Source organism: Oncorhynchus mykiss, chromosome 5, assembly GCF_057628025.1.
Source record: "Oncorhynchus mykiss isolate SJ-2025 chromosome 5, ASM5762802v1, whole genome shotgun sequence".
In the NCBI taxonomy this organism is placed as follows: Eukaryota; Metazoa; Chordata; class Actinopteri; order Salmoniformes; family Salmonidae; genus Oncorhynchus; species Oncorhynchus mykiss.
Window position 1 is genome coordinate 64863046 of NC_143026.1, and position 60948 is coordinate 64923993.

At 43.7% G+C, this 60948-nt stretch overlaps 2 protein-coding genes across 54 annotated transcripts in view; both read right to left on the reverse strand.

The window, feature by feature from the left end:
• LOC110524290 (transcription factor E2-alpha) overlaps positions 1-10650 on the reverse strand; it is a 25191-nt gene extending 14541 nt beyond the window's left edge. For 34 of the 50 annotated variants that reach the window (XM_090235509.1, XM_090235526.1, XM_090235527.1 and 31 more), the window contains exons 1-5: positions 10069-10650; positions 6662-6763; positions 5080-5152; positions 562-635; positions 28-100 (exon numbers count right to left, since the gene is read on the reverse strand). In XM_090235509.1, the coding sequence (XP_090091635.1) occupies positions 28-100; positions 562-635; positions 5080-5152; positions 6662-6742 (301 nt within the window). In that variant the 5' untranslated portion in view covers positions 6743-6763; positions 10069-10650. The remainder of the gene's footprint in view (positions 1-27; positions 101-561; positions 636-5079; positions 5153-6661; positions 6764-10068) is intronic. The other 16 variants (XM_090235537.1, XM_090235530.1, XM_090235531.1 and 13 more) reach the window with 3 other exon arrangements.
• Positions 10651-30117: 19467 nt separating this feature from the next.
• Positions 30118-60633, reverse strand: zbtb7a (zinc finger and BTB domain containing 7a). Of its 4 annotated transcripts, none has more exons than XM_021603813.3 (4): positions 60484-60633; positions 46294-46830; positions 44708-45618; positions 30118-37200 (listed from the first exon to the last, which is right to left on the reverse strand). In XM_021603813.3, exons 1-4 carry the CDS (start codon positions 60598-60600, stop codon positions 36792-36794), a joined length of 1974 nt encoding a protein of 657 aa, XP_021459488.3. In that variant the 5' UTR covers positions 60601-60633; the 3' UTR covers positions 30118-36791. The 4 variants fall into 4 exon arrangements, with proteins under 4 accessions (XP_021459488.3, XP_090091664.1, XP_090091666.1 ...); XM_090235538.1 differs by lacking the exon at positions 60484-60633 and adding an exon at positions 59580-60049; XM_090235540.1 differs by lacking the exon at positions 60484-60633 and adding an exon at positions 59844-60044.
• Between the last annotated feature and the right edge of the window lie 315 nt (positions 60634-60948).

The following is a 60948-nucleotide window of genomic DNA, read 5'->3' on the forward strand; positions in this document are numbered from 1 at the left end:
TCATCAGAGACTCTGAGCGTAGCCTACCTCCGATTCCTGAGCTGAGGAAGGGGGATGACAGGCCCTCGTGCTCATTGTAGTGGGAGCCATCTCCGTAGCCCTGTGGGAAAAACAACATGGTAAAGAGTCAGCAGAGTTCACTGATCAGTAATGATTCCTTCCATGCCATGACCAGTGCACTGGTTCATCCCTGTCTGTAAACTACCATGTGAGCTCAGGAAATGTGTACGGGATCCAGTCTCTAGCAATTTCTTAATCATCAAGTTGTGGTAATAACAGTTTGCTGCAGCCAATCTTCACCCCCTGTACATCGTTCCTTTATATTTACAATGAGACGAGCCAAGACAGTTACCGTGGATGTGAAGCCGCAAATTACCATTGGGCTTCCACAGAGGTAAAGACTAGCGCAGAGCCTGCCAACGCCCGACTCTGAGCCAGGCTATTAGGTACAAAGTAAAACTACCAGTCTGAATCATATGCATAGTTTGCCAATGCACTGAGCTGTTGTGAAGTGAGTGTGTAGTGTATGTGAGCCTGTGATGAGCCCCTGGTAGTGCTTACCCTTCCCTGGTTGAAGGGGGGGCTGTTTTGTTCTCCTGGGCCCCAGGATCCAGAGCCATTGCGCTCATCCAGAGCTGGAAGAGAGAGACATGAAAGGGTTAGACTCGCACGGACTGGAGAAAGTACACAACGTCACCATTCATATGAGGCCGGGCTATTTTATAGTTTTACCTTTTAGAAATCAAAGCACTTTCTGCATTTAGTCCCCCTATTTGAAGAAGTCATAGGTCATATCATGCTAGGAATATAAGACCAAATACTACACATTTGATTACTTTAATATACAAGTGAATTTGTCCAAATACCTATAGACACCTTTAAAATGAGGGAACTAGATACATCAAGTGCTTTCATTTCTAAAATGGTAAAACATACATGTATGAAAATACCCTCAAATAAAAGGTGACGTTCTATACAGTCGTCTGATATGAAACATGTGATCTCAAATCCCAAATGGTGGAGTATAGAGCACCATTCTGTTTTAGTTTCACTGTCCAAATAAATATGTAGGGGTATATGTGTAGGAATGTAGCCATAATGCTAGCACCCATCACTCAGGTGAACTTGTCAGCACTGCAGAGTCCCTGAGCCAATGCATGTCATTCACAGGTCTTAAAAGGCAACACCATTGGGACAACAGATCACCTTTAAGAGAATCTGTCATTGTCGCATTAAGGAAGGACCATTCCATACATGTCCACGTGAAAACCTCAAGTTGAAGAAGCAGTGATGGGAACTGCTGTTTTAAATCACCAGTCTGAAAGAGGGGGCATTTCACTGATTCTATAGTGGGCAATGATCCTGTCGTAGTTGACTGAGAAACCAAATGATAACAGAATGTGTCATTGTCTAGCTTCTCATTGCCATTTGTTTCACAGCAATTGTGCAGATGCCATAATATGGTAAGCCATAAAACACCAAATAACATACATATTCAATACACAAATCATATATGAATATGTTAAATCATTTCACGAGTGGCGGCTGTGTGGCTGAGGAAAAACAAGCATTCTAAAGATTGGTAGAGCAGAAATTCCAAAATACCCCCATCACCCCTTTCTCCTTGTCTTATCCGTTAATGCTACCAAGCCTCTCTGGAGACACAGGGCTTAATTGCATACTGATTTGCATAATTGTGCATATTAATGCAGTTTCCTTATGAATATTCATATTTCTCCTTTGATTTCTGCCTAATTAAAAAAATGTGTGAGAGAGAGTGAGGGGAGGGAGAGAGGGTCTGGGCGAGATGAGCGGCTGACGACTCAGAATGAGTGATGAGGCTAACAGAGCGGTGCAAGCACCTACACACGCCATGACAGCCATGATCTATGGAGCTGATGCCACTGGCATGGAGAAGCAGGGGAGCAGAGAGAGAGGCACCTCCAAATATCAGCCTTACTCAGTCACTGTCAGTGAGCTGAAAGGTCACACTGCTAAGACAGTCACATTTAGTCACAAGAACTGATGGACACAACTAAATATGAGCGACAGGCTTTGCATGGACACCACTTCAACAGCCCTGCTGGCAGAGTTAGTCCACTCAATACGGAGACACAATCAAATCCACATAAGTGGCACCCCAGGGCCATAAAATAAGGCTTCTTAAAAACCTTCTCCATTATCCAGTGTCTACAATGGCTTCGTTCCAACAGCTAGTCAATAGTAGTATTTGCTGCCCACATAGACCTACGGCACTTAATAAAAGGCCTCCATTTGGCGAGCGGGTACTACATGAGATAGAGAGAGCATCGCCTTGCAGAGAAATTCTGACAACATTGTTTCACACTTTGTGGAGTAATTAACTTGGAGGCAATTAAACAAGGTGGGGAGCTGCTGAGGTGACACCGACGCACAGCCAGCTATATTGAGAAGTGAGAGCCAAACACTGAGGAGCCTACTGTCACTATGGAAGAGGGGAGGAGAGACAGAGGATGGGAGGACAGGGGTGACGGAAAGAGGAAAAGGCATGGGAGACAAGAGGGGAGAAGGAAAGGGCTGGGGGACTAAAGACAGACTTCATGCTGCAATAATTGTTTCATGTTCATTCTTAACGCTTTTACACAAGATCTTCAATTTCATTGTTTACGTGTAAATGATGTTATAAGTGTGGTTCCATTCTCTTCTCCCACGTTCTACCTGTTGAAACGTTGAACTCCAACGTCTAACCTGATTCAGTAGATGAGAATCTAGTGAAGGCCATGAGGGAAATATTAACACTGTACAGGCCAGCCAGCCGCTGAACAAATAATCTGATTTTGAGGCACAAAATCTTCTCACTGGGCAAAATCGAATATGCCTCTGAAAAGGCAGCCTGGATCGTTTATTGCGTACGTCTTAAAACCACAAGCAAAAGGCTAGGTCTAGTAGACCAGACATTTTTTAATGCCACCAGTATAGGACATATTTGATAGAAGTTGGCTGTTCAGATCATAAGGTGACAAACATCCTATGACAATCATCTGAAATAATATTTGTGTGGGAGTGTGTGCGCACAAGCACGTGTCTCTGCCTGTGAGAGAGGGTTGTTTGTTGTTGTTGGGGGGGGGGGGGGGGGGATGTGGCCTGTCCTGGGTGGGTGGATGACGGGGCCAGCAGCTGCAGAGGTGAGTGAGGGGATGCCTGGTGGAGCCCTGTGGGTGTTACTGCTCCCCCAGCTCCAGCTCCCCTCTCCACACGCTCTGGGCTATGGGCCCTGACGAGGAGGGGAGGACGCCTAATGCAATTAGCACCCCTCCGAGTACTTTTGTGTTGGTGAATAGAGGCGGACTGGTAGGCCACAACTCCACCGGTGCCTTTCCCGCGCTGAGTCAGTCACCTACTAGTAGAACAGAAGCGGTGATGTCACAGGCTACAGTTGGGCCAGTTAAACAGGAAGTTGACCTGTTTGCAGGAGAACAATACAGAACAAACAGGCTGCTCTTTGTTATGGCAATGTGATCTTATCATAATGGAGGACTGAAGTAAAGTTGTCATTTCAGGAAAAAGTGGAAGAGGTGCGAAATACACATTTTTCACATACATTGCCTACTTCAAAAGAAGTACATTCTCCTCAAGTGAAAAACTGACGTAAAACTGCTAAAGTGTGTAATTTAGACCTGTACCGATGCTACTCCCTGTTGATTGTATATCTACTTATAACAAGGGATTTGGTGCAGCTTCAGAGTGGAAAACAGGAAGAAACGTATCCAACAAGCCTGAATTGTAGCTTACAGATGCCCTAATCTCTCACTGGATTGATAGGCTTGTGTCATAACCTCGAACAGAATCTCTAGAGGTTGGCAGTGTGGCACTCGTGCTATTACGAGCTACCTGGAGTTCTCTGAAAGTTAAATGTGACATCTTGAAGTATCACATTCGAATGGTGTCAATGACCAAGGGGCACACTTAGGACAGGGGCAGGAATGAACTTCTCACTGCTAAGTAATTGCCTGCTGTAATAGAAACAAACTGAGTCCTGCCACTGATCCCCATTCAGAGGGTTCCCACTCTGGCCAACACTCCATGCTGGGCCAGTTAAGTGTTCCAGAGCTCGGGGTGAGGGGCATTGTCTCCGGCTGAAGCCATTTCCTGTGAACCAAGTGGGGGGAAGAGCCCTGTGTCGAGTTGGGGGAGGAGTGTTTTATACTTCAGGGTGGGGGAGTCGTTTCAAGTCCATAAGCCCTTTTCTGCCTTTGTTCCTCTGCGGCCGAGTTCTTACTCTGGGGGCCGCACAGAGTGTGACTCCATTTCACACTGCAGGTTGGCAGGGTGACAGAGGGAAGGAACATGTCTTACTAATAACATTCAGCAGAAGCTACTCGCACATTTCAGGTGTTCCGAAATACAAGCCATGTTGGTGGTAGAAAAAGATGAATTGGAAGTTTAAAAAATATATATTTAAAAAAACATTTGAATTCGCTAAATAGAGACATATTGTAAATCTAAACGGCCACCAAGATGGTTTGCTTCATCACCCCAACAAAAAACAAGTTGGGTCTCATTCAACAACCAAAAATAAAGACGACATTCTTCTGAATTACAGAGATTTTGTCATCCAACACACAGCGTTCAAAGGCACCAACAACGTTCTGAAGCTTTATAGCACAGATGAATCATCTTGGTTAGATAAAAAGAGCAGGGGTTAAAAAGGGTAAATGTGCACACAGAATGACAGAGCAGGCTTGAATATTTCCACAGGAGAACTAGGATCAAACTAACCAGATCTGGACAACTTACTACCAGCAATAAAAGGTGATCAAATACCGTCCCCATACAGCGAAAGTAGGAGGTCAATCAAAAATGTATACAGTATCTTTAATTCTATTGCCAAGTGAATGGGTGAAGGCATAATGCAATAGAACAAAACCACTACTGCACCACTGCTCTAGTACTTTAAACCTATTATACAAGGACAAATAGCAATGTTGCAGCTACATATAAACAGCCATTATCCATTACTTACTGACCTTACCAAAACTTGATACAATAAGGCTCAGAAAGACAGTTTTACAGTATTCTGCATTCAGAACAGAATCTTACCTGATCCGCCAAACTGACTGCTAGCGAGTGTCGTCGGTCTGTTCTTCCCATTAGCCACAGGTGGTGCAAACATCTAGAATAGAGAAGAGGTGGGAAATAAATACTGATGTGAATATTCACATTGGCCACACCTTCTTTGAACATACAGTAAAGCTAGATCATCGTCTGTGATGTGAAATGTGGGCTGGACACGGATGTTAAGAGTGATCTAGCCTAATCCCTGGTCACAGGTGCTTGCTTAACATGCCATCTCATGAGCCACTGTGTGCTTCTGCCTCTTGGCATCTGGGCCAGCAACAGCCATACTGTAACATTATCAGCCAATCCTGCCACAGAACACACACACACACACACACACACACACCTTTGTCTCCAATGGGTTTAGATTCCATACATAGCTACTGCTTACAGGACCATGTACACATTTCTGATTTGAGTGGGTGGCGACACAAATGGATGTGCATAGCAAACCTAAGTCTTGACACACACACACTAGTGGCCCATTAAGAAAGAGAGGGAATAAAACCAATGGAATTTCACTACCCTTAAGGCTTCAATAACACAGAGAGGAAATCAAATACCTGGGCAGATCTTATATTAGTACGCTGTGGTTAGTGGAGGAATATCAATGCGTGGGACATCAAGTCCGATGACAAGCGTTTACTCAATTAGGGTTCCTGGTCTTGAATCCACACATATTTTTCAGCCTATAGTAATTATCCATAACAATCTATTTACACAGGCTCAGCTATTCAATTTATCCAGAGAAAAAAAAAAAAAACACATGAATGTCAACTTAAAAGCCCAACAGAAATCATACGGTAAAAATGAATGAATACACAAGCTGATGCCAGCAAGTAGATGAAAATCAAACCCAAAATCTCCTATTAGTCTGACCATTCATAAAGACCTGCTTTCAAGAGACATAAACGACAGGGTTACCCCATTCCAAACAGCATGTATTGAGCTGAATACGATGTGGGGTGTTTCAGCGCAAGAACCACTCAAAAGTATGGAGAGTCCCTTCAAACGCTTCCCATAAGTAATTATCAGCCATCAAAATATGGCAATGTTGTGCACAAAATAAGAAAAACCAAACCAAGCAAAAATAAACATTACGGCAAAATAGGAATCAAATACATCTCGCTTGAATAAATCTTCAGGATTCAGGTCAGCCCAAACCATAAAATCAACCTTACTGATCTTTTTTCATGTTCAAACACTGGTTTAAAACCAATGAATAAACACCTAGGACCTGTGGTACATTCAGGTGACCTTGCTTTGATTTATTGAGGATGGGGTAAAACAAAACAAAAATATTCAAATCAAATAACTTCTGGGATGAAGCTACTTTTGTCATGCTGGAGTTCAAGGATGGAAAAGAACATGGGGTAAGCAATGTGGAAGAATTATAACCTGCTAATGAATCGGGAACAAGGAGAACTGTTTAACGGTTTTGCTGTCATTATATTGGATATGTAACGGGCCCGTCCCTCCCCATTCAGCCGCTCTCTCTCTCTCCCACCCTCCCGGTCCAGCAGTCTATGTCCTGGTCCCAGACCCCTAGCCCACTCTCTCTTACCGCACTGAAATCCAGGAGGTCGTTGAGTTCCTTGTCTTGTGTTCCCACTGCAGTCATTCTCTGCTGCTGCTGCTCGTTCATGCCCCTCAGTCACTAACAACCCTACGAGAGAGATTCGCAAATAAGATAGACTGACTTTTAGTGGAACCAGACTAGAGAGCACAAACACATTGAATGTGACTGAAAAAATAAATAAAATAAGAAATAAAAAAAATCAGGCTAGATATTACTGGCTGATATGCCTGAGGAATTTCTGAGTTCTATCACTTGAGAAAATGAATGAACATACTGCTTTTTTTCTGGCCATGTAATTCACTCTTGCCTACCACTCACTATGGACACGGATGCGTAAATAGTTGGCGAAAGTTGAGTACCCAGACTAATAGTCCAAGATCCTTCCCCTCTTATTGTTGTTTAGATGATTTCCCAGAGGCTCCACAACCTTAACACTGCCGCCTATCCGCCTAGGACTTCTTCATGATAATAATAGTTGTCAGACAGACATGGGTATTTTGGCATATGGGACACGGATATTCAAACAATATTCAGAAAAAAAAGGGCAACACTATTTTGTTGTAACCGAGTTAAAATGGGTAGCACCATTTCCCTTGTCACATATAGGCCAGTGCAATAAATCATTGTGAATAATCACATATGAACAAATACAACATAAATAAAGACCAGAGAATGTAATTAACTCCTTTGGGCATGACCACATAGGTTACTAATAGTGAGGCATCACTATACAGGCTGCAAGGAAGGGAATCGGACACTCCATGTGAAGAATACAGGCCTGCGTAGTTAATGCATCCCTTATTCAACCTTCACCAAGACTAATCACTTCTCTCAGGCCATGTCTCCCACAACAAATCACATGCACGTTGATCATCCATTTCTACATGAAAGTAAAGTATATTAGGTTTACAATTAGACATAATTGGAGCTATTGTTAGACCTAGGCAATAGGGGTGAAAGGCAGAGCTAATGGATGTATGCAAACATGTCATTACCAAATTACCATATGTCAGCACAGAGGAACCTTGTCAAATGGCACAAAAAGCATGAATACTGGATTTACCCTGTGTTTTGCATTCCAACGGGAGCCTGAGGCAAAGAAGCAGAGCTCAGATGCTCAGCAGCACTACATGCCTCAGAATAAACTGACAGTGCAACAGAGAAGAAGCACTAGGGCGCCAACAGGTGGTGTACTTTTACAACCTCCTTTGTAATCCATTTCTTGTGCAATTTGTTGTAAACAACCATTTGAAGGTTTGAACCACAAAATACATGCAACTTGTCAGGTGTAAATGTAAACACCAGATTTGTAACAATACATCAATTGCAAAATGAAAGCTATTCTTACTTTCTTCATATTTGTCACACACACACACAGGGCTAGTAGTTCCTTTGAGCCCAGAGTGGAATCAAGGAATTTGTTTTTTTTAAATACAAATTACGGTGTAGTATCTTCAACGTTGATTAAATTCCCCGGAGAAGACGTGTGTAAAAACTTTAAAAATGCCTATAAACCATTCAAAGGAGCCATCAGGATTAGGCCTTGGTATTGAAATTGAAGGCAGGTTAGGCCTACATGACCTAACCTTGAAACAAGACCCCCCCCCCCCCCCCCCTAATATAACAATAGCCCCAATTGTAAATATGCCTAATGTTGTCTTGCCACACTTTTGGATAAGGTGGTAGGCCAAGGATACACAAACCTTGCCAAACATAAACCACAAAAACAATTACTGTTCTAAAATGTTGTGGGTACAACTGGATATTTAAAGGGACGCTGGCACTGTGGATACACACATATTATTGTACAGAATAGTATCTTTTGCTACCCAGTTAGAACAATATTCGGAAGCAATAGATTAGGGCTATGGTCGCCTTGTACACTTGAGCCAGACAAGGCAAGACGTCCTCCATGTGCAAAACTATAGTCTATCCCTAAAAAAAGAACATATTTTGAACACAATTTTTATGTTATTTTAATTATGCAAAACACATTTTGACAAGTGGGCTACTCTACCCAAACCTTGCATATCCAGGCCTCTGTTCTGAGAGCTGACATCAATACAAAATCCATTGTGATCATCATGCACTTCCCAAAACCTTCTAACATATTCAAGCACCACCAAAAAAACTAATAGCAGAATGTGAGTTTTGGACAATTGTGTTTTTCCTTTGAATAGACATTAACAGAAAATGTAAATATATGTTTTGAGTTGAAAAGAACTCAAATACAACTGTTGCTTCTCAGTAAGGGAATATAATGTGTCTGGCTGCAATGAATCCAACTAAAACTTGACATTATTGTCGGGAACAGCATCATGATCAAATGTATTCAGAAATCTGCTGGGTTCAACGATATTTTCATTCCGATGAAATGTTTCCATATCGTTTCGCGTAGTTTCCCTAACTGAAACAACGTAAATATTTATTCCTGGTTGCAAAATCATTCTACTCCGCTCGCTAGCCGTTTCCAAAGATAATAGGCCACGTCTAGGTCCTATAGCCTACTGAAAAGGGATGCTTTCCAGCCGGAGGATATTGTCAGTTTCCAAGGGCTCTATGTTGTGGAATTAAGAATGGGATCTCTCGCTACACAACGTAAAATAATTCCATTAACCTTGAGGAAAAGAAAAAACACCTAAAAGACACTGAAAAACAAATAATGTGGCCTCCTTGAATAACTGAGAAAGTAATTTTAATAAGGTTATAAATACGTTATTTCTTTTGAAATACGACAACAAACTCAAGGTTGAAGTTTGCATTTCAGTTAGTCCAAAAAGGAGAGGGTGGGGGGGGGGGGGGGGGGGGGGGGGGGAATAAGTAATTTCCTGCCAAATGTGGAATAAAATAAATGTACATCTAGCCTGTGACCATCCGCTTAACCACTTTCATAAAGGGGTCGTTGTTTGTGTATTAGTGGTTATTGAAACGTCTGCGTTAGTTGCTTTACATTTCTGATGAACTCTTGAAATGGAAGGGTGAACCAATGAAAGTACAAGTTTATAATGCCCCTCAACATTACTTAGGCTATATTGCCGATTAGATTTAGTCGTCATTCCCACTGATCGAACACAGGCTTCTTTAGGGGAAAATTGTGACTAGTAAACACATCAAAGTGAGTCAAATTCAGAATAACCTATATCTTTATGGGGAACAAAGGACTAATTTCCCCCACTACACGGTTGGTGCGGAGACCACCACACACTTGAGGGCTGAACTCACCACCTTACTAGAAACCAGACAAAAACTTGCATCCCCCCGCTCCAACCACACATTCCCAAAACTTTTGATAATTGTAGAAGTCAGACGTTCTACAATTGGCCACATCCCACCTAATGATTTCGTGCAATTTTCGCGACTATATGTCAGTCTGAAACAGAAGCATTTTTTACCTTTAATCTTCAAATGTCTGGCATCCAACAGTAAAAAGAAAGGCTGTCTCTCGCAGGGGGAAAAAACATAAAACTTCAAGAGAATTTCAACCTCAGCGCGTGAAACGCATTGGATCGCTGTAGGTCTTCCTTATTCCTCCTGAACCTTGCTTCGTTACACTGTCCACGTCATTAGTACAATGTAACCAGTTTGCATCCAAACAATATCTAGTTATTAATCTCACGTCTTCCTTTTTGTTGTTACAATTGAGATGATTTCATTCTTCTAGAAGACATCTTAACCACCTCCGTCCACATTGTCAGAAGCAACAACGTATCCTTCCGCATAAAAAGAGGGCCTCAAAGCAGCGGTGTCCAATTTCAAACGCCTATATAGAGACAACCTATTTGCTCATCGGAAAAGAACAACTATAAGTTGTAGCGACTTAAATTGATGTAACCGCCGCATATGTTAAATCGTTGGCCAACAGTTAATGTGTACTCTTCAAAATAAAGGAGATCTAAAGGACTACGCCTTTTAGCGGAAGGTTATAGTAGGAAAGTTAGCTGCGATTACACAGCAGCTTCACGAGATGGAATGATAAATCCGTAAAAGCATAGCCAATAGAAACACATATATGAGTGACAAGCAGACACGGAAGCCAATAGTCGACCGCAAATACATATTTGAACCTCCCTCTTCTTGACGCCTGGTTTGCTGTGTGCTCAGGGAGGCTGTGAGGGGGCTACAGTGTAGCCTCTGACATCATTTTAATGCTGTGGTTAACATTTTGCTCGGTCTACATTTTGTAAACGTAGCCTAGGCTACTCCAAGCAGAAGGGTGAAATTGTCAAATAAATAACATTCATTGCCTAACTATATCACACTACTAGTTGTACAAGGCTTGGCTTCAACTATGTGTACTGTAGTGCCAACAGAGTGGGCATCACTAAATTGTGAATTCAGACTAGCCATAAGATCTAGCCTGTTTTTGCCAGTTAGACTTTTACAATTTCTTGATAATCAAAATGTTCACCTTAAAACTGATCACACCGTTGAGTATATTCCATTTTGGCAAAAATATTTTCTAAGAAATAGATAATAGATCATCAATAACTATTTTGTTATTCAGGGCCCGAGTTTTTTAGACCAGGTGATATGATCAGGGAAACCTCAAGGCTAGGTTGATTGGTTATGTTCATGCTATTTTCACTTGGACATAAAACTAAAGCGTCCTCTGTCTTTCTGCGCCTGATACATAGACCTGGGGTGGAGAGAGAAGGGAAAGGAAAGAGTATAGTATGGGATCATAACAGAGCATGAATGTGGGGGGAGGGGAGAGGTCTGGCTGCAGAGAGAGAGAGAGAACATGTGTTGAGAGAGGGAGAGCGCATAGCGAGGTCTAAGTTTGTTTGATGACGATATCCATAGTGATTAATCAATCAATCAATCAAATGTATTTATAAAGCCCTTTTTACATCAGCAGATGACACAAAGTGCTGTACAGAAACCCAGCCTAAAACCCCAAACAGCAAGCAACGCAGATGTAAAAGCACAGTGGCTAGGAAAAACTCCCTATAAAGGCAGGAACCTAGGAAGAAACCTAGAGAGGAACCAGGCTCTGAGGAGTAGCCAGTTATCTTCTGGCTGTGCCGGGTGGAGATGATACAAGTACATGGCCATTTAAGGTCAGATTTTTCTTCAAGATGATCACAGTGGTTGTAGAGGGTGCAACAGGTCAGTACCTCAGGAGTAAATGTCAGTTGGCTTTTCATAGTCAAGCATTCAGAGGTCGAGACAGCAGGTGCGGTAGAGAGAGTGTCGAAAACAGCAGGTCCTGGACAAGGTAGTAGTCAGATGAACAGGTCAGAGTTCCCTACCCGCAGGCAGAACAGTTGAAACTGGAGCAGCAGCACGACCAGGTGGACTGGCTACAGGCAGGAGTCATCAGGCCAGGTAGTCCCGAGGCATGATCCTAAGGCTCAGATCCTCCAGGAGAGGAGAGAGAGAGAATTAGAGGAAGCATACTTAAATTCACACAGGACACCAGATAAGACAGCAGAATTACACAAGAAATAACAGACTGACCCTAGCCTGCGGGCACATACTGTAGACTAATGCAGCATAGATACTGGAGACTGAGTCAGGGGTGGGTCGGGGGACATAGTGGTTCCATTCAATTGACTGATTAAGAGAAAGGAGAAAAACTATATGAGTTAATAGCTTGATAGTTTGATAGTGTGATAGTTTGTATTTTCCATAAATTACCACGAAGATACACATCCTTCGAATGATTCAATGGTTTTAATAATCTTGACAAAGGGCAAAATATTTGAAAACTATGTGGTTAAGCGGGCATTGTGCACATATACATATGTTATAGACAGCTTATATTCTTCATCTTCTGACGGCTAGCACTATGATGTTATTCCTTTTTTTCTTTTACCCCTTTTTCGTGGTATCCAACTGGTAGTTACAGTCTTGTCTCATTGCTGCAATTCCCGCACAGACTCGGGAGAGGCGCAGGTCGAGAGCCGTGCGTCCTCCAAAACACAAACCAGCTTCTTAACACAATGCCCGCTTAACCCGTAAGCCAGCAATGTGTCGGAGGGTGACCGTGTCAGCGTGCATTGCACCCAGCATAGGAGTCACTAGAGCGCAATGGGACAAGAACATCCTGGCCGGCCAAACCCTCCCTTAACCCGGACGACGCTAGGTCAATTGTGCACCGCCCCATGGGCCTCCCGGTCATGGCTGGCTGCGACAGAGCCTGGACTCAAACCAGGATCTCTAGTGGCACAGCTAGCACTATGATGCAGTGTCTTAGACCACTGTGCCACTTGGGAGGCAGGTTTTATGTTATTCTAATGTCTGTTTTATCATTTCTACTGAACAAATACATAAAACACAACATGCAAAGTGTTGGTCCCATGTTTCATGAGCTGAAATAAAAGATCCTAGAAATGTTCTGTACGCACAAAAAGCTTATTTCTCTCCAATTTTGTGCACACAAGGCCACTCTAAAATGTGCAGTTTTGTCACACAACACAATGCCACAGATGTATCAAGTTTTGAGGGAGCATGCAATTGGCATGTTGACTGCAGGAATGTCCACCAGAAATGTTGCCAGAGAATTTAATGTTAATTTCTCTACCATAAGCTGCTTCCAACGTCATTTTAGAAAATTTGGCAGTATGTCCATCTGGCCTCACAACCGCAGACCACGTGTAATCACGCCTGCCCAAGACCTCCACATCCGGCTTCTTCACCTGCGGGATCGTTTGAAACCAGCCACCCGAACAGCTGATGAAACTGAGGAATATTTCTGTCTGTAATAAATCCCTTTTGTGTGGAAAAACTCATTCTGATTGGCAGGGCCTGGCTCCCAAGTGTGTGGGCCTGCGCCCTCCCAGGCCCACCCACGGCTGTGCCCCTGTCCAGTCATGTGAAATCCATAGAATAGGGCCTAATGAATTTATTTCAATTTACTTATTTCCTTATATGAACTGTAACTCAGTAAAATCATTGAAATTGTTGCATTTATATTTTTGTTCAGTATATGTGAGAGCCTCTGCCTTAAACCTTGGCATAGCACTTGCTATGCCAAGGAATGCTATGACCACCATTAATAAATTCAGACTGGGTATCATATGGATGGCCATAACTGATGACGACTATCTGTGTTTATGGTATAAGTTGTGACCAAACAGGACAGTTAGAAAGCAAAGATTTTGTATGGAAATTATTAAAGGCGTTAACCAAATATCTAACTCTCCATTCAGAGAAAGAGGGATGGGCTGCCAATAGGAGATATAGGTAAATAATCATGTGTGTCCCCTGGGTAGGAGAGCCTCGGCAGCACAGTCTGCATTAATTAGTCCCAGAGACAGTCTGTGGAATGTAGTAGGGTTATTGCCTAGAAAAAAATGCACATATGGGTCATAAATACCTTTACTAACACACTGAACACATTGACAGAAGACAGGATTTTTTTTTTTAAATCCCGCTGTCAAAGAACATCTGACTCACTTATCTGACAACCACTTGAACAATTCTGTCTTAAGGTATCTATTAATCAAAAAGAAAAATTCTAACAGATGGAAACATCTGTTTGAAAATGAATTGCCAGAAAAAAAAATATTTTTCCAGTATTGGGCCCTGGGTAAGAATAGTGCTGTTGTCAGTGTTAACAATGAGATTTGTAAGCCCTCCAAGTAGTTTGTAGTAACAGCTGGGCCTGACACGGAGAGCATGTACAAGGGCAGCCAGAGTGAAGACGGAGGGGGTGGAATTAAAAAAATAATATCTGAGAACCGTCAACTAACGGATAATAAACGTGAATTCATACAATATTGAGAGTGGATAGTGAACTCCAAGAATTATAGGTGGAATGGAAGGGGCATTGCATAAAATTGTAAATGGAGTATACATTTTTGTCAAGAGTATCTATAAATGTTTTATCAATACTGTGTGTTGCAGACAAATAGAGCAGCGTGATTTTAAATCACATAATGTAACCATCACTCATATTGCAGTGAGTTGTTTATTAGTAATAGGTTATATAATGGTATCATGACAGTCCCAGAATATTATCATCATATCATTGTCACTGTAAGAAAAAATGGATACCAAAATATCCAGTATATAATATACCATTTTAAAATACATGAATAGTACAATAGATAGACCACATAGAATATATTTGGAGAGGGAGACTGCCTTATTTGCCCCCATAACTTCCTTCAAGCCATTCCCCGCCTCCTCTCTGTAATTAACGACAGATGCACATGGAACATTTGCATATGTCTTGCACATTGGTGCTAATCGGTCATGTATTTGTGCACATGTATCAAATATTAATACGTGTATGAATCTTTGAATATTGATCAATTCATGTAAGTAATAAGTGTACTAATTATGCAATTTTAGATGTATTACAGCACAGAAACAAATAAAGAAAGGGGAATTATCCACTCCTGGGACAACATGGAATGAAGCACTGTATCAAATCAAATTTTATTGGTCGCATATACATATTTAGCAGATGTTTTTGCGGGTGTAGCCGAAATGCTTGTGTTCCTAGCACCAACAGTGCAGTAATATCTAACCATTCACAACAATACACACATATCTAAAAGTAAAATAATGGAATTAAGAAATATAAAAATATTAGGATGCCACTGTTCTTTGTTCCATTTTACACTGAACCTATGGTAGCATTTACCTTTCCTTTTTATGTTCTGTGGTTTGGTGCTACCTGTCTCAACAGTCTCTTACATCTTTTGTCACATCCAGCCCTCTTCCCCAGCATCCTCTCTGTTCAGTCTATAGGAAGCCACTCATGCAAACCACATCACCTGGTTATATCACACAGCAGTGAGACAAGCTGCTCACTACCTTACACACTGAGTGCCTCACAGCCAATGGCTGCATAACGGTAGAGGCTTTGGTTTGGGTGTGGGGGAAGGGCAGAGGTGCATAGGGTTCTGATCACACAAGAAACTAGGCCAAGGGCGACAACCCCTCAAACTCTAGCTCCTCCCATCACTGCAACTTATTACAGTCTCATGACAATCACTTGCAAAAATGTAATTAACCAGACATAAATAACTATTTGATCCACAACACGTGTGTTTAGAGAATAAACCGTACCTATTTTGGGGATGATGCATAATTTGGTACCTCTTGAAAGCCATGCTCCAATGAAAGGGGAATGGTAGCAGGTTATATGGATTGATAGCGTTGGCTGGGTGCCTGTGTTCTGAGTCTATCTCTGCAGAAGGAAGGGGAGGAGAGAGGGACCTATCTGTTGTGCTCTCTGTGCTCATGGTAAACAGAACCCCACAGAGCCAAAACTGTCCAAACTCAGGCTCCCACCTGTGTAATACCAGCAAGGTGCAGAGAGAAGAGCAAGTGTTTAAAAAGCTACAAGGTCAGCTAGCTATGGGGAAACACACAAGGTTAACATTGAATGTGATGTGAAGACACCTCCAATTAAAACAGTTGGTACATCATGTAACCTCATGGTAGACAAAGAACCCTCATGTGAACACAAATGTGTTATATATTATATTTATTATAAAATACTGGGGCAGAGCTCCATAGAGCGGATTGTGGATTGACCTTAAAATGTATCTCACAGACATCCCAGAGCTAAATTGTACACAATGTTGAATGTCACAGACAATAACAAATCAACAGTGTATTTACAAAAAACACAAACCCCATTGCCCTCCCGGTTTTCAGATGAGGTGGTTTCCTGACCACTGTATTTCTCTTGTGATTTCTATGTCACCCCTTCTGCCATCTTGGAATCCCATTATTGCGCAGTAGTTCCTAGGGTAGCCCCTGTTCTGCCACCCACGCCTTCAGGTACAGTTAACAGAACACTGGCTTCCTGTTTACAAAACCAGGCAGGCACATCAGAACCCCACCACGGAGCAGACTTGCAGTCGCATGAGCAAGAGCAAGAAGGAGAGCAAAAACGTGGCAGTGTAATGAAAGAGGGAGAAATATAACTGGGTTGAGAGAGAAAGCGAGGTCCCTGGCAATATCAACACTGCCCAATCTTTGGTCTCTTGACATTTTGTAAATATAATGTAATAAATAGTCAGATACTGAGTAGGAGGTGTAGGAAGGCAAAGTCATATAATTACAATCAAATCAAGGTTTGAATCGACTTAAAAATCAATTGGAGCAGGCATGTCAGGGAGAGGACAGAAGGAGGAAAAGAAGGAGAGAAAGGGAGATGGATGGGAGCGAGTGGGGGAGGGAGACAGAGATTGTTGGTGTCGTGGGAGCACAGGAACAACAATAACAGCAGTGTGTGTGTGTGTGTGTGTGTGTGTGTGTGTGTGTGTGAAAGCGAGAGAGTGGAAGTGGGGGGTATTATTGCTCACAAAAGTGATGAAATGACATCTCCTCTACTCCATAACACAGCTGCTGCAGCAGTAGAACACATTCTGACAAGATACCTGACCTTTTTCTGTTTTCAACCTGACACACGTCAGGTCATAACTGTGTTTGCCAGTGTATTCGGATCCACTTAACTATGTCTAATGTTCTCCCATTACAAACACACCATACTTATACTCTATTGTTGAACACAACCTTTTCCTTTCAAAACATGACCTGTGTTTAGGTTAAAATTACATCAGCAAAATATAACAAAAATGCTTAGGGCTATATTTAGTCTATCACTGAAGCATTACAGATTGCGCAATAGAAATGTAAAGGTAATTTTCGATAGAGCCAACATATTCAGCATTTACTGTGAATCCAGTCTCCGCTAACATAGGAACAATCCCTTTAAATGTCAATCACGCTGTAATGCTGAACTTCTGCGATACGGATTGAATAGAGCCCTTAGTCTATCTTTCTTTGATCAAGTACATTTTGCTATTCTACCAAAAATGTTGTAACCTCTATGTACCATTTTGTTATTGGATAAAATATCAGAAATAATTCTCAAGTGTATGACCCCAGGTAATAACTGATTTAAAAAGTTAAATTAATGTAAGTAATTCAGGTATTGGGCCCTCTTTTCGTTGGTTCTCTATATTAGTTTATACTTTTTGTATCCCCTCCCCCCTTTCTTTGCAGATTAGAATTAATTAGCAATCAAAGAGCCTCCAGAGAGCTCAGGCTCTTAATTACCTCCTCATTTACATTTTTGCATATTAATGACTGCAGAGTTTTGGTGGGGGTTTTGCCGCAGTGGTTTAAAGGCACCTCAGTCCTCTCCTCTAGGGAAGGGAATGGCCAGAGGCGAGGCTCCAAGCCTCTCCCGTCCCCCAGAATGCTTCCTTGTGGGAGTTGGGCAGAGTGGGAGTGGACATGGAGCTGGGCGGCAGGGTGCAGGGGTTAAGGATCAATGTCCCTGATCAACATAAGAAAGAACATATGTCTTCTGCAGCGCCTAATTATTGTTATATTGAGGACTTAGGCACCTGATCTGAAAAAAGTATACCCTGAGAGGAGAACTGTCTCGGCATGTATATCACAGAGATACATATGTGAAAGGACTTAGAACAGTGCTGAATGTATCATGTTCAACCACATGTAAAGAACGGGGAATTTGTATGCCCACAGAACAAAGTGTCTATGAGGAAAATGAAGATAGCAGGTTTCCCTGTTTCTCTGTAAATGAACAACATTTATAAGTGTTCATTGTAAAAACACCAGGGAGCCCAACTACCTCGGGTCATAACGAAGACGAAACACAAACGCACACCAGCGCACACACATATGCACGTACACATGCACACACTCAAAGTGGTGTCACCAGAGACGCTAGACAACAGCTCCCAGGCATTTCTTACCCCCCCCGTGATGCTGTGCCTCTTATCCAATATGTTTAGACTATAACACATGGGCCTGAACATGGAAAATAACACCATATCCTACTGTGTCGGAGATACCTTACTCATTTCTTAGTCGTGTCAAGCCTAAAGACATTCTGCACTTCATTGTAGTCATGAATTTGTTTTAGTATAGTGTACTGTAAGTGTACTCCATTCATGTTTTGTTATTTTAATATAGATTATGTAAGCTTCAAGTATTCCTGAAAAATACTAGATTCATTATGGGGCGGCAGGTAGCCTAGTGGTTAGGGCGTTGGACTAGTTACCGGAAGGTTGCAAGATCGAATCCCCGAGCTAAAAAGGTAAAATTATTTTGTTCTGCCCCTGAACAGGGCAGTTAACCCACTGTTCCTGGGCCGTTGTTGAAAATAAGAATTTGTTCTTAAGTGACTTGCCGAGTTAAATAACGGTAAAATAAAAAAAGGATACCTAAAAAATCCCACATACTCTCGATGTTAACGAAAATCTTTTCCAAATCGGAAGAAATTGTCCTTATCCCCTAAGACCATGAACTTCTACAAATGCACCATTGAGTGCATTCTGTCGGGCTGTATCACCGCCTGGTACGGCTATTGCACCGCCCGCAACCGCAAGGCTCTCCACAGATGTGAGGCAGAGCTCGGTTTGTGGTTTTGGAAAGTATTGAAAGTCTCTATAGAAAGACTCAATAGAACACTCTAAAAGTGTTCCACTGACAAAGTTGAGTTACTAGCTAACTTACTAGCTTTTAAATTTGGATCCCATGACACGGTTAGCATCAGTTGCTGGGATCGCTACGATCTGTCCAGGGATCCTGCAAACCTAAAGTCTGAAGATCTGCTTGGCATAGCAGCTAGCCTAGCTGCTAACTAGCTATCAAGCTAGCAAGGTTTTCTTGAAAGCTTGAACACAGCCCACAACGGGATTAGCCCTTGTGACTGGTACTGCTAATTGTCCCGTGCTTGTGGCTGTTTAAATCCCTGCTGCTTGTTGCTGTTTCCATCTGCGCTGCGACCTGCCCTGTCTGGAACTGCATGGAGTAAAATGAAATCAAATTGTATTCGTCACATGCTTCATAAACAACAGGTCTGGACTAACAGTGAAATGCTTACTACCAGTGTTAGCCTACGTTGCTACCATGTAATCCAAAGCCAAAGCCGGTGGGAGTAATGTGTTTCTCTATCACAGGTGAAGGATCTTTTAGATGAACAAAAATGGTTCTACAACCAGTTGTTAAAACAACAGCTAAATAGCTTCAAGAGTTTTGTCCAAATACTGATGGACTAAGCTAATAAAAGAACGGACAATCTGACCAGATCTAATGTGTTATATTCTCCTACATTCATTTCACATTTACACAAACTTCAGTGTTTCCTTTCAAATGGTACCAAGAATATGTATATCCTTGCTTCAGGTCCTGAGCTTCAGGGAGTTCGATTTGGGTATGTCATTTTAGGCTGAAATTGAAAAAAAGGGGCAGATCCTTAAGAGGTTGTTAAGAACAGTTTGCAGTTCTCGCAGAGGGAGGTGGATGTCCTGAAAGAGACCTGCAGCAAAATGACAAGAAACTAAGTCCACGCGAGATGACAGCACTATCTGTGAATTATTATTACAAATTACTGGGAAAATAGTCTATCTAGAGGGGCAATGCAGGAGGAATAACATCATTGTGGATGGCATACCAGAGTCCTCACATGAGAACTGAGCAAGTCTGAGGATAACATTTTGAAAAGGATCACTGAAACGGTGACAGACTCAGGCTGATAGGGGTCAAGTTCCAAAAGTTTAAGGATAAGATGGCTGTTCTGGAGAGAGCCAAGAACTTCAGAGGAACCATCTTCCTTATTAAAGAAGACTACTGTGAGCCAGAAGCGGAAATAACTTATCCCAGCCATAAAGGCTGTCAGAGAGAGTGGGGACATTGCTTACATCCACTAAGACAGGCTTATTGTCCACCCTCCCTCACAAAAGACAGGGAGGAGTGAAGGAGCCTAGCTTCCGGGTCAGTAGCTTCAGCCCCACATCACACACACAGACATACACCAACTGACACTCACAAGTGCCTGATTGACTGACCATTACCTGGAAAATGTTCTTGTCATGCTTTGTGTGTTTTTTTTTGTTTTTTTTTCTCCATATTATGTCTATCTCCAATAAGTTACCCAGGAAAGAGCTAAAAATAGCCCATATTAATATATGTAACCTCAGAACTTAGGTTTAAGAAATCAGTAACTTCTTAACATCAGATAACATTAATATATTTGCCATCTCTGAGACTCACTTAGATTGCCAAAGAAAGTGGGGACATGGTATGTGGACATCCCTTCAAATAAGTGGATTCGGATATTTCAGCCACACCCGTTGCTGACAGGTGTATAAAATTGAGAACACAGCCATGCAATCTCCATAAACAAATATTGGCAGTAGAATGACCTGTAATGAAGAGCTCAGTGACTTTCAACATGGTACCGTCATAGGATGCCACCTTTCCAACAAGTCAGTTCGTCATATTTCTGCCCTGGTAGAGTTGTCTTCTGGCATCCGCCAAATCTGGGTTTGGTGGATGCCAAGAGAACGCTACCTGCCCAAATGCATAGTGCCAACTGTAATGTTTGGTGGAGGAGGAATAATGGTCTGGGGCTGTTTTCCATAGTTCGGGCTAGGCCCCCTAGTTCCAGTGAAGGGAAATCTCAAAGCTACAGCATCCAATGACATTCTAAACAATTCTGTGCTTCCAACTTTTGGGGAAGGCCCTTTCCTGTTTCAGCATGGCAATGCCCTTGTGCACAAAGCGAGGTCCATACAGAAATGGTTTGTTGAGATTGGTGTGGAAGAACTTGACTGGCCAGCACAGAGCCCTGACCTCAACCTCATCGAACACCTTTGGGATGAATTGGAATGCCTACTGCGAGCCAGGCCTAATTGCCCAACATCAGAGCCCAACCTCACTAATGCTCTTGTGGCTGAATGAAAGTCCCCGCAGCAATGTTCCAACATCTAATGGAAAGCCTTCCCAGAGGAGTGGAGGCTGTTATAGCAGCAAAGGGGGTACCAACTCTATATATAACATCTACAGAAGAAACAGGAATGCCTATGGTGTAGGTGTTGCTGTACATGTTCAGAGCCATATTCCTGTACAGCTTAAGAGAGAATCTCATGCCTAATGCTGTTGAAGTGTTATGGTTGCAGGTTCACCAACCTCATCTAAAGCCTCTTCTTTGGGGGTGCTGCTATAGGCCACCAAGTGCTAACATTCATTATCTGGATAATATGTATGCAATGCTTGATAATGTGTGTGATGTTAACCGAGAGGTCTATATTCTAGGTGACTGGTTTTCATCAAGCTGTCCGCTCAAGAGGAAGCTGCTCACTGTAACCAGTGCAATTTTACCAATGCTGCAGAACTCTGCTCTGAAGTTGTATCCATACCCATTGGATGTACTAACCATAATATAGTTCCAAAAGCTGGGCCTAAAATAGAGTTTAAGAGAGAATACAAAACCTTTGGTACTAATTGTTATGTTGAAGATACAAAAAATATTTGTTGGTCTAATGTGAATAATATAGAGTATCCAGACCGTGCACTTGATCAAATCAAATGTTATTTGTCACATGCGTCGAATAAAACAGGTGTAGAACTTCCTGTAACATGCTTAATTACAAGCCCTTAACCAACAATGCAGTTAAGAAAATATTTACTAAATTAACTAAAGTCAAAAAATGTAATAAAAAAAGTATAATATAAAGTAACACGATAAAATAACATTCATTAGGCTATATAAAGTGGGTACCGGGTACCGGGTAGGTACCGAGTCAATGTGCGGGGGTACAGGATAGTCAAGGTAATTTGTACATGTAGGTAGGGGTAAAGTGACTATGCATAGATAATAAAACAGTGAGTAGCAGCAGTGTAAATACAAAGGAGGGGGTGTGTCAATGCAAATTGTCCAGGTGGCCATTTGATTAATTGTTAAGCAGTCTTGTGGCTTGGGGGTAGAGGCTGTTATGGAGCCTTTTGGACCTAGACTTAGCGCTCCAGTAACTCTTGCTGGGCAGTAGCAGAGAGAACAGTCGATGACTTGGATGACTGGAGTCTTTGACCATTTTTTGGGCCTTCCTCTGACACCACCTAGTATAAGGTCCTGAATGGCAGGAAGCTTGGCCCCAGTAATGTACTGAGCCGTACGCACTACCCTCTGTAGCGCCTTACGGTTGGTTGCCGAGCAGTTGCCTTACCAGTTGCCATTTCCTGGTGTGTTTGGACCATGATAGTTTGTTGGTCATGTGGAACTCAGCCCTCCTTTTCCTGTAGTCCATGATCATCACCTTTGTCTTGCTTACGTTGAGGGAGAGATTGTTGTCCTGGCACCACACTGCCAGGTTTCTAACCTCCTCCCTATATGCTATCTCACCGTTGTCGGTGATCAGGCCTACCACCGTTGTGTCATTAGCAAACTTAATGATGGTGTTGGCCATGCAGTCGTGGGTGAACAGGGAGTACAGGAGGGAACTAAGCACACACCCATGAGGGGCCCCCATGTTGAGGATCAGCGTGGTATATGTGTTGTTGCCTACCCTTACCACCTGGGGGCGGCCCGTCAGGAAGTCCGGGATCCAGTTGCAGAGGGAGGTGTTTAGTCCCAGGGTCTTTAGCTTTGTGGGCACCCTGGTGTTGAACACTGAGCTGTAGTCAATGAACAGCATTCTCACATAGGTGTTCCTTTTGTCCAGGTGGGAAAGGGCAGTGTGGAGTGCGATTGAGATGGCGTCATCTGTGGATCTGTTGGGGCGTTATGCGAATTGGAGTGGGTCTAGGGTTTCCGGGATGACGGTGTTGATGTGAGCCATGACCAGCCTTTCAAAGCACTTCATGGCTACTGACGTGAGTGCTACGGATCGGTAGTAATTTAGGCAGGTTACCTTTGCTTTCTTGGGCACAGGGACTATGGCGGTCTGCTTGAAACATGTAGGTATTACAGACTCTTAGGGAGAGGTTGAAAATGTCAGTGAAGACACTTGCCAGTTGGTCCTCGCATGCTCTGAGTACACGTCATGGTAATCTGTCTGGCCCTGCGGCCTTGTGAATGTTGACCTGTTTAAAGGTCTTGCTTACATCGGCTACGGAGAGCATGGTCACACAGTCATCCGGAACAGCTAGAGCTCTCATGCATGCTTCAGTGTTGCTTCCCTCGAAGTGAGCATAAAAGGCATTTAGCCCGCCTGGTAGGCTTGCGTCACTGGTCAGCTCACGGCTGAGTTTCCCTTTGTACTGCGTAATAGTTTGCAAGCACTGCTACATCCAACGAGCGTCAGTTCCGGTGTAGTTCTGTATTGACGCTTTGCCTGTTTGATGGTTTGTCTGAGGGCATAGCAGGATTATTTATAAGAGTCCAGATTAGTGTCCCACTAAGCGGCAGCTCTAGCCTTTTGCTCGGTGCGGATGTTGCCTGTATGGCTTCTGGTTGGGATATGTACGTACGGTCACTGAGGGGACGACGTCGTAGATGCACTTATCGACTATTAAACAGCTTCAATCTCCAGGCCATCAGGCTGGTAAAGAGTCATCACTAGCCGGCCTCCGCCCAGTACCGTGCCCTGAAACTTAGACACTGTCACTAGCCAGCACTTTAGAGACTGCTGCTCTAAGTACACAGTCATTGAACACTGGTCACTTTAATAAATGTTTACATACTGTTTTGCCAACTTCATATGTTTATACTGTATTCTAGTCTTGGCTCATCCAATATAACTACTGCTGCACATACCTTTTCTACTCATATACTGTCCATACACCCCATTTATACATTTATATAACATACTATGACATTGCTCGTTCTGATATGGCTCTTTCTGATATTTCTTCATTTATTTTTTGTTACTTTTTGGATTATGTGTGTATTGTTTTGTAATGCTAGATATTACTGCACTGTTGGAGCTAGAAAACACAAGCATTTTGCTGCAAGTGTGATAAGGAAAAGGGAATCGGAGAGGTGCGGGGGCTGCCATAATCGAAATCCACATCTTTGGTGCCCGGTGGGTGGGTTAACTGCCTTGCTCAGGGGCAGAACGACAGATTTTTACCTTGTCAGCTCGGGAATTCGATCCATCAACCTTTCAGTTACTGGCCCAATGCTCTGTTATAATCTCCACCCGGCACAGCCAGAAGAGGACTGGCCATCCCACATATGCTCTCTCTAATTCTCTCTTTCTTTCTCTCTCTCGGAGGACCTGAGCCCTAGGACCATGCCCCAGGAATACCTGACATGATGACTCCTTGCTGTCCCCAGTCCACCTGACTGTGCTGCTGCTCCAGTTTCAACTATTCTGCCTTATTATTATTCGACCATGCTGGTCATTTATGAACATTTGAACATCTTGACCATGTTTTGTTATAATCTCCACCCGGCACAGCCAGAAGAGGACTGGCCACCCCACATAGCCTGGTTCCTCTCTAGGTTTCTTCCTAGGTTTTGGCCTTTCTAGGGAGTTTTTCCTAGCCACCGTGCTTCTTCACCTGCATTGCTTGCTGTTTGGGGTTTTAGGCTGGGTTTCTGTACAGCACTTTGAGATATCAGCTGATGTACGAAGGGCTATATAAAATAAATTTGATTTGATTTGATTTGATCTAACCACTAGGCTACCTGCTAACGTCTACAATTCTATGTACATGACCAATACAGTATGTAGGAAATCAAATAAAAATGTATGACATCATGGGCTAAAGCTAGGAAGCATATACTGTATAACCACATGAATAACACAAGAGAATGCAAACACACTCACACACATTCGCACAGTGGGCTCTTAAGCCTTGTTCACATTGGTATGAATGACTCCAATCCAATTTTTGGGGAGTATGTTCTTATTCCTGCAGTCTGAACAGCCAAAAAGCACATGGAATCGGATATTTGAAGCCACATTTCAAACCACCTTCGAAGTCTGATTTCTGGCTATGTGACTTGTGTCTGAACGGTCAAATCTGATTTATTTGCCCTGAAGTGGTTTTTAGACTGTTACTTGGCATATCTTGTTGCTTGCTACTCTGTTGACAGTTTGACAAGAATATGTGGTAGCTAACTAGCTTGATAATTGTTTACAAACAAATGAGTGAATGTGCTAGAAAGCTGAACAGCTACCTACCCAGTTGACTGCTGAGGCTAGCCAAAAATGACTCAATTTGAAATTCACCATATCCTTTATTAAGGCTTTAAAAGGTGTTCTGACACTTTGATTTTGAACATTCAAAGCAACTGGGAAACATCCATGGCGGGTATTGTTGTCACCTTAGCTTGCTGCTTAACTTCTGAGTGATAGGAACCATGAGCATCACCACCAATCAGCCTACACCACCGTCCACCCTTCGTAGCTATGACAACTTGTGAAGCCATGCCAGCAAATGACTGCTGTCTGAACACACACAAATCCGATTTGGTCACTTGTAACTTGCCGTTTGGACATTCAGTATTCCAAAATGGATTTGAAAAACAAAATTGATTTGAGCAGTAAGGCCTGCAGTGTGAACAAGGTTTAAGTCTGCTTAACTGTCATTAATGGAATATTAGATGTGTGTTAGTGTGTGTGTGTGGTGGGTGGGGCCGGGCCGGGCTTAGCTGGGCCTGGGGACTGGATTGGGGCTGTTAGGGTGGGGTTAATGAGCTGTCACATAACCCGCTCACACCACAGGACAGCCTGAGGGAATCAGACACAGACAGACAGACACACGAAGACAGAGGACAGACAGCAGGCCTTTGTAAGCGGACATGGCGGAGTCCAAGACATTAGCAAACAGGGAGGAATGAATGTTAAACAAGAGTCAAAGTGCACACACTTCAGAATGTAAGAATAAAAAGCATCCAAAAACATAATGGTGGTTTGTTTATGTATTTGCTTAAGTGGGTAAAAATACAGTACTGTATTTGAATGTTCAGCATGGCTGGACCTCCTTCCGCTGTGGTGGATCCAGCAGAATGAAAAGCAGCACGTTCGTGTATGCAGTAGCAAGTACTGGGATCTAGAGATAGTTTTGGTACTCATGTGTGTCATTATAGAAAGTATACTGCCATCTTGTGGCGGGACTGATTCCCAGAGTACTGCATTTGGAAACTAGTTGAGGTGAGAGCTCTTCACACCAGAATAAAATATAGTCATAATTTCTCTGATACCACATTGATAGATTAGGTACATGTGTAATTTATAATAATCTGAATCATTTTAAATTCACAAACATGTTGGATGATTCTGTATTTTTCAGTGGGACGATTTTAAAGTGAAGCAGATTTAGACTAAATTTAGATAATAGAAATATCTTATTTTCTTTTAACCAGGATGCCAGACATTTTGGGATATATATATTAAAAAAAGAAAACAGAACAAAAACTGAAACAAATGGAATTATATGGTTTAGACTTTAAATTATATGGATTTGTAGTGGTCTCATGTACAATACAATATTTTTTTGTTGCCAAAAGTGCAAATCTCCAAAACCACCTATCCCCGTATAGCTTCTTCCAACAGACACTGATGGCCATTGTTAAGGAAAACAAGTTTCGGAGTAGGACAGAGTTTTTAGCATCCAAACTTGACAGACAGATTGAAATTCTCGGGTGTAAAATGTGCCCCTACGTCTCCCCACGCCAAGACTCAAAAGTGAGAATTAGAATCGTGTCAAGCCTAAAGACATTCTGCACTTCATTGTATTCATGCATGGGTTTTAGTGTAATTTACTATGAGTGTTCTCCATTCATCATGTTTTCTTTTAATATAGATTATGTTAGCTTCAAACATTCCTGAATAACACTATCATCATTATACTCAAAAATCCCAAATAGATGTTATCTCAATGAAGATGAAGAATAAGTGGAAATTTGGACATGTTCCTACAGTATTAAATCACGAGCTGAGGATAGGATGCAAATAATGCATTCGCAAAGTATTCAGACCACTTGACCTTTTCCAAATGTTGTTACATTACAGCCTTATTCTAAAATGGATTAAATAAAAACAATTCCTCATCAATCTACAAATAATACCCCATAATGACGAAGTGAAAACAGTTATATATTTTTTTGCAAATGTATTAAAATAAAAAACAGAAATACCTGTATTCAGACCCTTTGCTATGAGACTCGAAATTGAGCTCCAGTGCATCCTGTTTCCATTGATCATCCTTGAGATGTTCCTACAAATTTACCGCCCACCTGCGGTAAATTCAATTTATTGGACTTTTTTATTTAACTAAACAAGCCAGTTAAGAACAAATTCTTATTTACAATGACGGCCTACCCCAGCCAAACCCGGACGCTGCTGGGCCAAATTGTTCACCACCCCATGGGACTCCCAATCACGGCCGGATGTGATGCAGCCTGGATATGATTTGGAAAGGCACACACCTGTCTATGTAAGGTCCCACAGTTCACAGTGCATGTCCTAGAGCTGGCCTCCCGGCCAAACTGCGCAATCGGGGGAGAAGGGTATTGTTCAGGGAGGTGACCAAGAACCCAATGGTCGCTCTGACAGCGCTCTAGAGTTCCGCTGTGGAGATATGAGAATTTTCCAGAAAGACAACCATCTCTGCAGCACTCCACCAATCAGGCCTTTATGGTAGTGGCCAGATCCTCAGTAAAAGGCACGACAGCCCGCTTGGAGTTTTCCAAAAGGCACCTAAAAGATTCTCTGGTCTGATGAAACCAAGATTGAACTCTTTGGCCTGAATGTCAAGCGTCACGTCTGGGGGAATCCTGGGACCATCCCTACAGCATTGGGGCAGGTAGCGTTCTCCTGACATCCTCCAAACCCAGATTTGTCTGTCGGAATGCCAGATGGTGAAGTGTGATTCATCACTCCAGAGAACGCGTTTCCACTGCTCCAGAGTCCAATGGAGGCGAGCTTTACACCACTTCAGCTGACGCTTGGCATTGAGCATGGTGATCTTAGGCTTGTGTGCAGCTGCTCGGCCGTGCTTTCAAAGGCATTTTGATACTCAGTAGTGAGTGTTGCAACCAAGGACAGACGTTTTTTACGTTCTACACGCTTCAGCACTCGGCTGTCCCGTTCTGTGAGCTTGTGTGGTCAACCACACCTCAGCGGAGCTGTTGTTGCTCCTAGAAGTTTCCACTTCACAATAACAGCACTTACAGTTGACCTGAGCAGCTCTAGCGGGGCAGAAATTTGATGAACTGACTTGCTGGAAAGGTGGCGTCCTATGATGGCGACACATTGAAATTTACTGAACTCTTCAATAAGGCCATTCTACTGCAAATGCTTGTCTATGGAGATTGCATGGATGTGTGTTCAATTTTTATACACGTGTCAGCAACGGGTGTGGTTGAAATAGCCAAATCCACAAATTGAAGGGATGTTAACATACTTTTGTATATATGGTGTATATAGCCACATGGCCCTTTTATCAAGTACATTGCTCACCTCCTCCGTCATCTCTCCTCGTCCACTCAGTCAGCGAGGAGAGTGAACGTGGATGGAAATGGCTTGCTTGAAATGAAAGGTCCTTCTCCACTCAAGCGTCATTAGGCAAATTACGTTTACATGGGTGGATCCCAAATAGATGTGTAAAGTGCTAAAAACAAAGTTAGTTGTGCAATACATTTTATAGATAACACAATAAGTTGCATATTGTTTTTAACGTGTGCATGTTTTTCCTCTGGCAAAACAAAAGCTGATTCAAAGGGGGTGTGGCAGATTTCAAAACACTTCCGCGGTAGGATACACAGGAGTATGCTCGATGAAAGGTGGCTATCGAGGTGGGGACCCCGCCGTTTGGATACTAACGAATTGACACACTCTTCGACCACTTAGCGGTTTCCAGGTCACAGAGAAGAGAGGACCGTCTTTTTCCTAACGAGAATTTCCCCAAGTGTATCCTAGCGGGGCCGTTTGGGTCGGGTAACGACCTGTCACGTGATCCCGCTCACTCACCACAGGAAAGCCTGAAGGAATCAGGCACGGAAAGACAAGAGGAGTGTTAGTGGACACTGCAGGGTCCAAGACCATAGCAAACAGGGAGGAATTCATTTTAAGAGTCAAAGTACAAATTTCACTTCATAATATGTTAGAAAGTATCAAAAAACATAATGGTGGTGTGTTTCTTTCTTTGCTTAAGTAGCTAAATACGGTAAATTATTTGAATGGGTCTGCTTCCGCGGTGGTGGATCCAGCAGAATGAAAAGCAGCAGTTTGTGTGTGTAGTACAGGTGCAGTCGCAAGTTACTAAAAGGTATCTAGTTTTAGTACTTGTGTCATTTTAGAAAGTATACTGCCATCTTGTGGGGGGGGGGGGGACTTATGTCCTAAGCACTGCATGTGGAAAAAAGTTGTGGGAGCTCTTCATACCAAAATAAAATATTGTAATAATAATAGATTAAGTACATGTGTAGTTTATAATATTCTTAATTATTTGAAATTCACAAACAGGTTGGATGATTGTGTATTTGTCAGTAGGACCGTTTTAAAGTGAAGCAGATTGACTAAATGTACATACATTGTAAAATGTACACATGTATGTAAACTATTACAGTACTTTGAAGTGTGTTTAGATCATATTTGATGAGAAATGGATAATTATGAAGGCTACTTGATGTGCTTTTAGTGTGTGGGCATAAAAAAAGAAACCCTTTTCCTGACATTTGATGTAACAATAGCCAGAGACTTGCACCTGAATGCATTCGCTGTCTTTTCTTAGTAACAAACCAACACGAGCATGCACACAAAAAGTCGCAACCATTGTTTTTTTTTAATAGAAATTTATTTAAACCAGGACAACAGACATTTTTGGATATATTAAAAAAGAAAAACAGAACAAAAACCGAAATGAAATTATATGGTTTAGATGGTATGGATTTAGTGGTCTCATATACAACACAATTTATTTTTGTAGCCAAAAGTGCAAATCTCCAAAACCACCTATCCCGCATAACTTCCAACAGACACTAACAGCCAATGTTTAAGGAAAATGACTTCAAAGAAGAGGATAGGGTTTTTAGCATCCAAGCCTGGCAGACAGGAAATATTCTGCCTCCCACAAATGTGCAGCAGAGTTCTAAACTAGTATGGATGATTATTGTCATTTTTGCAGTCAGAAATCATTCTACAATGATAATAACTCTTCTCCCTCACACCTGCTATATGTCTACATACTATATTTTGCTGAAACTAATTTTGATTTGACAGAAAAAAAGAAAAAAAAATCTATCGAGGCCAATCAATTAATCGATTCTGTAAAAAACCTTAAATCCAAAGGTGACAAAAAATGGCATAATCATTTGGTTGTGTCTATTTTATACCAGATCCAGCAATTTACTTTAGCTACACAAGGGTCACTAGTGTAGGGCATAGACACCGCATACATTAATGTGGCTACTACGTGTAAATGATGTGAGGGATACAAAATAAAACAGCTTTAAATCTGCATGTTTGACATTAAGTAGTACAGCACAGTTCGCCTTCTCAGAAAGCTTATGTTATGGAAGTTTCTGTGCAATGCAACTCTCCCAATGATTTTATATGACTTGTTTTCCAAATATATTTGAGATTGTATGTGGAGATAGGGAGACCTTGCCTTTCCCCTTCCACTCGGAGTATCTATCTATCAGCTGAGACGATGTGTGTGCCAGAAGTGTATGTATGGCCTTGTGGGGCGGCAGCTCAAATGGACCTAAACCCAAATATTCAAGTTTTCATTTTTTCATGAAGTTTTTGCATTTAAATAATCATCCATAATGAGAACAAAAATATAAACAAGAATAATAACAATAGTAATAACCAAAAAAACAACAGCACACAATATTCTGGATGGCCTTTTGCAAAGTGCTTTGTTACAATAGCAGAAGCTGAGACAGACAGGCAGTTGGATGGCCAGGTCTGGAAAGGCCCAACTCACTGTCAGACTGGGGGTGGTAGAAGGGGGGACGGACAGATTGAAACACTCGGCTGTAAAACGCTGACTGTTCCTCTCCTTCCACCCCCTCCGTCTCCCCACGCCAAGACTCAAAAGTGGAAATTACAGTATGAAGTTATGGAATGTATCCTCTATTGGTTGGTGACTTCAAACCACAAGTCTCTCTCTCTCTCCCCCTTTGCCTCCTAGCTTCCCCTGCTGAGGGCCTGTGATCTGTAATCAAAGGCCAGTCAGTAGAGAAGTGGACACCAAGGTCTGGAGAGAGAAACCCCCCCCCCCCCCCCCCTGTGCTTCTTATACCCAGCTACTTTTATACATTTCAACCTGATTAACACACACTTCTCAGCACTCTCCCTCCCACAGACAAGCTTTTGAATCAACATTAACAATAGTTAAGGGGGGGGGGGGGGGGGGGGTCAGTCACATGGCAATGGGGAACCAACTGTTCCGCACTCCTTGTTTTGAAAACCATTTTCTTTAAACATTGGTACAATTTGCCAATTGTACATGGAAGGCAAAGAAAGAGATGTTAATTCTGAATCAAACCACAAACTGAACAGAAACAGGAACACCATGTATTTCAGTGTTGTTTTTCAACTTAGAAGCACAGAAAAATAGATCAACATTCCCCATCACCAGTTCCACAATTTTGCTACATCATATCATTCCCAGTGAAACACAACAAGATGGGGCAACCTGAACCATTGCACCGCAACCCTGATCTAGTCTCTCCCATGTCGTCGCTGCTGACCAATTTGGTCCAGTCCCTTCCCACTCCAATCCTGACCCTCCCACGTTGTGCAAACCATTGTAGCCCACTGACGTAGAGAAACTCCTAAACTGGCCAACCAACCAGCCAACAGCCTCTCTGGCCCCAGGGATGGCTGTGTAAGTGCCAGTGCCACGCTGTGCATTATGCCATACTACATATGTCATCCTCAACTTGCTGTGCTTCACCAGCCTGGACATTCAGGTGTGCAGCACCACTAACAAAACACACTCCTCCAACCACCACCCACTCCTGTCCCATGATTATTACAATTATCATTGTTATCAAATGTTTTGTGTCGTTTTTAATGCTTTCAGACATTTTATTTTGTGTCATAGTGAATTACGAACAAAACATCTGGTGGATTTTGGATTAACCCCAACGATACGTCTTCTCTTTAAGGAGTTGTGAGACATCTCAGCGTAACGTGTTGGAGTAACAGTGGTCTAGGGCGGAGGCTGGGAGGTCTCAGCAGGAATGGGAGCATAGGACCACGAAGGAGGAGAGAGCTACACCACTACATCACCCAGTAGTATGTTTCTCTCACAGGGACACTTCTCACAATAACCAATTCATTCAAGTAAGTCATAGTAGTTTGGTCAAACACTACAGTGGGAGTTGGATTGAGAGTGTGGCTCTCTAAAATTAGAATGAGGGAGAGAAAGGTTCTTCCATTCCTTCCATTTTAAGTCACGTTCTTGCCCATGACCCATGTCCACCTGGGAGCTAGACGGAGGCCCAGCCTCAAGACTTCTACTGGACCCATTAAACAAAGCTTAGTCCTCAGACAAGGCCAGAGAGTCCCAGGGACACTCACTCTAACTGAAAGACACCTGAATACATCTAGACCTTAAACACACCGCTCAGAGGGTTACAACAGTTTTGTCTCCTCTGTGTGTACCATCCTAAAACTTTCAGAGCAGCTTCAGGTTTTGATGTATTCAAATCCCATACATCCAACATGTTGTGACGACTTATCAAAGTATTTTGTTGGTAGACTTCTCAGAAGAACCTCTACATGATTAAGTCTTGTTGGTTAGGGGAATGGATGGACTGTCTGTGTTGGACCGTTGAGTGTATAACACCCTGTGCTCACAGAAACTCAAGGGCCTTGCTGAGGTCTCACGCCCTCCTTCCTTTAGTAGGACAAGGACTTTAGTGCAAACTCTCGCTGTCTCAGCTAAAACACTATTTCCAGTGCTATCAGGCTTTATATCCCCGACCAAAACACCCCTTTTAATCGAACTCAGAAAATACCCTCCCTAAAACAATTCCTATACCCCGACCCACACACAAAACAGCCATAAAGTTGATTAGAAAAAAAGTGAAGCTGTAGAATTCAACATAAAGACATAAAAGAGAAGCTATTCCATCTACACCATTGATTTTAGTCCACGGAAATAAAGAGAATGTGAACTGATTCTACACAATTTCCTGCATACATATCGAGGGGGTGGGTTTTGTTGGTGTGTGGCTTGGTCAGAGGTGGTCTCATTCTGGACATGTTTAGAATTACTTTCATACCTTTATATCATATACAAGACATGAATAGCAATTTAGGGAGAACTCTATAAGAGTGTACTATGTACAATCAGGGTAACTTTGGCTTAACCAAGAAATAAAATAATAAAACCAAGAAATAAAATAGGAATACAACTTGAAATCACAATATTAAGGCCCAAGAACATTATACGTTTTGATGGCTACATTTACTTGAGTGATAACTTAGAACCCCTAACAGATCACCTGACTACGGCTTCTTTCATCAGACCTATTCATATACATGACTATATCCTGAGCTCCTGGCTGTCAGGCTATACATATCAACCCCTCTCATCTACCTCCTTGTCTTCTACTTGATCTGTGTATATCAAATATTGACAGACTATTGATTTGCATTCTTCTAAGAGAAGGAGTCAACATCCCAGGGAAATAAGGATTTCAACAGAATACAAAGCAGTGAAAAGCGATGGAAAAGATGGTTGGGGGTGTGTGGAAGTTTCAAGTATACTCACACACACACACCGTTAGTTAGCCACTACTTGGAAAAGGGTCTATCTGTGTATGATTGAACTGCCGTGCAGTTGGTCTGAGAGTGTCTGACTGCGTTATCTTCTCTGTGATAATATGTGGAGCTATGAAGGGAGCTGGTGAACAGATGGGTGGAGATAGAGTTTGTTTATCCAGGCTTGCCCTGAGACCCTCCAGCCATGCACACACACACACACACACCCCACCCCCCACTCTGCATTAAGACATGAACATAGACAACTCACTAGAGCTTGTTTTACCAAACCTAACTTCAAGTGCAATCAGTTACATGGGGTTATTTTGTCTTTAAAAAAAAAATGTTTTTAAGGTCACAAAACATTGTTCGTTTTTTGAACCCGCCTGACTTCTCTTAAGAGACCCGAAACACGCATACATCTTTCTTTTTTGGCAGCTTGTCGTCAAAAACTGAACAAAACCAGAGAACAAGCTTAACGGAACCACTTGCGATGGGGATATTAAGCTAATTCACCTTAGTTTGTTTCAAAGTACCCGTTTCTTTGACAAAAGTGCCTTTCTCAGTAACAAAGTGCATTCAGAACCTGCTTCTTTCCCATTAAGGTGCAAAGGACTGATACTAAGGACACAGCATTGCAGCAATGGCAGGGGAATTCAATCTACAGTCACCGGCACGGCACACTCTCCTTTGCCCCAAAACCAGTGTACAAGTATGGTTAAAAACAGAGTTGACAAGCCAAGCGACTCAAAACACAAAGACAAACGTGTTCAGATCTATGTGAACCAGTGGCCGTTTCCAAACACACGTCATAAGGCTGTGGAGCAACACCCCAAGATCTCTGGTGGCTGCCCTCATGTTTTTTACCCACTATAATGGCTGCCTGGCTTTTAGTGCACTGGCAGTTTGGGGAGCATGTTTCAACGTGTCCACAACTGGAGGAGCTGCTGACACTCCCAGCCCAAGTCTAGTGAGTGAGTCAGAGAAAAGACCCTGGCTGCCACACACACCAACACCTAGCAGCAGTCCAGTCAGACACCGACCAGACCTCCTCTGCCCAGGGCTCTATAATACCATGTACTGCACAGGCTGGTTTTGGGGCTATGGAGAACTAAAGTGAGAGAGAGAAAACGTCTTTTTTGAACCCGTTCTGCCTGGAAAAGTGGCTGTGCCGGGGAGATTATATTTTGGAATGCAACAGACATTGTGAAATCCCCCTCCCCTCAACCTGCCTCACCCTGCAGCTGTGTGCTTATTTGGCCTCCCAACTTGGACAGGTATTTATTGCTCTCTTCATCACACAGGTTGCCTCATGGTTCCGTGGTCCCTAGGGCAAAAAAGATTGGAATAAGCACTAATACACACCTTTTCTCAACAACCTCCTTTAAATATACCTCTCTCTGTGGGATCTCTTTAGTGAAGCTGTGCAAACTTATATATCTCGGTCTATCCCTGCTTTTCCTCTTTCAACCTGCTGTTGGTTAGAGGACAGATCCTGTCAGAACTGCACAAAGTTAACCACATAGTATCGCTTCTACCTTCAGGCAGGAACTCTATATACATCTCAATCAAGTGTTAAGTTTAGGACCAATGGGTTTCTAAATTCAATATATTCTAACATTCATATAGTTTCCTTTCTCTTTTACCCACAAGCTTCACTCTGTGAGAAATCTGACGTCAAGCCGAAGGAAACCCCGATTGGTAAGCTAATATACCTCAGCATTAAATCATCACCACCTAATGTGTATATCTATATATATATACACACGCATGTATACAAATATAAAGTGTCAAGTACCCAAAGCAGTCACTCAAAAAGGGACAAACAACAATAACAAAGACAAATCAAAAAGAAAATAGAAATGAAATGTCAGGGTTGTGAGGGCTAAGAGTCAACGACGTGGTCAAGCCGAACGGCACCATGGCCATGGTAGTGCTTCAGAAACACACCCCCTCCTCCCCTCGCGTTCCCTACCCCTGCAATGGAAGAGCCCCCCAAACGTGGATTCGACTCGACATTTAAAAAAGATGAACCATAGATTTTTAAAATATATTTTATCGAGTAAGTAACACTTAAATCAAACCCTTGTCTGATTCTTTCTGAAGCCTTTAGAAAAAAGGAAGCTGCATCAGAGGTGTGGGTAAGTTAATCTTGCATATATTGCCATATTCTGACAATACTGTTTCTATGGTAACTGTACATTTTAGAACTGCAAAAGAATAGAAAAAGATTGGTTGCTTTCCATCTGAATATGAGAGATTACACTCAGTTCACCCCTGCAGCAGTTAGTAGGTGTGGGACACCTCATCGCTTGGCTCTGAATTCAAAACCTATTTTAACTGCATAGTTTGCTCAGGGTTTTCTGTTGTTTTGTTATGCTTTTAAAGCATTTTTGCCAAATGTATAAAAACCTAGATCAGACAGGAATGACCCAGAAAGGAGACATCATGGGTGTGTGATTTGAAGCGTTCCTTGCTATTTAACAGAACACTGACTCATGTTTGTCTGTTGTGTCTACTGTTTCCTAAAGCAAAGAAATAAAATAAACTGAAAATATTAGATTTGTGACACCCTGATTTGGTTTATAGAGAAATAGTTAGTTGTGTTTTTTGTATTTTTGCCTTAGCGTGTTTTTTTTCTCCTCTTGTTTCGGCAGCGGCCCCTCCAGGGGCCAAGTATAACTATGGCGTCCAGCGTCCCTCCCTGTCTCCCTGCCTCAGTGCCCCGGCTCCTCTGGCCTCTCCTGGGGCTGGGGACTGTGTGCATGGACTCTGGAGGCCCCCTCTGCCGAGGCTGCCTCCATGCGCCGTCTCTCCCTGCCACTGCGAGGGCCGGGGCCCACCAGCCCCATGGAGGCCTCCAGGAGCCCGGGGTCCCGTACCCGAGGCTTGCGGCCCCGGCGGGAGGGGATACCGTTGCAGCCGTCCTTCTTGAGGTGGCGGTGCAGGTGGTCTGAACGCACAAAAGTCTTAAAGCAGCTGGAGCACTGGTAGGGCCGCAGGCCTGTGTGCACGCGCATGTGGTTCTTCAGGTCGTAGTTGTGGGCGAACGCAGCACCACACTGCGTACACAGGTAAGGCTTCTCTCCCGTATGCTTACGCATGTGAACCTTGAGCTTGTCCTGCCTGCGGAGGAAGAACACAGAGGCTCAGTCCAAGACAACAGAGAATTGATTAGTACAGTAGGAACTCTGATAGCAACAAGGTTAAAGTACTAAGTAAACTACTACTATTAACCAAACAATAGGAATCACAATCTTATACACATTTTCATAGCCATTTCTGTCTATTATATTTTAGAAAAACAACCATTTGAACCATGTCTGTGTTGACATTGATAAAAAGTATAAAATGTTCCAAAACGTAGCTATTTATCTTTGCAATATATGACACAGTACACCTGGTTATATTGAGGAACGTGTGATCTTAAAGTAAGGTGTTTGGCGTGGGCAGGGTGGCGGCCCACGGGTGATTTATTTATTTCTGAGTCCATTTTTGAAACTTTGTTTATTGTTGGACATAAGACTGTAAAAACAACAGCAAATCAGCTCCAAGTGATTTTCATTTTTGGAAATCTTTCCAAAGTATTCCAAAGAGAATCTATGCGATCGCATATAAATGTAAGCAAGGTTTGAAATGATTATGTTTTAGTCAAATATTATATCTGTTTGGGCTTCTTGCGGTCAATTTGCAGTCTACAAAGGACTTGCCATTATGTTTCCCGGCCCCCTGACCCTCCGCTCAATAACAAATTTGCCCGCTGCTAAATCTAGTTGATGATCCCTGGCCTTGGGTGAACGTGCCTATGGAGGCAGTTTGTCTGCCTGTGTCTATCTCCTTCACTATAACAGCTGATGGACCACTCCAAGGTATTTATTTTGTACTTTATAATGCACTAAGGATATTATCGCTTGGATAACCTTATCTACTGATATGCATTGGGCTCCCGAGTGGCACAGCGGTCTAAGGCACTCCATTTCAGTGCTAGAGGCGCCACTACAGACCCTGGTTCGATCCCGGGCTGTATCACAACCGGCCGTGATCGCGAGTCCCATAGGGACTTCCATAGGGGAGGGTTTGGCCGGGGTAGGCCGTCATTGTAAAATAAGAATTTGTTCTTAACTGAATTTCTTAGTTAAATAAAGGTTAAATAAAAATGTTAATTATTGTTTCTTTTTCATTCTTTATGCAGAGTGCACTGCACAGAACACCGGAAGAATTATCATTGTGAAATATGACTGGATTAATGTAATGTTTGTCTGTGTCAATTAATCCCCTAAAGGGTGGGTTGCCAAATGGCGAGATTGATACAGATTTTTGTATTTATTCATTCAGTCATTCATTCATTCCAGGTTGTTTACTCTGTCATGGCAGCCAGGTCATCTGAGGATAGACCATAAACTTCACATCTTTATCTACAACATTTCTCAAAGCACACGTAGAGACCCGGCCCAGAGCTCAACGTTCAGTGTGGCTGGGTTCACGGGAAATCTATTTCTGGAGCAGATACCTTCACACACTAATACCTGGAAAGTGGAAATCCAATAAATTAAAAATGCTGGTGAACGAAGCACGTATAGGCAGATACACTCACTGACCTTAAACTACACACCACACACCCCACCTCTACACACACAGTGACACAAAGTAGCACAATGACAGAGGTGAATTATTTAAAGGGCAGGAGGAGTGATTTATTAGTGCGAGAGCAGCACACTCTTAGCCCTGATCAAACAGGATTAAGATTACAATACCACCTTCCCTTCTCAGTGCACTGCCGACCGGCTGAATTTAGACGCCACATTTAGATCAGGCACGCCCACCCGCCCGCCTGCGCAAAGGGTCCTGGGTATATCCAGTGTGCATCTATTTCCAATGCAAGTCCCTTGATTAATTAATTAAGGGGATGGTTTCAAGGAAGAGATGGTGCTCTTAAATATGGGAAAACTACCCTCAACCCCTCCCCTCTATCTCTGAAGACCATCCAGTTTGATTTATATTTGCCATATATTTTTAACTGTGCTGTTTCACAAAAGGATGGGAATAAAAACAAACAAAAAATAACTAAAGAAAAAAAGATTATACAGTATGTATAAACTGGAAGTAGAAGCCTAAGTGTTGTCAATTAGTTAACTCAAATTAGGGGAGGGGTGAAAGGGTTAGGGGAAAATAATAGAGGAACATATATTTACAAAAACAAATGATATACAGTTGAGGTCAGAAGTTTACATACACTTAGGTTGGAGTCATTAAAACTCGTTTTTCAAACACTCCACAAATGTCTTGTAAACAAACTATAGTTTTGGCAAGTCAGTTAGGACATCTACTTTGTGCATGACACAAGTAATTCTCCAACAATTGTTTACAGACAGATTATTTCACTTTATCACAATTCCAGTGGGTCAGAAGTTTACATACACTGAGTTGACTGTGCCTCTAAACAGCTTGGAAAATTTCAGAAAATGATGTCATTAGAAGCTTCTGATAGGCGAATTGACATAATTTGAGTCAATTGGAGGTGTACCTGTGGATGTATATCGAGGCCTATCTTCAAACTCAGTGCCTCTTTGCTTGACATCATGGGGAAATCAAAAGAAATCACACCTCTGAAAAAAAAAATTGAAGACCTCCACAAGTGTGGTTCATCCTTGAGAGCAATTTCCAAATGCCTGAAGGTACCACGTTCATCTGTACAAACAATAGTACACAAGTATAAACACCATGGGACCACACAGCCGTCAAACCGCTCAGGAAGGAGACACCTTCTGTCTCCTAGAGATGAACGTACTTTGGTGCGAAAAGTGCAAATCAATACCAGAACAACAGCAAAGGACCTTGTGAAGATGCTGGAGGAAACAGGTACAAAAGTATCTATATCCACAGTAAAAAGAGTCCTATATCAACATAACCTGAAAGGCGCTCAGCAAGGAAGAAGCCACTGCTCCAAAACCGCCATAAAAAAAGCCAGACTACGGTTTGCAACTACACATGAGGACAAAGTCTGTACTTTTTGGAGAAATGTCCTCTGGTCTGATTATTATTTTTTTGAACTGTTGGACCACGATGACCATTGTTATGTTTGGAGGGGAAAAGGGGGAGGCTTGCAAGCCGAAGAACACCATCCCAACCGTGAAGCACAAAGTCAAGGTATTGGAGTGGCCATCACAAAGCCCTTGCCTCAATCCCATAGACAATGTGTGGGTAGAACTGAAAAAGCGTGTGCAAGCAGGGAGGCCTACAAACCTGACTCAGTTACACCAGCTCTGTCAGGAGGAATGGGCCAACATTCACTCAACTTATTGTGGGAAGCTAGTGGAAGGCTACCCAAAACGTTTGACCCAAGTTAAACAATTGAAAGGCAAGGTTACCAAATACTAATTGAGTCTATGTAAACTTCTGACTCACTGGGAATGTGATGAAAGAAATAAAAGCTGAAATAAATAATTCTCTCTACTATTATTCTGACATTTCACATTCTCAAAATAAAGTGGTAATCCTAACTGACCTAAGACGGGCAATATTTACTAGGGTTGAATGTCAGGAATTGTGAAAAACTGAGTTTAAATGTATTTGGCTAAGGTGTATGTAAACTTTCGACTTCAACTGTACATACAGTACGAGTCAAAAGTTTGGACACACCTACTCATTCCAGGGTTTAATATATTTGTACTATTTTCTATATTGTACAATAATAGTGAAGATATCAAAACTATGAAATAACATATATGGAATCATGTAGTAACCAAAAAAGCTTTAAATCAAAATATATTTGAGGTTCTTCAAAGTAGCCACCCTTTGCCTTGATGACAGCTTTGAACACTCTTGGCATTCTTTCAACCAGCTTCACCTGGAATGCTTTTCCAACAGTCTTGAAGGAGTTCCCACATATGCTGAGCACTTGTTGGCTGCTTTTCCTTCACTCTGCGGTCCAACTCATCCCAAACCATCTCAATTGGGTTGAGGTCGGGTGATTGTTGAGGCAAAGTCATCTGATGCAGCACTCCATCACTCTCCTTCTTGGTCAAATAGCCCTTAGATAGCCTGGAGGTGTGTTTTGGGTCATTGTCCTGTTGAAAAACAAATGATAGTCCCACTAAGCACAAACCAGATGGGATGGTGTATTGCTGCTGAATGCTGTGGTAGCCATGCTGGTTAAGTGTGCATTGAATTCTAAATGAATCACAGACGGTGTTAACAGCAAAGCACCCCCACACCATCACACCTCCTCCTCCATGCTTCATGGTGGGAACCACACATGCGGTTATTATCCATTCACCTACTCTACGTCTCACAAAGACATGGCGGTTGGAATCAAAAATATCAAATTTGGAAATCTGACCGAAGGATACATTTCCACAGGTCTAAAGTCTATTTCTCGTGTTTCTTGGCCCAAGCAAGTCTCTTCTTATTATTGGTGTCCTTTAGTAGTGGTTTCTTTGCAGCAATTCGACCATGAAGGCTTGATTCATGCAGTCTCCTCTGAACAGTTGATGTTGAGATGTGTCTGTTACTTGAACTCTGTGAAGCATTTATTTGGGCTGCAATTTCTAAGGCTGGTAACTCTAATGAACTTATCCTCTGCAGCAGAGGTAACTCTGGGACTTCCTTTCCTGTGGCAGTCCTCATGAGAGGCAGTTTCATCACAGCACTTGAGGGTTTTTGCGACTGCACTAGAAGAAACTTTCAAAGTTGTTGAAATGTTCCATATTGACTGACTGTGTCTTAAAGTAATTATGGACTGTCATCTGTCTGATTATTTGAGCTGTTCTTGCCATAATATTGACTTTATCTTTTACCAAATAGGGCTATCTTCTGTATACCACCCCTGCCTTGTCACAAAACAACTGATTGGCTAAAACACATTAACAAGGAAAGAAATTCCACAAATTAACAAGGCACACCCTTTAATTGAAATGTATTCCAGGTGACTGTCTCATGAATCTGGTTGAGAGAATGCCAAGTGTGTGCAAAGCTGTCATCAAGGCAAAGGGTGGTTACTTTTAAGAATCTCATAGAAAATATATTTTGATTTGTTTAACACTTTTTTTGGTTACTACATGATTCCATATATGTTATTTCATATGTTTGGTGTCTTCACTATTATTCTACAATGCAGAAAATAGTACAAATAAATGAGTAGGTGTGTCAGTTTTTGATTGGTACTGTATATATTTATTTATATATATATATATACACAGTGCCTTGCGAAAGTATTCGGCCCCCTTGAACTTTGCGACCTTTTGCCACATTTCAGGCTTCAAACATAAAGATATAAAACTGTATTTATTTGTGAAGAATCAACAACAAGTGGGACACAATCATGAAGTGGAACGACATTTATTGGATATTTCAAACTTTTTTAACAAATCAAAAACTGAAAAATTGGGCGTGCAAAATTATTCAGCCCCCTTAAGTTAATACTTTGTAGCGCCACCTTTTGCTGCGATTACAGCTGTAAGTCGCTTGGGGTATGTCTCTATCAGTTTTGCACATCGAGAGACTGAAATTTTTTCCCATTCCTCCTTGCAAAACAGCTCGAGCTCAGTGAGGTTGGATGGAGAGCATTTGTGAACAGCAGTTTTCAGTTCTTTCCACAGATTCTCGATTGGATTCAGGTCTGGACTTTGACTTGGCCATTCTAACACCTGGATATGTTTATTTTTGAACCATTCCATTGTAGATTTTGCTTTATGTTTCGCATCATTGTCTTGTTGGAAGACAAATCTCCGTCCCAGTCTCAGGTCTTTTGCAGACTCTATCAGGTTTTCTTCCAGAATGGTCCTGTATTTGGCTCCATCCATCTTCCCATCAATTTTAACCATCTTCCCTGTCCCTGCTGAAGAAAAGCAGGCCCAAACCATGATGCTACCACCACCATGTTTGACTGTGGGGATGGTGTGTTCAGGGTGATGAGCTGTGTTGCTTTTACGCCAAACATAACGTTTTGCATTGTTGCCAAAAATTTCCATTTTGGTTTCATCTGACCAGAGCACCTTCTTCCACATGTTTGGTGTGTCTCCCAGGTGGCTTGTGGCAAACTTTAAACAACACTTTTTATGGATATCTTTAAGAAATGGCTTTCTTCTTGCCACTCTTCCATAAAGGCCAGATTTGTGCAATATACGACTGATTGTTGTACTATGGACAGAGTCTCCCACCTCAGCTGTAGATCTCTGCAGTTCATCCAGAGTGATCATGGGCCTCTTGGCTGCATCTCTGATCAGTCTTCTCCTTGTATGAGCTGAAAGTTTAGAGGGACGGCCAGGTCTTGGTAGATTTGCAGTGGTCTGATACTCCTTCCATTTCAATATTATCGCTTGCACAGTGCTCCTTGGGATGTTTAAAGCTTGGGAAATCTTTTTGTATCCAAATCCGGCTTTAAACTTGTTCACAACAGTATCTCGGACCTGCCTGGTCTGTTCCTTGTTCTTCATGATGCTCTCTGCGCTTTTAACGGACCTCTGAGACTATCACAGTGCAGGTGCATTTATACGGAGACTTGATTACACACAGGTGGATTGTATTTATCATCATTAGTCATTTAGGTCAACATTGGATCATTCAGAGATCCTCACTGAACTTCTGGAGAGAGTTTGCTGCACTGAAAGTAAAGGGGCTGAATAATTTTGCACGCCCAATTTTTCAGTTTTTGATTTGTTAAAAAAGTTTGAAATATCCAATAAATGTCGTTCCACTTCATGATTGTGTCCCACTTGTTGTTGATTCTTCACAAATAAATACAGTTTTATATCTTTATGTTTGAAGCCTGAAATGTGGCAAAAGGTCGCAAAGTTCAAGGGGGCCGAATACTTTCGCAAGGCACTGTATATGGGGGACTGGAAATGATGCAGACAGTTACAGTGATGGAAGCTACAATCCATTTGCAATATTAAAGCTGATCTACCCCCTAAAAAAATAATAATAATGATCTACCCCCTAAAAAAAAAATATTATCATACAGGGAAACCACTAATTGTAGTACACACTGGCCTGTAGCCAGCTGGGCTGTCTGAGCAGGGGCAGATTTCATTAACTGGCTAGGGACTGGGAGAGAGAGAAGGCCGGTTCTGCCGTGGGCAATAATCAACAAACTCAGGGATCAGTAAGTTCAAAACAAATTACGGCATTGGCACAGATAGGGCACCACTCTGCTTTTAACCTCACTGCCTGTATCAGAACAAACATTTTATAGCAGCCTCCTCCTCAATAGCCTGTTATACCACCCCCCCCCCCCCCCCCCCCCCCCGTTAACATTCCAGGACTTTGCCATGAGCCCCGTCTCCATAAAACACATCTTTATGACACTCTGTCCCCATTCACTAGAAGAAATATGTTCATCTCTGACTAAAGTTTTCCAGAAAGGTCTTGGCAAAATGATCCATATTATTACATGGGGTGGGGGAGGGACATCTAGGAGATCATTTGTTTCCTATGCTATCAACAATGTTTCTCACTTTGTTTTCAGGATAGTGAAGTAATTATTTGACATCTAGCAAACATTTGGCTAAAGTAACTATTGCTAAGCAGGAGTGTCCTTGGCTGTGGGACAACAGTGGTCTTGTTTTTCCTCCAGCCCTCTTCCTGACCATGAGTAGGTGTGACATGGGTGGTCAGTGCATTAATTGGGGCGTACCTGGTGAAGCGCACTTTGCAGATGGCGCACTCGTAGGGCTTCTCTCCCGTGTGCGTGCGGATGTGGCGGGGTAGCTTGCCTGCACCCTGGATGACTTTGGAGCAGATTGGGCACTTCTGGAAGGCCTTGGAGCGCATCTTCCTCTCCCCTCCACCCCCTCCTCTCTCTTCTCCTCCTCCTCCTCTTCCTCCCCTCTCTCCTCCCCCTCTATCTTGGCTGGAGCCTCCCCGTGTCGCCCAGAGGGGCAGCAGTCCCTGTGAGACGGCGGCGTTTTCATCCTGTGTGCTGTTAAAGTAATTCAAGTAAAACTCCACGTCCGGGTCCTCCCCCTCCCCCAGCTCCTCACCGGCCGCGGCCCGCTCCTTCTGCCTCTCGATGGAGTCCATCATCTGCTGCAGGAGTGCGCTGGCCGAGCCTCTCTCCCCATCCCGCATGCCATCTTCCTCCTCTTCCTCCTCCGGCTCCAGTTTGGGCTTCGTGGGGAGGAAGAAATGGCCGTTCTGGGCAGGGGCGTAGAAAGAGGCCCCTGGCCCCCCTCCATTCCCCCTGGCCCAGGTCAGCATGTCCCTGCGGTTCTCAGAGTGCTCCACCTTTACTTCGTCCTCCTCGTCATCCTCCTCATCATCTGGGTCCTGTGTGGGGGCCTGGGCAAGGTCCAGGGGAGAGCAGAACTCGCTGGGGCCCCCGGGGACCCCGTTGCTGTGGGACCCATTGCCATGGTTAAAGTGCAGGTGTGTGGGCATGTCCCTGAGCTCTGGCGTGCTGCAGCTGCTGCTCCAGTGGGCCCCTCTCTGGAAGTATTCTAGATACTCCCGGGCCCGCAGTCGATTCCCCTGCTGCCCCCATCCTCCTCCACCCTTCCCACCATCCCCCTCATCATCATCATCCTCCTCTCCTCGCTCAATGCCCGCCTATGAAAAAACAAAACAGGATTTCATAACTCTCACACACTCACAATCATACTCAGACACACACAAAACAGAAAGACACATTACCATGAATAGGACCACGCCACTTCTATTCTACATTTTGAAGCGTAGTATGTAACTGCAATATGCTTTGTCTATGTAATGCAGCTTGTGAAAGAGCACACTGTCCTGAGACTCAGAGACTGGTGTTGGCCCAGCACGGGTAAGTGTTAAAAGTTTAGTGTTATTGTGACCCCAGGGTGTGGATGTGTGTTTGGCAGTGTGAGAGAGAGAGAGAGATTAATGAAGAGCATGATGTAAGCGTGCTGACTATGTGATGGCCAAAGACTGATGATGGAGTGTTTGTTTGGTAGAGTGACGCGATGACAGAGGTTGTGTGGTAAGTGGTCTGTGGCGGCGCAGTTGGATGGAAATCAAGCATGGCATTTACAACACAATAGTTATAACTCAAAACAAGAGAGGTTTGACTGATTTCCACATAGGTCGTACTGAATACATGTATTTTAACTGTACGGTACGATAAAATTGTTTGTTAAGTGACTATATTTCGATGCAGATCTACCCGCAGGACATACTAGTAAAGGTGATGGGATGTAAGGATAGGACAGAGACTGTTGACGGAATGTTAAGATAGTGTTGTCATGATGACCAGCCTACCGGCGGGGAGAGCACTTTGGTGTCCAGCAGGTGAGTGCAGACTTCCTGGACGGGCGGGATCTCCAGCAGGCGGGCGGCAGCCAGGATGTCTCCCACGGAGCTGTGACTGATCGTTAGCGTGGCTGTATAGGCAAAGTCCAGCAGGGCGCCTAGGGCCTCGGCCGCCACAAAGTCTATGGTGTAGACGTTCTGCTGGCTGGCGGTCGGGCCCGAGGTGAACAACTTGTGGAAGTAGGAGCTGCAGGAGGCCAGGACCGAACGGTGGGCAGTGAATTCCCTCTCCTGGGTGATCAGGAGCACGTCGCACAGAAGGCCGCTGAGGCGCTGCTTGTTCAGACTGCCCAGAATGTCTGCGCTGTGCTCGGGGAAGGGGATGCCCACTGGGCCTTCCTCTGCCGCTTCCCCTCCCCCCCCACCCCTGAGCCGCCGCCCACCCCTCCCACCGGCTCCCGACGACATCTTCCACCAGCCTGCCGCCGAGCCGCCAATCACAGCCGCCGCCCGCGTGTCCGTCCTGCCGTCTGTCCGTCTGCCTGTCTGAGGGAGGAAGAGATGGAGAGGATCAGTTCTCAGTCTTTAAGACACACATATGCCCAGTTCAATTCCTAGGCAATACTCCTTGGGATTGGGTAGGCACAGTATTACAGTAGCAATGCACGGTAGGCTAGGTGCCTCAGGGTAAGGGCTGGGGGTTATTTTGAAATTACAGTAATTTCAATGTGCTCCGACAGGCTTCAGCCATCACACCGGAGACAACACATGAAAATAACATTGGCAAGAGTTGCATGTGGGCAATTTCACAGTAACGGAATTAGTCTTGACTCCAATTTTATACTTTAAAAAGTTAAACAAACCGTAAAACTCTATGCGCAAGGACTACTTTGAACAATGCACACAGAACATTTCACAAAAACATATTTATTGGCAGAATTGAATTATGGTAAAATCCCCCTTTTTATGAGACTACGTTTTCCAAAAACTCTTTAAATATCTGCTCCGAATTAAGATTAAAAAATGCCTGCAGAAAGAATGGGGTGTCAGCTATGACATGTTGAGTAAAAAAAAAGTATATTTTGGTTATTAAACTACAGTAAGTGCAGTGGATTTACAACCGTTAATGGAATTACAGTAACAGAATTAGATCATGGTCCCTGATCTGTACTATACAGAAATGCATCATTCTGGATATGAATATAATTATCTTCATTGTGATGTATCCAGAATAGGTACACAAAAAATAGGGAATATGCAATATCCTTCTTTTGCCTATTTGGTTGTTATTCTAACGAGCTCCTCCCCGAAATAAGACCACATTTGGTTGTTATTCTAACGAGCTCCTCCCCGAAATAAGACCACATTTGGTTGTTATTCTAACGAGCTCCTCCCCGAAATAAGACCACATTTGGTTGTTATTCTAACGAGCTCCTCCCCGAAATAAGACCACATTTGGTTGTTATTCTAACGAGCTCCTCCCCGAAATAAGACCACATTTGGTTGTTATTCTAACGAGCTCCTCCCCGAAATAAGACCACATTTGGTTGTTATTCTAACGAGCTCCTCCCCGAAATAAGACCACACTAAATCTGAACCAGTCATAGATATCTATGTTTCACAGTAAAGTACAGTAAATATGTTCAGTACACTACATAATACTGTACTCATGTGTTCTACTCAACTGTATACTACTGTACAGTGTTGGTTAGTGCCATTCAGAATTAGGTAGGATGATTTCTATTACAGCATATTGGATGACTGTCATTCATATTCCATTCACCAGTTCAATGTAACATTGATAGGTTTAGGCTACTACATGAAACTCTAATTTGCCCAATACCCATGAGGTTGCTACAACCTAGGCTATGAATTAAAGTTTACAACGTAAGTGCACAGGTCAAGAGACAAATTAGAGTAATCAAGGTGAAAGACAGTGACCCATTCAATACCACCTTGCACACTCTCACCTGCATCTAGCTGATCTAGGGTGTAATCATTAGCCCAAACCGTTACAAAGCGTTCCGTTTCTATTGGATAAATTCTTGTAGGTTCCTCCCCGTTTCATTTGCTTCCATTTAAGAAATATTTTGCAACAGAATGGGTGGAATGACTACACGCCTGATCACCCTCACACACAGTTGACTTTCCTCTGACCATTTCACTTTGCTTGTGTACTCTACTTTTCTGTACTGTTCTCTGTATTGGTAGGTTCAGATTTGGTCCGGCCAGAGCGGACCAAACTACTTTTCAACGTCCATGGACGTCCGGGATCAGTCGATCAGTCGATCAGTCGGTGATCAGTGGTTGAGGATGCTTGTTACGGTAAATGGAAAGAGGGTAGGTGGTAGCTGTAATGGTACCTGTCAGTAAGAGCTGGGAGAGGTGACATTAACTGGAGAGAGAAGAGGCAGAGAGAGGTTGTCCAGACTGTTTTCACAGTCCTGCTTTGACCATCAGATGACAGAAAGAAAACAGTTATGAGCTGAACATAACAGTATGCCAGTGGAAGGGAGGACAGTAGCAGGTGAACCAACTGTGGTTTTTGGCAACTATGATTTCCCATTGTAGCCAATTCAATTATAGTAATTCCGTTACTGATTTATTATTAGTGAAAAACAATTGGTAGGTCTACCTGTCCTTGTTACTTCTGTGAACTTTCATTGTCCTCCCTCATGAGGGAGAGAAATTACAAAATATCTTAAAGATATGTAGGTTTGCGGAAACGGAATTACAAGACAAGGCAATGTTTTTTTAAGGTAAATGATTTCTCCAAAACAAAATATACAGTAAGTGTTGATATTCGTTGGCAGGGGTCTTTTCGTCAACATTGTGTTTTAATGTACAGTTGAAGTCAGAAGATTACATACACTTGAGTTTTTCAAACACTCCACAAATTTCTTGTTAACAAACTATAGTTTTGGCAAGTTGGTTAGGACATCTACTTTGTGCATGACACAAGTAATTTCTCCAACAATTGTTTACAGACAGATTATTTCACTTATATTTCACTGTATCACAATTCTAGTTGGTCAGACGTTTCCTGTGCCTTTAAACAGCTTGGAAAATTCCAGAAAATGATGGCTTCAGAAATGATGGCCACAGAAAGTCATGGCTTCAGAAGCTTCTGATAGGCTAATTGACATAATTTGAGTCAATTGGAGGTGTACCTATGGATGTATTTCAAAGCCTACCTCAAAATGCAGTGCCTCTTTGCTTGACATCTTGGGAAAATCAAAAGAAGTCAGACAAAAATTGAAGACCTCCAAAAGTCTGGTTCATCCTTGGGAGCAATTTCCAAACGCCTGAAGTGACCACCTTCATCTGTACAAACAATAGTACGCAAGTATAAACACCATGGGACCACACAGCCATCATACGGCTCAGGAAGGAGACACTTTCTGTCTTCTAGAGATGAACGCACTTTGATGCGAAAAGTGCAAATCAATCCCAGAACAACAGCAAAGGACCATGTCTTCACAAGGAAACAGGTACAAAAGTATCTATATCTACAGAAAAACGAGTCCTATGTCGACGTAACCTGAAAGGCCGCTCAGCAAGGAAGACGCCACTGCTCCAAAACCGCCATTAAAAAAGCCAGACTATTGTTTGCAACTGCACATGGGGACAAAGTCTGTACTTTTTGGAGAAATGTCCTCTGGTCTGATGAAACAAAATATAACTGTTTGGCCATATTGACCATTGTTATGTCTGGAGGAAAAAGGGGGAGGCTTGCAAGCCGAAGAACACCATCCCAACCGTGAAGCACGGGGGTGGCAGCCTCATGTTGTGGGGGTGCTTTGCTGCAGGAGGGACTGGTGCACTTCACTAAATAGATGTCATGAGGAAAGAAAATGATGTGGATATATTGAAGCAACATCTCAAGACATCAGTCAGGAAGTTAAAGCTTGGTTGCAAATGGGTCTTCCAAATGGACAATGACACCAAGCATACTTCCAAAGTTGTGGCAAAATTGCTTAAGGAAAACAATGTCAAGGTATTGGACATTTGACTCAAGTTAAACAATTTAAAGGCAATGCTACCAAATACGAATTAAGTGTACTTCTGACCAACTGGGAATGTGATGAAATAAATAAAAGCTGAAATAAATAATTCTCTCTACTATTATTCTGACATTTCACATTCTTAAAATAAAGTGGTGATCCTAACTGACCTAAGACAATTTTTACTAGGATTAAATGTCAGGAATTGTGAAAAACAGATTTTAAATGTATTTGGCTAAAGTGTTTGTAAACTTCCAACTTCAACTATGGCTTCATTTCTCAAAAATATAGACTCAGCTTTCATTTGACACCCAATTAGATATGCTTTAATGAACTTCCCGTCAGTGCTCATTAGTCCTTGGTCCTTATAGATGGAAATACTCATGTGTTGAAACATTGCTCACTAATATCACAATAACGTGGCTTGTCATTGCAAGTAATGGACCGGTTTTGACTCTGCTCACTCTGATACTAAAGATCAAATAACTATTAAATCACGTCAGAGTTACTATGGGCTGGTTACTGTGAAGAACCCAAAGTTCTTCACAGTGTGACACACAGTTTTTTATGAACTCAGTCCGGCTTTCAACTTACTCTTGAAAGTTGTAATAGTAGAATGCCATTTCGAAATTGGGACGTGCATAATCAGTTTACCTCTTGTCATGTCTGTCACTTTACCATGATTTCACTGACGATCAGCTATTGGCAGACATTGTATTTACAGACCAATCTAATAGAAACTATAGCTATGGCATACATCCTTCAGTGTTGAATTAGCTGGAACGCTGGATATATTGGCCCACTGCTGAACCTATTACCATGAGAGAGAGTGAAGGGCAGTTTAAGGGAGGATCAGAGTGCATGCTGGGAGGAGGAGCAGAGGCGGGGCTCTGTGCAGCAGCGTGTGCATCGCTCTGTCAGTTAGGGTAGGGGGAGGCTGCCGGTTACAGACCCCGTGGAAAAACCCCACTGGAGGATGACACGCACAAGCTGCAAGGGATCGCTATTAAAAAGGGAGGTTGTCAATCCAGTCTGAGCCGGTTACCCCACCCTGTACTGTGTGCCAAGTTTCAGGAAAGGCTGTCCCCTCGCTCACGTGTGCAGGGGGGATTAAAATTATAGACTGCAGCTTGCCTGCGCGGGGGAGGGGGGGGGGGGCTCAGCAACGCAAGCCCTTCCTGATTTGTCTATTTACACACACACAAAAAAGCCAGCCCCTCCATTCTCCATCTGCCAGGGAGACCCAGCAGGGGGTGAAGCCAGGGGGTTTATTCTCTAGAAGCATTCAAATGACATTCCTTCAGATCAAGCCTCTTGGTATGTACACTAGACCTGTTCAACCTGGCTGCCTCTCCTCTCCCCGGCTCTTTCCCACACCTCCTCACAAAGCTCCACCTCTCTCCACACCTAGAACTCTGGCACTGTGTCAGCACTAACCACAGGTCATACTTAGGTAACGCTCTCTGAGAAGTCAATTCTGGGTACTACGAACATAACTGCCCTTACTCTGCTATTAACTCCACTCCAACACTGTTGACAAAGATTCAAATCCTTAAAACAGACCTGTCAGTCAACTCGTGTGACATGGCCAGTTTATTAGGTACACCACCCTGTTTAAGAAAATGTTTTTCTCCTACAGTGAGTCAAGTGGCCATGGCTTGCTATATAGAGCAGGCAGAAATGGAGGAATTCAGTTACTGTTCAATTGAAAGTTAGGTCGCGCGTTTTGCCCATTCTAAGTGACTGAGCGTGGTATGATCATCAGTGCCAGGCGCGTCGGATCCAGTGTCTCAGAAATGTCCGGCCTCCTGGGACTTTCACACACGACACATCTAAGGTTTACAGAGAATGATGTAAACATCAGTCAGCAGCAGCCTGTGGGCGAAAACAGCTCCTTTATGAGAGGTCAAAGGAGAATGTCAAGAATAGCGGAAGCTAAAGGGTGGGCCACAAACAGGCAAATAACGGAGCAGTACAACAGTGGTGTGCAGAACAGCATGTTGGAACGCCTTGTTATGGATGGGCTGTTGCAGCAGACGACCACACCGGGTTCCACTCCTTTAAGCTAAAAACAAGAAGAAGCGGCTCCAGTGGGCACACGATCACCAACACTGGACAATTGAGGAGCGGAAAAACATTGCCTGGTCCGACGAATCCCGGTTCCTGTTGCGTCATGCTGATAGTAGTCAGGATTTGGCGTAAAAGCATAAGTCCATGGCCCCATCCTGCCTGGTGTCAATGGTACAGGCTGGTGCCGGTGGTGTAATGGTGTGGGGAATGTTTTCCTGGCACATGTTCGGTTCCTTGATACCAATTGAGCAAAGGTTCAGCTCCCCGAAGAATTCAGGTTGTTCTGGAGGCAAAGGGGGTCCGACCCGGCACTAGATGGGTGTACCTAATAAACTGTGTATAAACACTTTTCTAAGTATGGAAAACCGGTCCATCTGTCTCGTGGTAATCTTAAAACAACAAGCTTGCAGCCTTGCACATGCAAATAATACTGTCCCACTTGTTCCCATTCAGAGTAGTGTGTGTCTTTTATTCATGACACAATGGCCTTTCATTTTGGCTCAAACCCAGTTAGCCTACTCTTTCTCCTTTAACCCTCTACCATTTTGATACGCAACTGACCACACCGCCACTACAACCTCTCCCATTGTCTTCCTGATAAAATTGCCCTGTCTGACATGGGCAAATGTTATTATCCTCCAACTCTCATCTGAATATGCTGTGGGAGGGGAGTGAGGGCAGAGAGAGAGGGATAGGGAGAGTCACAGAGAGAGAGGGCAACCACAGGGATAACGGTCACGTCCTTCACAGTGTGGAAATAGATCCTGGGTGAGCCTACAGAGACTCAAGCCGAGTCAACCTGCTCTCACTGATGCTGCTGTTTACTGCACCAGGCTGCTGGGCTGGTCCCTGGTGAAAACCTGCTTACACATTATCCCCAGGACATACATGCCTGACCCTGGGTCACACACAGCTCTGTGGAGGGGAGAAGAGGCTGAAAGGAGTTAAAACAGCCCAGCATACAGTCCACTGAGGCATCCAGCTGCTCTGTCATGTCCTTTACACAGGAGCTATAGGGAGAGTAAAGGCCCAGGCCAGGAATAACCCACAAAGATGACCCAAGAAAGAAAGAGGAAAAACTGTACAAACAAACCTGATCCTGACACCTTCTCATGGCTTGAAACATTCCTTATCACTTATTCATGGCTGTGGGTGAGAGGCTGCAGCACCACACCGTCTCAGTTCCCAGGGCCGCCACCGACCAAGAGCTGCCTGCCTAGTTCACTGGGTCCCACTCCGCACGCAGAGCGCTGCTTTGCAAGTCAAACCACTACTTACTGCTGCAGATCCCACTCCTCCCCCACCATCACTCAACAATAACCCCTGCGCTTGCGCCAAGCAAACGTTGAGAGCCGCTATCAAGATTAGATTTCGGGGATGATCCAACGCAAGACTAGGACAGGGATCATCAACTAGATTCAGCTGCGGGACGATTTTTTCTTGAACGGTTGGTCGGGGAACGGAACATAATTACAAATCATTTGCAGACTGCAAACTGACCGCAAGAAGCCCAAATCGATATATTTGACTAAAACAATCATTTCCAACCTTGCTTACATATGTATATGATCACATCTCTCTATTATGCAGGGGAATACTTCGGAACACATTTCCAAAATGTAAAATCACTTTGAGCCAATTTCTTGGTGTTTTTATAGTCTTATGTCCAACAATGAAAATTCTCAAAAACAATAATTCTATATTTTTGCTTTTGCTCAGAAAACTTGGGGGGCCAAATAAATCCACCGGGCCGTCAGCTGGGGAACCCTGGACGTCAACTTTGTTTCAGTTCAATTGGGCTTTTCTTAAAACCTGTGAGAGACAGACGGGCTTCTCCCCTAGTTACAGTAGTTCCCTTCTTATTTAATGACCATTACAGCGATATGTTGTGGTTAAACTGGTAGTTATAAACGTGGTTATAAACTGGGTGGTGCGGCGTTTTACTGGAAATACCATCTCAGGTCAACTGAAACCCGTGTCAAAGGATCTACAGTCTGTCCTACACATACCATTCATCCTGGAGTACAATGACTATCAACCTTACCCAGATCAACCTCAGGTGTTCCTTACATGACAAAAAATGTATGTCACTTCAACTAAGTTCTTTATTATGATGCTTTTTAAGAGTAGTCAACACCACAATACTTTGTTGCTCTGCTGTGTGTGGGGGATAAGTAGCATATCTGTGAAGAACCAAACCAGAGTGAAACAACGAGAGCAGAAGCCAGGGTCTAACTCCTAGAAGCATAGATCGAGTAATATAGATGGACAACAGAGTTCACGTAGGCTGTCTCTCCCTGGCTGACTGTCACGGGATAAGCAGAGCCCCCTGATGATTAGTGACAGGAGTGCATGCAGCCCAGAGAAAGGGAATCACTGGATCGGGTCACAAGGGTTCAAGGTCAAGTCACAGAGGATATTACAGGATAATCGGAAAAGCTATGTGGAGAGGTGGGGGGGGCTGGACATTTCCAAGAAGAACTAGATTCTGACTGAGGTTGAGCCTGCCTGGTCTAGTGCTAGTGTGGCTGTGTGAGTCATTACTGCCAGGCTTGCTAGGATAGGAAGCTTGATTGGTCGTATTGGGAGCAAGCAGGAAGAGGGCGAGCAACTGATAAAACTGGAGTTGTGGGGCTGGGCTACTCGACTTGAAACACGTCCGACGTCTGCCAAAAATCAGACAATGCCCCTGACTGAAAGGTACTGGGTGAGGCAGTCTTAAAAACTCACAACCTTGACATCAGCCCACGGGATACTGTAAATTGAATGTTTTTCCAAAGTGTCTCATACTTGAGAAACCTTAGCCACTGTAAGAAACTAACCCCTCACTGCAGGAAGGGTTTGACATCATTATCTTAAATCTTTATATCATGTTTGTCAATAAAAGTTTAGTGCAAGGGGAAGTGGGAGATTTTTATGATTTAATTTCAAAGGTCTAAGTTCCTTTAAGGGTACCATTACCCCAGAGATTGCGAGATAGCTGGTGGAGAGCCACTGTCGGGAATCACTGGCTACTGTATGGGTTTACTGTACCATCCCCCTCCTCCTTGCAAAGTAAAGTAAACCAAAGTGAAGGCTCTACTTGGCTTTCCTTGCCTCCCTCCTCCAGCCTGACTCCTTGCCTCCCTCCACCAGCCTGACTCCCTGCCTCCCTCCTCCAGCCTGACTCCCTGCCTCCCTCCTCCAGCCTGACTCCCTGCCTCCCTCCTCCAGCCTGACTCCCTGCCTCCCTCCTCCAGCCTGACTCCCTGCCTCCCTCCTCCAGCCTGACTCCCTGCCTCCCTCCTCCAGCCTGACTCCCTGCCTCCCTCCTCCAGCCTGACTCCCTGCCTCCCTCCTCCAGCCTGACTCCCTGCCTCCCTCCTCCAGCCTGACTCCCTGCCTCCCTCCTCCAGCCTGACTCCCTGCCTCCCTCCTCCAGCCTGACTCCCTGCCTCCCTCCTCCAGCCTGACTCCCTGCCTCCCTCCTCCAGCCTGCCTCCCTGCCTCCCTCCTCCAGCCTGACTCCCTGCCTCCCTCCTCCAGCCTGACTCCCTGCCTCCCTCCTCCAGCCTGACTCCCTGCCTCCCTCCTCCAGCCTGACTCCCTGCCTCCCTCCTCCAGCCTGACTCCCTGCCTCCCTCCTCCAGCCTGACTCCCTGCCTCCCTCCTCCAGCCTGACTCCCTGCCTCCCTCCTCCAGCCTGACTCCCTGCCTCCCTCCTCCAACCTGACTCCCTGCCTCCCTCCTCCAGCCTGACTCCCTGCCTCCCTCCTCCAGCCTGACTCCTTGCCTCCCTCCTCCAGCCTGACTCCTTGCCTCCCTCCTCCAGCCTGAGTCCTTGCCTCCCTCCTCCAGCCTGACTCCTTGCCTCCTTCCTCCAGCCTGACTTAGCTGGTCCAGAAACAGCCGTGCACATCTGGCAGCAGTGTTACAGAGACACAACTTCTGCTGCTGGAGCTAGACTTTCCTAACGCTGCCATGCTGTCAGTCAGGAAGTAGCGGATCCAAACTCCCACGTGGCACCAGAAACAGAACCCCTAGTAGGCCGTAAGCTACACCCATAGTGCCAAGTCCAGCAACAGCTCCTCCCCTGAGCCCTGTGCCAATCTGTGAGTGCTACCGTGCATTGTGGGCAGAGGACTTCCTATGTGTCTGTGACAGGCGTGTAACAGAACTTGCTCTGTTATCAGATGACCATCCCTCCTTCTCCCTCTCGCTGGCTCTCTCAGACATCAGCCCACCACATTGCCCACTTCCCCCTTCAGCTTGCTAAGGAAGCTGAAACACTCACCCACCGGCCCACGTCGAGAGATAGGATGGGAACTCACCAACCATGAGATTGTCATATGGTACGCTCCCATGATCACAGGAGAGTTTGGCTAACTCTTTGATCCCTACGTAGTGCCTTAGGTCAACGTGGGATTACTCACTCAAACATCTGCTTTTTCTGACAACTATTGTCTAAGGTTGTCTAGTGTCTAATGTATGACAACAACAACAACGGCATTCAGCAGAGCCAGAAAAAGGTGTGACATCTTGGAGACAACCCACCACCATGAAAGTAAACCATGTAAGTGAAGTCAGACTCACAACACAACGGCCTAGTCTAACCCAGGGCTGCATCTCAGTCTCTAATTTGATCAGGTTGTGTGAACTGCTTGCTTCATGAACCAGCAGGCCCAGAACAGCCCCTATGACTCCCCCAAGACAACACAACACACAGAGCCCTGTCTGTCTGTTTGTCAGCTTGGGCCAGGAGCAGTGGGACATTTAACTGCTGACAAGGGGAGTTCACCCTTAATAAGGGGGTAGCTTATAGTTTAGCGCACCACCCAAAAGCAACACAACCCCAAAACTAGTCCTTCCAAGGCATGGCAGTGTAATAGCACGCAACCTGTCTCCTCCTGTCGCTGTGGACCTGCTAGTTTGGGGCATTATGGTGCAAAACATACAGGAATATCAAACTGTATTCAACATGCTCACCGCCAAATTGATGGGTGGTGTCTAGGGCCTACCCACAGCCACTGAAGTCCCCTACAATTCCCCTGGAGTCTATTGTGGGTAGCATGGAGTGTCCCAACTTAACCTCTTAGTGGAATTTACTCAGGCTGAAAGTACAGCCTTCTGCAATTGGCACTCAGGAGTGGCACGAGTAACATTATGACATCAACACTGTGACATTTGACAGAATGAATAATGTTTCAAACTCTGCATCTGAAATCTAACCAAACACTTCCCTGAGTCTGGGCGTCTGACAATAAAATACTCCCCTCCCTCTCTCGCTGTACCCGCACGCTTCAAAACAAGTCCAACAAGTATGTGTTGCCAGGAATACGCATCTGTGAATTAGAAGATAAGTTACGCTCCTTTAACGCCTTTTAACAAACCACCAACGTACGGACAGCTACCGTAGACTAAATGATGTTGTGACACAAATCACACAGTGCCATAGGGGCTACTTGAGGCAAGAGGGATGTAGAGAACAACAAAAAGGGTGTGGGCAGCCGTGGAGAAGAACTGAAAGTTAATAAACGAATAAAGGAGTTCCCGAGGGCAGAGGGTAAAGTTTCCAGTTGCTCAAGATTCCATGTGCTATGATTGTGTTATGGCAGCTCATTTACTACACCTCACTAACTGGGTGAAATTGTCTACAAGAGGTGTCACATCTTCTATCCAGTTACAGTCGCGCATTGGGGGTAAGGATATATAAAGGATCTGCAGTTGGCTCATTTATTCCTAGTCTCATACATTAACAACAACATTACACACAATAACACCAATTCAGATGATTAGATTAACTGTACTAATTTTAAATCAAACTATTAAGTAAAGGGTTAAAAGGGCACCGTGTGTATAGCCAAAACTTTAAGACAACAGTCTCTCTAAACATGATGTGCTCAACCTGCTCTGAGCAGTGCCCTATTTGCCATCTATTTTTTTATATGCAAGTGGGTCAGGAACTCTGAACTCTACCAAGCCCCATCTCCCTCGCTCTCTTACAAACGCAGGTCCTGGTATTTATTTCCAAGCTCTCCCCTCTTTCACTCTCAGTGTCAGGAGAGAGTGCAGTTTGAGCTCTTACCAGCTGGGCAGAAGCAGAAGCGTGTGTCCCTTCCCCAGGCCCTATCCGGCTCTCCTGCCTGCTCTCCTGTCTCCGTGTCTGGGTAGGGCCCTGCCTGGTGCCTCAGTACTGGAGCTTTTGCAGACAGGAAACTTCCGAGTGGCCCTAGTCATACAGGCAAGCCCTTGCCTGATCCCAAACAAGCAGACACCTACCACCCCCCTGTATTTTCAGCCCACTGCTCCGCTCTGGCATCTCTTCCCCTTCTGTGATTGGCTTGACAGCTGCTCACTCACCACACCTCCTTGCTGGGATAGGCTGGTAGGTGTTCCCTTTCCTGTATGGCCAAGGGCAAGGCACTCTGGGATGTGGAGTCCTTAAATGCTATTTGACCTGCTTCATAGCCCCTGCTGCGAACTACGAGTCCCAGCTTTCCATCCCTCACCACCCCCACTTCTCCAAGCCTGTTCCAACGTAAGCACTCAGGGCAGAATTATACACTTCAGTATGTTGCTAGCAGAATGCCAGGTATTAAAAGTACAGACCAGCCATCAAACAGGATTGTGCTGCACATGAAAAAAAGGGTCTCGACCAGAACTGTCTAAGCCACAGCCAAACACTGGGGTAGCATTCTGTGACAACCCCTCTGTCTATGTTTTAAACGCACTTCAAGACTCCTGACCTAAATTAAGACATTCTTATTCTGATAAATTCCAAACCAGCAGGAAAGAATGAACAATGCAAGTGGGTCAGGAACTTTTCCCTCCAAGCATGATTTCTTAGTGAATGACACCATCCCGAAAAGTAATTCGCTTGTCATCGTACCATGTCCTATAAAATTAGTTTTGGTTCCTCCTTCCTCTTCTTCAGAACCCACCCCCCCGAACGCCACCATCCTCCTCCTCCCCTAAGTTCTCCCACCTGCCCGTAAAGTTAATGCCTCAAACACGGCAAATAAAACTATCATAGCAAGCACAAAAGGTCAAAGCAGGAATCAGAGAAGTAATTTAGCAGGAATAAAAACAGAACCATAACTACTGACTGCAACCCATTTCACCCTCCCCCCCAAGTATCTCTCTGTCCCCCTCCCTCATTCTCCTCTCCTCCTGTGCTTGCTCCCTCCTGTCGACAGGCCCTGGGTGGACAGTGGGGGGTTTGCGGGGGTGCCTTTAGCTCACCTGCGATGGCCGTGATGGTGCTTGTTGTGGGTTAGCTCAGCCCTCCTCCTCTCTGGAGCTCTCTCTAACTGTCGTGCTGCTCAAAGCCCCATATGCGCTAACCAAGCAGCAGCAGATCAACTCAATTCCCTTCCTGGTTTCTGGAGGGCAAAGAGGTCCCTCCCTTTCTCTCCCTCTCCCTCCCTCTCTCTTAAAGAAACAGCATTCCCCTCAATGTTTCTCTTCCTCTCCTCTCTGGGGGAGCAAAGTAAAAGAGATATTCACCTGCGATCAAGAGTGGACATTCATCATATCGATCACATAAAAAATGACAAATTTGTACTCGACTTCATCCTCTTGCTTTTGAAAGTATATGTTGATAGAGTTGTAAACAGCATCCAGATTAATTGGTTATGATCGGATTATAGTTGTTACTCTTGTCTTTTCTCTTCTCTCCTACTGTATCTCTCTCTCGCGCCTTGAGATGAGTCGCACCCACCCATCCCATAGCCTGAGGTCCTAGTGTCCCACCCCAAAAACAAGCCTTGGCACATTCCAGGACACAGGGGCTGCCAGCAACCCCCTCGACACCCATACCTTCATCTCTTCCCCTTCTCACGTTGTACAGTAACATCTTAACCACATGCCTCACCTCTTCATTCACACCAAGCCCACTTTTACCAATGTTTTTTCGGTGGCGTGGAAGACACCAGTCAAAATCAATCAGGTTTATATCGCTTAGAAGAACTCATTTTGACTGATTTCTAACATGCCTATGCACTTGACATTTTCCACACTGTACACCTGGACCGTCAGTCACGCTGCAGTGGACTGGGGTGGAGATCTTCCATACTCTAAACTATCTTTAACAGGCCTACACACAGAGTAGGAATGCATTTATCATATATGAAGTGAAACGGCTTACCTTGTGTAATGTGATGAAACCGCTAGCCATGAAAGGTGTCTCTTCGGTCTGACTGGAAGCTGATGCACCCCACTGTGTGGCATGGCTTGGCACTGTGGGGAGAACTAGGCTAGGCATGTTCTGACAGCATGGGGAGAGGCAGTAACACACACCCAGCCTAGAGGGCAGTGTCAGCACTTCAGTAGGTACCAGAGGTAGTTCACAATCAGAGAAAAACGTATACTATAAAAAACATTTGAACTGCACGATCATTTCAGTTGATCATGATCTATGCAATACATGTTCCACACTTAATAGAAACGATTTTCACGGATAAAAAAAAACATTGTTTCAATAAACAAATAAATACAATTCTACTTTGCTTAAAAAGACACAGCTACAATACATAATTATTTCAGATTTGTATGAAAACTAACAAACCGTCAAACTGGTTAATTTTCCCTTCTGGTAGCTTTCCAGATGATG

Coding starts and splice junctions, on each gene's coding strand:
- zbtb7a (XM_021603813.3), bottom strand. CDS start 60,600: ATGCCTAGCCTAGTTCTCCCCACAGTGCCAAGCCATGCCACACAGTGG. Junction 46,831..60,483: donor GTTTCATCACATTACACAAG/GTAAGCCGTTTC, acceptor TTCCTCCCTCAG/ACAGGCAGACGGACAGACGG. Junction 45,619..46,293: donor CCAAAGTGCTCTCCCCGCCG/GTAGGCTGGTCA, acceptor GTTTTTTCATAG/GCGGGCATTGAGCGAGGAGA.